Genomic DNA, 71,323 nt, shown 5'->3' with positions numbered 1-71,323 from the left:
CAGGCGGAGGGGGCACGGGGATGGCAGTGAGGTGGTAGGCAGATGGAGAGGGGATGTCACTGCCCCCAGTCTCTGGTACGGGTCACTCTGGTCTTAGGACAAACCACCCCAGCGTGGCACGCTTCAAATGGCCTGCCTGTCCTGGGGGGTCCTGTGTCCTCAGAGAGCCCAGAACCTCCCTGGGCAGCAGCTGGGAAGTGTGAGACTCAGCGACCCCTGGGGCTCCCGCAGCCCAGCGATCACGGGCAGCCCCCTCCCAGCCAGGTAGCCAGAACCGACGCGCTGCTGGGGCGCTGCACAGGAGGCCACTTCCCCTAGCTCTCAGGCTCATCACCGTACCCCCGTGCCCGCGTCTCAGTAGCTCCCTTTACACTTCAGCCCGGGAGCTCAGCTTCCTCTCACATTTGTCGTTTCGTTCATCAGGCCAACGGTCCTGAGAGGTGGGTAGGATACCTGCACCTTTAACCCCTATAATCTGGGCTAATGTGAATAATGCTTCAATGAACACGGGAGTGCAGATTTTTCTTCGAGATTCTGTTTTCATTTTCTTTAGATAAATATCCAGTAGTGAGACTGCTGGATCATATGGTAGCTCTATTTTTAGTTTTTTTGAGGAACCTCCATACGGTTTTCCATAGGGGCTGCACCAATTCACATTCCCACCAACAGTGCAGGAGGGTCCCCTTTTCTCCATACCCTTGCCAGCACTTGTTACTTCTTTTTGAGGATAGTCATTCTAACCGGTGTGAGCTGATACACTGTGGTTCTGATTTGCATTTCCCTGGTGATTACTGATCGTGAGCACCTTTTCAGCGGTCAGCCATGTGCATGTCTTCCTTTGAAAACTGCCCTTTTAAAAAACAGGATTGTTTGGTTTTTCTGCTATGGAGTTGTATGAGTTCTTTATATACTTCAGATATTAACTCCTCATCAGCTATACAATTGGCTAATATTTTCTCCCATTCTGCAGGTTTAATTTTTTTCTCTTTCGAGGTATTATGTTTCTTTGCAAGGATGATTCTGAAATACTTCATGGTTTGGTTTGTTTTGCTTTTGCTATTCTGAAAAAAATCATGTGCTTTTAATATATTTCCATTGCTGACATAAAGATACTAATCTTTGTAATATAGTCTTTATCCAGCAAACTTGCTGGGCTTTCTTATTAAGTTCCAATAATTTGTTGATTATGTTGTTTTTATTTGGCTGATCACAGTTTTCTCCCTTCCCTTCCAATAGTTTCATGTATTTTTCTGATTGGTATTGCGATGGCTGAGCCTCCAGTACTCTGCTGACCCATAGCAGTGATAGCAGGCACTTGATACTTGATAGCAGGGACAAGTCTAAGCTTTCTCTATGTTCTATATTTGTGATAGATACTTACTATATAGTCTTCATCAAGTTGAGAAAATAGACATTTACTCTAGTTTTGTGAGTTTTTTTGTAAATCGAAGGTGTTTATCAAATACTTTAAAAAAACATTTCTTGACATAATCATGTTTTTCTTCTTCAATTCATTCATGGTAAAAAATTATATTAATAGTTTTTTTCTCACGTTAAACTTTCCCCTATTCTAAAATAAGTCTTACTTGATCATAGCTTTTTAAATACACTGTCGGGTACAGTTACCTTTATTTTATCTAGAATTTTCATATCTATATTCAAACACAGAAGAGCCTTATAGTTTTTGTTTGCTTGTTTGTTTTTGTCATCCTTTTCTGACTTTGTCGTAAAGGTTAGACCAGTCTTATAGCAAAGGAAAAATCGTTGTTACAATTTATATGTGTCAGGATACTCTTTCTCTGATTTCTGACCTTATGTATATGTTTTCTTTTCTCTTTCTTCTTTTTTCTTAGGTTTATTCTGGAGCTTTTTCTAGCTGCCTTCCTGCATTGAAAAATTAGCTCCAAGAATGTTTCAAAAAGGGGTTAGGGAATAAGCCATCTGAAGCCTTGTATACCTAATACAATTTTTATTTTACTTGTATTTAAATGATAGTTTGGTTAGATATAAAATTCTAGTTTAAAATCCTTTTACATCAATACTTTAAAACATTACTACATTGTCTTCATGTATCCAGTTTTGTTATTGAGGTTTCATGTCATTCTGATTCTCTTTCTTTTTTTACTTGATTTACTTTTTTCTTTATAAATATTTTGAGAACTTTCTCCTTGTCATTAATACTCTAAATTTCACTTCAGTATATCTAAGTGTGAGTTCCTTTTTTAATCTATCTTGTTTAACACTGAGTCTTTTCAATCTGAAGTTTTATATTTTCTTTATCTCTAAGAAACTCTCAGTCATTATACCTTCAAATATAACCTCTCGGCATAATTCATTTTCCCATTCTGACTCAGAAACCTGGGATCTGAACCATTACATTATCTTTCCTCTCTGAAAAGAGAGTCAACATTTTGTTGCCCTTTTCTATTTAGATACTGTCTCTCTCCACCATACTGTGAAAGGCAACAGTGGGGTCCTGTTTTGTCTCTGTATTCCCAGTGCCCAGGTGCCCACTGTGTATTGAATGAATGAACTAAGTGCATGGAGGAGTGGGGGTGGCCACAGGGTTAGAGCAAGAGGTACTGTGGAGCCAGGTCAGCAATCAAACTTCATGACCATTCTGTGTGCCCACACCCAGGTGCATGACCTCTGTCAACACGGCAGCCCCTTTAGCAGCTACCTCCCAGTGGGAGTAAACACCTGGGGCAGCCCACCCAGCTGTGCTCTGAGACACTGATCTACGGTAAGTGCCTGGCATATCCACAACCAGCTGACCATCTGGCCCGAAGCTCCACTCTGACAGCTGTAGGGACTCTGATGTGAGGCCAGTCTGGCTCCTTCTTGTCCAGCTTTGGGACCTATGGCAGTTGTCTTCTTGGACCTTCAGTTTTCTCTTCTATCACTTGGGGACAATGTCACTGCCCTGTCTAGCTCCCAGGGGTGTAAAGAGCAGCAAAACATGCTTACATGCTTTGTAAGTTACCACTCTTATCAGGGACATATCACAGAAGAACCTCTAGCCCTGAAGTCTGTTCCAAAGGGAGATCCCACAGGGTGATAATGAGCCCTCAGTTTAATCCTGCTTGCTTAGAAGGGGCAAGACTCCCCACAGGTCTATGGTTTTCCAGATCACTGGAAAGAAACTTCTGGGAGCCAGAGCCAACTTCTGTTCAGTTGGATAAGCAACTCCAGGTTGGTGATTCTGTCCAGTCTTCACTCTCACCTCCTACATGGTCACCCACACCCTTATACTTTATTTCCCCATCCCATCCCCCCATCGTGCCCTCCTCTGGTTCTGTTGAGTGCCCATTCTGGCCTTCCCCGCTTATAAGAGGGCCCCATGTCCTGAGTATTTCTCTTTGCCTCTCCCAGAAGAATTTCCTTCAATGATCTATACCTATGACCCTGCTCTCACCTAGGCCTAAGCTGAGGAACTGAATCCAGGGGTCTCCTGGTTGACCTGGGCTTACTCCTCACGAGTTACATATCTATTCTTTCAATAGGGCACTCAAAGTCTTGACCCAACAGGGGCACCAGCAGTGAAAATGTCAGGGATCTGGCAGCCTGGTGGGGAGGGGAAGGGGATGCTCGAGGCCCTTCAAAAAGCCCTCTTGATAGTAATATAGGATCTTGAGAAATATTCCCTTGGATTCCAAGGCACCGACATTTTTGTGGATGAGACTATCTTCTGGATCTAGGCTATCATCTCTCTAGAACCACCCTGTCACTTCCAGCTTCTCTTAATGGCCACTCCCAGCAACCTTTGAACCTTTTTCAATTCTTGTTGTTTTCTACCATACCCTCAGCTTTATTTTTTAAGTAGGTCTGATGTCCTTTCAGTATTCCTGCCTTTTTGACCTTCTTTCATAAAAGTCTTCCTTTTCTATAACTTCAAGAGGTTTCAAGCATGAGGTGGGAAGTTGGACTGGATCATTTTAGGCATCATTCAATCCCAAAATCACTGGTTCTGTGAAATTTGCAACATAGTTAGCACTAAACTAGTCCATGGAGATCCTGTCTTGTAATGCCATAATAGGTAGCTTGAAATATACCAGGCACTGTCTCAAGTACTTTAAATATGTGAAGTTGTTTATTTCTCACAATAATATTATGAGATAATTAATATATGCATCCCTACATTGCAGAAGGGAAAACTGAGGCACAGATATATTGAATAATTTGCCCAAGATCAGAGTCAGTGAATGATAGAGCTGGGATTCAAACTTACCTGTCTGGCCTCTTAATTACTACCCATACCACTTCCTGAAGCTCAGAAGAGATTATTGCATATACCCTTCTATGAAATTATGTTGTTATATCTCCTCACTGGAGACTAAAAACCCTCTCCTTCTACCCCATTATCATTATAATGTGTGTCTGAGTTTTACCTTTTGCACAGAGAAAAATTAGAAGACGTAGGAGACCTTTGAAAGGGATAAGTACTCTAAGGTACTGAAGCTACCATAAGAAATAGGAAGTAAGCAGTTTGGGTCAAAGTAAGAAGGGCTGGAGAGGGGAGCAGAGGAGGAAATGAGGAGTTTATGGAGGACGTTGGAATCACAAGCATTTGCCATACAAAAAAAGTAGATAATAGAAACATTAAAAATCATAAAGATGTCAAATTCATCTCTAGAATTTCAATTGAAGTACAATAGGGTGTTTGGTTTGGTCTGGTTTGGAACCAGATAATCTGATTTTGGAAGAAATCAATTCCTTAAAATTGATTTGGAAGAGCAAAGAGCCAAGAAAAACTATGAAGCAACTTTGAAAAAATAAAAGGTGGAAGAACTTGCTCTACCAGATATCAAGATTTATTATCAAAATATTTAGTAATTAAGATCACAGAGTTTGAGCAGAAGGATAGACTAATGGAGTGGAATAGAGCCCAGCCACTGACTCACCCATGTTTGGAAATAATACAAGGCAGAGATGAGGTTACAAGTCAGTGTGACCAAGGTGGTCTACTTAATAAATGAGTCCTAGGAACAACTTTTAATCCATACAGAAAATACAAAATGAGAGTTCTATTTTAGATGAACCCTAGGTGGATAAAAGAACTAAAAACAAAAATCAAACTTTTAAAACATGAGGGAAATATAGAAAAATTCATGACCTTAAAATAATGAATTTCTATTTTAAAAACACATACACAAAAATTGAAACCATCAACAATTGATTATTTTGACTACTACAATTCTGCACAGCAAATGACCACTATAACAAAGTGAGAAACAAGCTGTAGCCTAGGAGAAGATATTTGTAATGAATATAACATGCAAAGAAATTTCTCAAATTAGTTAGAAACAGATAAACAACACTTGGGGGAAAATGGCAAAGAATGTGAATTATTGATTTGTAGAAGAGGAACCCCAGAAGGTCAATAAAAATACAAAGATGCCTGCTCTCACTACTAGCAAAGAACAGCAAATCAGAACAACAATGAAATACTGTTCACACCCACCTTATCAGCAAAATATTTAAGTCAGCCAGTGTCAAGTGTTGACAGAGCTGTTAAAACATGGAGCTCATTCACTACTAGTGGGATTATAAAGTGATCTAAGTACTCTGGAGAACAATTTGGCAATAACTAGTAAAGTTGTAGGTAGTTTTCCAGAAACTTCACTCCTATGCATCTAGTGCTGTATATGTGCACAAGGAGACATGTATTAAGATGTTTGCTACAGCATGGAAACAACCTAAACGTCCATCAACAAGAGAATGGATGACTAAATGTTTTATAGTTATACAATGGAATACAATAGAGCATGTGCTGGCACAGATAAACATCTCACAATTATAATGCTGAAGGAGAAATGCACACTGCAGAAAATTGTAATAGTACCTATATACATATGTAGTTTAAAAGCCAGCACAGCACAATACGTAATACTTTATAATGTCTATGGATACTTTAAAGTGTTATCAAAATAGCAAAAAATATAAAAACATGCATAAGGATAATTAACACTAAATTCAAAACAGTGCTTAGCTCTGAGAAATGAGGGAGGAGAATAGGATAGGGAGGAGTACAGATGGAAACTCAGTTGTATCTCTAATATTTACTTTCTTTGAAGTAATAAGACCTGAAGCAAATAAGGCAATATGCTAATATTTGCTAATGCTGATGTGGCCATCATTAATGCTGCCCACCAAATATTTCTGGCTCTCTGCCTTTCAAGCCTAGGACTGCATTCCTCATCTACTTTGAAGTTAGGGGTAGCCAATCAACTGGAGTGGAAGTGACTTATGTTTCTGGCCTCATGAGCCAGTGCACAAAAGTTTTGGCTTACATGACAGCACCACGATAAAGCATCTCTCTTCCCAAGTCCTTGAGCAGAAATGAATCTCCAGGCAATCTGTGGAGAACAGGTGCAGGTGGATGAGTGAGAAATGAACTCACAAATGTTTGTTACTGCAGCACAACCAAATCTGTTCTGACTGATACAACTGGGAAGTGGGCTCACAGGGGTTCACTGTTTTTGGTTTCTGATTTTATCTACATGTTGCAAAGTTACAAATAAATTTTTTAAACAGTTTTTAAATTGGACTGGATTAATCCTATTTCTCAGGTCATGGCATGTTATTTTTACTGGTCTGTGCAACGCCCCTCTCTTATTTTCTTAACTCCTATTTTCATAATAAGTACCTTCAACTTGGGATGGAAGCAATGTTGAACTGGAGGAGATCTTGTTAAAGGGAATGAATGATGGTCTGGCATTGCCAGCATGAGTCTAGCTTTCCTCCAGTGCTGTCTGCTAGCCTATAGCATCTCCTCAGCCTGTGGGAGCCAGAAACCCAATTAGAAAGTCTTAGCTCCTTTCCAGAGAATATAAACAGGAATTGTGATGAATGCAGTGACCTCAATTGTTGCTAATTCTTTGTATGGGTCTTAGAAAGGTCATTTCACCCTTTGTTCCCTTCTTCCATGTGTATGAAAGTGGTGGCCTTTCCTTCCAGGAGTCCCTTTCCTACCCCTAAGAGCCAGCCCCTGCCCACCATTGCCACCAGCAACCATTCCCCCAGATACAGGTTACCTCTGGCAGAAATGCTAACGAAACTTCCCCATACCTCTGGGCTTTCAGGTTCCTTTTCAAGGCTGCCTGCAAAACCCTCCGGGAGTCAGAACCCCAGAAAGAAGTTGGGGGAGGGAGCAGAGTGCTGGGAGAAGAAGGAAGAGAAACTCGTGCTCTCAGCCAGGCCAGTTTTGTTCCGTACTGTGTAGCGAAACACAAGCGGTCCTGGAAGTCACCGTGAAACGCGATGCCTTTGAGAAGTTCCGTGGAAAGAATGACATCATGACTAACCACTCCCCACCCCCCCACCCCACCTTTTTTCCAGTGGGAGTGAGAGATAAATAGACTGACATATTTTCCAATCAGGGAGCAATTCTGGAGAGCAAGTTTACCTTGGCACAGGCGCTCAGGTGGGGCTGTGAGAAACTTTATCTGTGCTTGCACAGTAAACAAGGAACCTTCCATCTCCCCAGGGCCTTGGCCACCCAGCAGGAGATGGCAGGAGGCAGGTGAGCAAGGCAAGCCACAGGCTGGCCAGAGCCACAGTGGAGCCAGCCTGGCCCTGAAGCAGGCTGTGTTAGGTCAATATTGCCTAGATTTGATTGACAGGCTCATTTACTGCCTGCTGTTGGTTGCCAAGAGAAATGCCATCAAATCCACCAGATTGAAAGGTAATATTGACATCTTTTAATATGATGATTCTCAAACTGTACTGTGCATATGGTCACCTGGGGAATCTTGTTGAAACGCAGCTTCTGACTCAGCAGGTTGGGGCAGGGCTGAGAAATGGCATTTCTAACAAACTGAGGGGGTGAGGCTGATGGTGCTGATCTAAGGGCCGCACTGTGAGCTAGCGAAGTCTTAACGTTCAGACTTTCTGGGGTCTGTGCGCGCAGTCGGAATAGTTCCTGTGCAGGGAGCTCTGCCTTGACTATGTGACACGGGCTGTACCAGGTGTTTGCTGTCCTCTGGCTCTGCAGGGTGGGCTTACTATCCCCTTCCCCTCCTTGACAGGCAAGAAAATGGTGGCTAAGAGAGGTTAATCTGTGCTGTACACGTGTCATTTCCAAGAGGTTTTGTTACTATCTCCTCTTCCCAGTGATCTGAGACACCCAAAGATGAAGGAAAATACACACCGTGTGGCTGGGTTGGGCATTGTCTGCTTGGGGCCATTGGCTCTCCTAACACCCAAGAACGAGTAATTCCTTTTCTACAGAATTGTCATGGCCAAGCACAGGAGTTCAGGAATCGTGGACTCAGTATTTGGCCTAGTAAGCCGCAAGAGAGACAGTCACTCAGAAAGGTGGACAAGTCTGGTTTTCGAATCCCTCTGGCACTGGCATGTTCACCCCCTATGACATGCTGTTTGAGATTCTGAATACCAGGAGCAGATATTTTGATGTGTCTGTGTGGAAAGAATGCCTTTTAAGTGCCATTCAGGACTGCAAGAGAACAAAAAATGCCCCAGCTGGTGGAACACCAAAGTGAAAGCCACCTTGGACTTTAAATACCTTGGACTGACCCACCTTGAGATCTTTAAATACCTTGAAGAACTGTGATGCGCCCTTGTAAAACCCAGACAACCTCTAGGTAAGAACTTGGATGACATCTTTTTCTTAAGAGCAAGACAGCCCAACTGGCTGGTCCTGGCCACACGCTACACACAGGAAGAGGTAGGAACAATGGAGACTATCCCCCCAGACCCTTGGGAGGCCTGAATTTTGGTGTCTGCTCAACAAGTTGGGCTTCTCCAAGACTCCATTAGCATTCAGACCTCACCCATAGTGGTTCCCAGAAGCAAGCCCGGTTTGCACTGCAGGGTGGGGAAGACCCTCCCGGAGGTCCAGTGTGGCTCCAGCCCTGGGAAGTTGTTACACAGAAGAAAGTGCTCAGGGCAGCAGGTCCCCAGACGAGTGGAAGGCCTCCAAAGAGAAGTTATATTTAATATTGTTGTTTACATATTACATCATTCTAGAAAGCACTTGAAGGGGTTTACAGAAACCACATAAAATAGAACAAAGTTAAAAAAAAATAAGAAGAGAGAATATGGGTGGGAGGAAAAATAAAGGGTAAAAGAGGATAAAGCCTGATGTGGTTAATACTTTATCAAATACAGGAAGGTCTCATACCCTCGGGTAAGGTATCTTCAAATCAAGCTCTGACTTCTTAACCTAACACACAAAAGTGCAAGAAAGACACAAAAGTGCATATTATTGACTGTATGCATGGCGCAAAAATGAAGCAGTTGCTTCAGAGAAGCGCATCTGTTCCTATGCTGAGCTCCCCGTGGGGTCTCCTAAGGGAGAATCAGAAAACTCAGTGGAATGTCGTGAGGCATTTGTGCTGACTCTGAGAAACCCCACAGGCTGTTTCATGGGGATGTTTCGTATGACACCCTCAGTGCAGGCTGATGGCCGTGTCACTGCCTAGTCTGTTGAGGGCAACTAAGGAAGACTCCAGAATGACCCTGCTGAGCTGGCTTAATCCCAGGATAAAAATCAAAGGCAAGGATCAGCTTTGGGACTCTGAGGGGCTGATTTCAAAAGCTCCTCTGAGTCCTGTGTCTCTGGGAATCTCAATTCCATCTTCTCCCCAGGTCTGGTGCCACCTTCACTCAGTGCTTTGGGGAGTGAGTCCCTAGTGCTCCCGAGGGCAAGACAGGGGGCACCACACACGCCCCACTCATGGGCTGGGAGCAAGTCTTTCTCCCACGACCCAGAGCAGTCTCGTCTCTTGGGGGGAGCCCAGGCTGAGGAGCCAGGGGACCAAGCACTGGCCCTCAGTTCACCACTCACTGGCAGTTGGAAGTGAGAAAGAGCAAATTCTCTGGGCCTTAGTTCTGTCCCCTGCAAAATGGAGGAGATGAACTAGCATCTAATCTGTCCTCCTCCCCTCAACCCCCATCCCCAAAGATTCTCCCAGCTGCAATCCTCTGCAACGCATGGCAAACTGAAAAGAGGCAATAAAGCAGAGGTCAAGCTTTGGGGTCTGTGATAGAAACGGGATGTGCTACCTGGATGCCCCTTCAGGAGAGGACCTGTGGCCCAGCCCCAGTGACTGGGGTCAGCAGACAGCCTCCAGCTGTCAGCTCCTTCAAGGACAGCCTCAGCCAAAGAGTCACCTCTCCCAAGATCCCAGGCTCTCCCTTTCCCAGGACAGCCCGCGCTGCAGACCGAGCAGGACAGGGGAGCAGAGGCCCAGGCATTTTGTCCCAATGCAGGACACTCCACAGGTAATATATTTGCTCTAAAGCTCCCCATAGGATTGACCAAGATCTGTTGAGCCTGCATCTCAATTAGACTTCCTTATCGGCCCCTGTCTGCTTCTCACCCTTCCTTTCATTGGTGTTGGTTCCAAATCCTGTTTCTGCATCTGCCTTCAAAAAACTCATCTGCAGCAGGGTCCAAACACTCATGGCACAGAGCCTTGCCAGACACATGACCTTCAGAGAAGCCTTAGCCACCATGAACTCAAAGCAACAGAAACAGCCAGCAGGATGGTGTGACAGGACTTGCAGCCACTGCTGCCTAGCAGGGGCAGTCATCACGTGGAAGCCCCGCCCATCTAAATGGGCATGACCCCCTTCTCCCCTAATCTGCCCCTTCCGGACTTTGCTTTTTCCAGTCATCCAAGCTCAAGAACTCTAGGCTCTTTCCAATTCCCTCTACCTCCAAACACCGTGGAGTTCTGAAGCCTGTGTCTGCATTGCTGTCGGCCATGATCTGCACCTCCCATGAGCACCACCTCCCTCTCTGGCACCGCAGCAGCCCCATCCTGACCTCTCTCTAGCCACAGCTCCTTTCTTACTCTCAGAGGGTTAGCCCCGTGTGGGCTCCTATCACGGTGTCATCACCACCTCTCCCTGTCACTGCTTCACAGAGGGAAGAGAATGCTAGATATGTTGGAATCACCCCAGTTTCCCCTGAAGTCACTGGGAGGTGTTTGTTGCTGCCTGTGACAGATACTCAAACACAAACAGAGGTGGTAAACCAGTGTAAACTGGTTGAGAAGTTTCCGTTTCTATCTGGATTGAGGTCAGTGTTATTTCCCTACCTTAGGCCTAGAAAACGGAGCACTTGTTCAGCTGCCGAGATGCCCCTGGCACATATGTGTACGTGCTTGTGTGGACGTGTGGAGGTCCCAAGAACAAAAGGAGAGCTGGGCAACTTGCTGGCACTTGATATCAGAGGATTTCTTAATGTTCCCTGTTGAGCAAACAGCTTTAAGATGTCTGAGCCCCCATGTGAGGGTGGGCTAGCTGCAAAGGTGGGAGACTATATGCGTGCCAGTGAGGGCTAGTGTAAGCTCTCGGGGCTGCCACGGGAATGTAGCAGCTCACACCCAGTGTGCTTCTAGCCAAAGGTTCAGCAAGTATGGGACCCATGCAAATACTCCAAGAAACGTGCTGGAAGAGAGAGATGGGATGTCAGCCATTAGATTTGGCATCCATCTCTTCTAAGAGAACCGGCTTGGTCTCTTTCTCAGAAACCAAGAGAGGGTTGCTGTTCTTGCTGTGTTTTCCTGTTAACAAGCAACAGAATGAAGTAATTAATGTAGGTTTCACTTTCCCTTCTCTTTACTATTTGTCTTCAAGACGATGCAATAGAAGATAATTTAATACTGTACCTTTCTGCTAAGCAAGCCGAGTGCTTGCCACTAGGACCCCTCACTGTGCAGGGAGCTGCGGGTAGGGGGTATCAGGCCCACCTTACCTACCAGTAAACTGAAGCCAGGCATGTGAGGGGGACCTGTTTGTTCTCTTATCAAGAATATCCAACAACATTATATCTGGAGTGTAATTCCTTAGTCTTACACTTTCTTCTTTGTAAACAGAGAAATTATTAAGCATTGCAGAAGACTTAATGCTTAGGGTGCTGGCAATGAAGTGAAGTGAGGATAACACCGGGGAGTGTGTGTGAAGGGCATTCTGTCTAGGGTGAACTGGAAGCAAAGCGAGCCGTGTCTTGCACTGGGACACTCTCTGGGCACTCCAAAACCAAAGAGTGGCTAGGAGAGGGAACCCCACCCGGCCCAGCCTCCGGAAAGACTCAAACACACGGAGTGCTCAAGCTTTCTTCAATAGGAGCTTCAGGGGCATTAAAGAATGGAGTTAGAAAACAGCCTCGGGAGGCTCTCCTTCCATCCTTCTGGGTTTTGTTTTCTAAGGGGAGGCCTGGATGGAAAGGAACAACCACCAGGCGCCTGCCCAGATGGCAAGTGGGCAGTACAAGATGAACTTCCTGCAGCAGAGCAAGCTGCAGAGGTCAGGGCGGAGGTGCACGGCGCCTGCCCCACTGTAGAGCCTACTGCCTGAGCCACAAATCGCCTAGAAACCCTGTGGAAAACCTCTGCGGTCCCTAGAGCCTCATGAAGCATGTGAAAAGGCATTCGGTCTTCTCCCCACTCAGGCTGGTGCAGGGCCACCCCTCCTGGTGCACATCTGGGCTGCTTGGCCTGGCTGGGGCATGGGCAGAGGCACTGGGTGCCCAGAGACCCCTCAGAGAAGTCTCCTTTGGTCCGAAGCTCTCCCTTCCTATAAAAAGGGAGGAGGAAAAGACATGTCGAGCCCTTTTTACCCACCTCCTACTGATCACTGGAGTTAATCCACTCAAGCGCTGCCATCAGATGAGAGCTGTGGTGAAGGATGCCCATCAGATCCCCCCAGAAGGCTGTGACTGTAGGTGTGCCCACCAGTGGCACCCAAACCAGCCCGCACCCAAACCAGCCCGCACCCAAACCAGCCCTGCTGATGGGTTCACTTCTTTCTCCGTCTTAGCATGGCATGGTTTCCCCTCAGACCTCTATCGTCAACCACCATCAGCCTCTGTGGCCATGGAGATCTTCCCTCACAGCACTTACCCTGCCTGAAACGCCACTACTAGACAGAAGCCTGGGAGGTATTGCAAGGATGTCATTCTCACCATAGTGTGAATTAATCAGATCAGTTCACTTGCCTGGCAGCTGTCTGATATTAGGGAGAGGAGGGATGGATGTTTCAGTGAAAAAGGAAAGCTGGTTTGGGGGCTTAGGAGGCTGTTATGAAGGGAGCATTGGGTTTATTGAGATCAAAGGCACATAGGACGGGTTAGAGCGAGGTGTGAAACAAGAGAGAACAGAACAGGGAAGTCTCAGAAGACACATTTCACATAAACTCTTGACCTATTTAACACTTATGCTTGGGCGCCACCTCACTGGAAGAGAAATGCAGATATTAACTCAAATGATACAGAGGTGAGAGAAACTGGATTGCTTTGACAGACTTTTTTTCCTGTTAGAAATTCTGTGCACAGCCCATTCTGCAGAGTACAAGGCTCTTTATTAACAAACAAGTATTCCGTTGAGCATGTGGACCTGGAGTCACAGGGGGCTCCAGTAACCCCCTTCTAAGATCTAGCTTCTGCTTTCTCCTAGCTCCCGGCACACCCCCGACGCTGTCTCTCCCTGAGCCTTTGCTTATGCTGTTCCTATTGGTGCTTCTGTGCATCCTTTGAGGCCGGCTCAATGCATTTCAATTCCCTTAAGCTTCTCCTGATACCATTTATTTGTTCACTCAACTAATATTTCTTAAGTCTTTATTATGTGGCCAGTACTCTTCCAGGAGGCAGGGGTACAGCAGTAAACAAAACAGACTCAATCCATGCCCTTTACAGAGCTTAATTCTGGTTTAGAATTTAAGCACCCCTCTCCCCAAGGCAGGAGTCATCACACGAGCCCCAAGGTCACATGTCTCTGGGGCAGCAGTTATCACAGGGCCTTAGAGGGGGCCAGGGTCTGGGCCTTCCAGTCTCCCCAGTGGTGAGCCTCATGCCAAGCACCAGAGGCAGCCCCTGATTTCTTTATAAAAGAAATCAGTGGCCGTAAATCAGGAGGAAGGGCAGGGGCTAGGGGTCATATATTAACTGCACTTGCATAACACGTGTGCCCTTCTTACTCAGTTTTATGATAAGTAGGAGTTCACTAATGCAATTTAGGGAATTTGTCTTCAAGCTGTGTTGGCCTGGCGGACACAATGTTACCACTTAGAGTGTGTGTTTATTTGGGATGATTTTGGGGGTGATGGAGACAGGAGAGAACTCAGGTTTTCCCAAAGTGACTCCTTGGAACCACCACTGGCTGGCATATAGTAGGTGCCTAATACCTGTGGGTGGAAATGTTGCATGGGCAGGAAGGTGTAATATGGACCCAGCTATCTGATCCCAAGGCTGAGCACCATGTGGGTGTGAAGCACAGCTGGGGCTCCAGAGAGCTGGTGTGAGGTCGGGTTACAGAGTTGGCAGGGACGCTCTGAAGGAGCTGCTCCCCGTGCATAATTCACTGCTTGCTCCTCCAAGGAGCAGCGCTGGGTGTGAAGTCAGGAGGGATGCAGCTGCCCCTGGAGGAAGCTAGCTACATCCTGCGTGCTTGAAAAGAAAACTGAAAGTGCTTTTCTTCAGAAGAAACTACTGTGTTTTCCTCTTCTTTCATAGCCCCACAGGTACGCTGGAGTTCCTCTAGTCCAGAGTTGTGGATAAAATAGGGGGAATAAAGTTGGGGGAGAAGACAGAGTGGTATGAAGGGAATTTGAATTGTTCTGTGGTCTGTGCTCTTTGTCCAATTTGGGGAAGGCATCAGCCTGCTGGAGCCCACTCCAAGGAGCTCTCTGCTATATGATATGTGTCCTGGTGATAGTAACCTCTTTTCTGGCTGTTAAAGAGCATTCCTGTGTAGATGGGGAAGGAGAGAAAGCATGCTAAAGCCAGAGCTAGGGCAGGAATGTGAGTATGTCCTTAATTGGACACCAGAGCCTTGAAATGGTTCCAGTTTTAGTGTTTTCTTTCAAGAGCCTGGACCCTAAAGATTCTACAGAGTTTTCATTCTCTGCAAAATTTCTTTGGTTCAAAGGCCCCTTGACAGAAATAAAGAAAAGGCCAGGGCTGGATCTCTTTGATATTTAGGAAGGCAAGCGTTCACGCACTGCCAGATCCCAGGCTTCTTTTGGGGGTGAGAGAGTTCTAGGCAGAAGGAAGAAGGCTCCTCCTAGAAGGCACATGGCAAGAACATCCACAGGCATTATACTGGGCCACAGAGCCCCGATGTTAGGATACAAAGCACTTTTCTCTTGAGCATTTATAGAAGCAATTTCTCTCAGCCTTATTAGCACCCTGAGAGCTAAAAAGAGATTTATATTGCTTTCTTTGTGGCTTTAGAAGTCTGAGACACAGAGAGGTCAAGACTGAGAACTTAAAGCAAAGTAAGTCAAAGGCTAGAGGATTTTGTCTGGTGGGTTTGCGGTGCTTTGTGTCGTGCTCTGCTAACTCCCTAACTGCCAAGGTGGAAAAGCATGACCAAGCTCTCAGGCCGCACTCCACTCATCATGTGTCCAGGGCCCAGCTGGACGCTTGCTGAGAGGCACAGAAGACTGGAGGAACTCGTGGGATGGGAGGGAAGATGCTGTGATGTAGGACCACAGCATTGCCCACCAGGCAGAGCTTGCTACTTGTCTCTAGCGTCTGCCGCCCTAAAAGCTGGAAACTTCAGTCAAGGGGCTCCAGGGGAAAATGGGGCAGTCTGGGATGGAAATGAGTGAAACAGTGAAGCAGATGCAATCAGCTCTGCTGAGCCCCCTTTTTTTTCCCCCAACACCTTAAAAACAAGCTATGCATCTGCTCAGTGCTTTCCAACTTACCAAGTGTTTTCATAACATTATCTCATTTTGTCCTCACACCAACCCACACACATTCTTGCCTTTCAGATTTCTTATGTACTCAAATGAGTTTCACCAAGAAATTGGCTAGAAACTCTTCTCCTACTTACTTTGTTTTTAAACCCCAAGCCTTTGACTGACAACTTTAAAAAGCTCCCAGATGCCCAGGGTGGGAAATTTATTTATTCTGCCAACCCTACCCCACTGGATGGGCACCAGTAGTTCTGATCTTTGCTATTAGAACCAACATTTTTGTATTCAGTTTAAAGTTTAGCTGTTAAAACAAACAAAACCACAGAGGCCAAGGTTAGTGTAGTATTGTGAGGAAAACAATCTTTCAAACCCAACATGCCCCAGAGTCAATTTTTGGTTCAGCCATTTGAGAGCCATGTGGTCATGGTAAAGTTAAGCTCTCAGAGCCCTTCTATTTCATATGTAAAATGAGGCAACAGTGCCTATGTCTTAAAGTTGTTGTGAGGCATACATGTACTTACAGATATGAGTGTACTTTAGCAAACAGCTACCTCGTGAAGTCACTTACAGCTAACCAAAGAACCAGCTTCTCCACTACCAGGCAAATTAAATGCAATGCTGTCTTCTTTTTTTGCACGGCAGAAAGGAGATAAAGCATGGGAATATGTTGCTAAAGGAATTTAGATGGAGACTTTTTTTTATGCGATGAATAATTAGCTACATGCCCTGCATACATTGCACAGTGGCACCTGAGGTAACTCTAATAAGATATAAAAACTCAGTATCTTTACTCATTTTTAAGTGTTTATTTCAGGTGAGAGGAGCTGGGAAACTAGATTTATGCAATGTTGGAAAGCAAGGCAGTTCTGATTACACTTGGATTTTAACTGAAGAGAAATTGCACTTTGACCCTTTAGCGCCTGGGGAGAAAAGTGGGAAAAGGGTGGAGTGAAGAAGGCTATTGAGTTCACTGATCTGCACATAGTAAATGCTCAATAAATGGTGGGCTTGAGCTGAGAGGGTTTAGAGAGGCCAGATGGTGTGTTTAACTTCTGCTACTGACTTCTTGGCAAGTGCAGTGCAAGGTGTAGGGCTATAGTGGAAAATTCTTTTATTTGACCAGTGATCTAAAGGCCTGCGTTCAGGTTCCACATATACCACTTAATAGCCTGGCAACCTTGGACATGCCATTTAATCCTTTAGGTGTCTTCTCACCTGTAAAATGAGGAGACTGGACTCGGTGATTTGGAAAGTCTCTTTCAGCTCCAAGGTTCTGAGGTTCTGTGTAATGTCCTTTGCTTGTGTTTCTTTTTCTTCATTTATGCAAAGGCAGAAGGGATAGAAACGTATCTCATAGGCTATTGGGAAAAAAATGGTCAGTCTGCATGTTCACATACCCTGTGCCTTTACAGGTGTGACCCAGGGCAATATAGCAGAGTAGCTGTGTGATCTTGAGCAAGTCACCTAATTTATTTCAACCAGAGTTTACATATTTGTAAACTGAGGACTGTATGTTGTGCTATGGTAATCTTCCTACAGTCTTTTGGAAGTGAGATGATGAAAATGCTTTGAAAGATGACAAGGCACTATATAAAGTTTAATGAATGAAAAATAGCAAATTTGTTATAGTTGTATCAAAGTTTAGTTCCATGCCTCCCATATGCTTAAATGAACAAATATGTTACCATGGTCCCAGAGGGAAACAAAGTATTGATTTGGGGTCCTAACCCAAGGCTTAGTGTTCCACTTCAATTTACTGACAGAAGTGAAATTAGTTACAATGGGCTTTAATACAAAATTTCTTCAAGAGTGGGCATCAGGTAATTACCTCAGTGTTCTCCAGTAAAGGGAATTTTTCAGGTAGTCAGATATCTGCTGATGGAAGCCATACGTTTCACCTTTTTCTCCAAAATGAGGCCATCTTGACATTTAAAGGGTGTGTGTGTGTGTTGGGGGTGGAGGCAGTGTTGGGCAGGTAAAACTCAGCTTTCTGAGTTTTAAAAGTTTCAGAAAGCAATAATCACAAATGTGTAACATGGGGCTGTTGGTGCGTCAAGGTGGTGAGGTAGTCTTTTATCCTAGGCCTTGCCAGAGATTGCTGCTGGGGAGAAATGGCAAAAGATATCAGTTCTGCTTACTTAGGGCCTAGCTCAGACCCTGAAAAGTCCTAGCCTGGAAACCAGCTCTCCAAACATCGATTTCTTTGGCCATGCAGATGACAACCCGTCACACCCCAGCTTTCGAGAAGCTTCTCCACCCAATGCAAAAGGCACAAACAGCCCTCCTCTGTTAGCAGTAACTCCACACCTGGAGCACCCCCCATTAACACCTGTCTGTAGAAGCACGGTCCTCCAGCCAGGCCACCATCTCCAGAGGAGCAGAATGGAGGTACTACTTAACAGCACAAATCAATTTCTGATTTGTTTTCTGGGGTGCCGGTGGAGAGAGGCTCCTGAATTTCTCTGGTTGGAGGGAGCAACTGGGGGTTGTCTTGAAGCTGTGTTTTCATAGGAAGTACACTGTTTTTACTCAGGTTGTAATGTCTGAATGCCTAAAAATAGCAAAATTGTTTTTCATTTTTCTTACCAATTCTTATCAATTATTTTTATTTGGGTTGGCTTGGGAGAGCTAATGAAAATTATAAGGCCTCCTCATGGTCAAACCTTCACCATTAATCTTATCGTTTACCTGAGATAAGCTTATGTATTTCCACTTTTAATCATATATATATGCATTCAATACATTCACTAAGAGCTTTCTAAGAGCTGACTGATTTCAAAGTACATTTAATTTTGCCAGGTTGTACACAGCTTCCCCTCAACCCCCACAACTTCCTCTGTCCCTGGTAAACTTGTAGGTCAGGGTTATAAAGCTGTTCTACAGGAGCTTTTGAAGCAGAGGTGTGAAGAAACGGGCTCCAGCCACAGAGGGGCAGACTCCCATCCCGTCTCTGGGGAGTGCACAGCCTGACCGCCTGGACAGACCCCAAGGGTTGCCATTCCTGGGCAGGGAAGAAGGGGTTTACCGGAAGCCCTTCTTGGAGCAGACCTGGGACCCAAGGCTGGGGCTGTGTGCTTTCGCAGTACTACCTGCACCCCTTGTCCGCACTGCCGGCAGTGTGTGCATGTGTCCTGTGGAAAAACCCTATGACACCACATCCTTTCTCACACAAATAAAGCCCTCCACGGATCCCAGGGCTGCAGACCAGTCACTTGCAAGCTAACGGGACCCCCGCACTGGGTCCGCCCATCTCTTAAGCCTTTCCCACCTTCCCACCGCCTCTTTTTTTAGGGATGCTCTCTTTGCAGTCAGCTTGCTGGGGATAGAAGGGACGCGCCTGCGGCGTGGCGATCAGGGTGCCGCAGGCGAGAATACCAGGGAGAGGCCTAGTTGGCGGGGTGAACGCTGAAGAGGGGTCCAGAGATGTGGATTGGAGACCGCGAGTGGGAGCAAAGGAGGGCACGGGCGCCAGGCTGCGAGGTGAAGGATGGCGCCTTCCCCGCAGCAGCGTGGCCGCCAAGCGGTCACGTCCGGAGAGGGCTCAGCGTCCGTCTTCCTCACGCCCATCGTCCTCCGCCCGCGAGTTCCCGGGGCTGTGTTCAAGAAAAGGGGCGCCGGCGCTGGCGGATTTATAAGCAGAAAGCGGCGTTGACATCTCCAGCCCCGGTGCGTGCGTGTGTGCGCGCGCGTGTGTCCCCGCGCCTTTGCGCGTGTGAGTAGGGGTGGGAGCAGGACTAGAAGCCGCAGCAAAACACTGTCTTCGGGGAGCTGCGCCGAGCTCGCCCCCGAGCAGCCGCCTGCAGGAAAGAAGAGCGCTGAAACCATTCATGATTTTGGTGACGTTATTCCAGGAGTGGGCGAGAGAGGGCGGAGCCTCCTGGGGCCGAGCCCCGCCTCCGCCCCTATAAATACCGCTTCCCGGGTTCTTTGTGGGGCCGCGAGCTCGGTGGAGCACCGAGGGCTCCGTCTGGTCTGCCGACGCAGCTGGCAGTGGGGCTGTCTCCGGAAGGCGGACCGGCGAACGCCCGTGTCCGCCCTCGGCCGCCTGCCTCCCTGCCTGCGGCGCCTGTCTGCGCCCGTGACATCCTTACTCGGGACGCAGTGACCGTTTTTAAATCACAAGGGCGTGGGTCAGCCTCCCCTAGGACTTCATGTCTGTGTATTTCCCCATTCACTGGTGAGTATCCTGTGCCCTCGGAGGGCATCCGTCTCAAGGCCGTGGCGGCTCGGGTGCGAGGGCAGCAGGCGGCGCGGGCGCCCGCGCGGACCCGCCGCCCAAACCCGTGCAGGAGTCAACGTCAAGGTTGCAAAGGTGGGGGTGGGGGGCGGCGGTGCTGAGAATATCCAGACAAAGGAAGTGAACTCGAAGCCCTCACCTAAATGACGGCTGGGAGGGTGTGTATGTGGCGGTGGGGAGATGAGGGGAGAAGCAGGGATCCAGCTGGAACCCCGCTCATGAAATCCCCACTGCGGAGGGCTGCAGGAGGCGCGCGCCCTGCCTGGCGCAGGGGGCTCCAGCTCTCCCCGGGCCCCTCCCATTTTTCTTTTTGTTTGCTTGCAAGTCTTGGCGTCGAGGCTGGAGGCAGGGGGTTGAGCTGATGCAGCGGCGGCTTTTGCAGAGCTCCGCGGGGTGGGGAAAACGCTCTCCCCACAAGAAACCCGACTAAAGCCACAAGCAGCGGCAGAAGTATGCGCTGCACCCTCCTGATCACATTCCTCTCCACAGCCCCCTAAAACCCGACGCGCCCTTGTAGGGGCACCGGGGGAGGAGCTGCCCTCGCCGGGCCCACTGGAAGGAGCCCGGCCTGGCGTGGGGCGGAGGACGTCTCTCCGGACCTGGGGTCGGGGCGGGAGGGATGCGCCGCGGGCGCCGAGCTCAAGGCAGAGAGAGGCCGCGGCAGGCCACTTGGATTTGCGCGCCGGCTGCAGCTTCCTTTCTGCACTGGGGAAAAGGAGGAGCGGCCGGGGGCGAGCGCTGGCGGCCCAGCAGCGCGTTCTCAGGTGCGGACGCGGGGAGCCGGGCCCCGCCAGGCTTTAGTTCAGTGCGGTTCTGTTCAGCCCAGGAACCGGAAAGTTCATGCTTCTCGGTTCAACTTTTCCGGCTGGCGCCACAGCCCCGAGCGAGGAGCCAGCGCCCCTACCCCAGGCGAAGAGCCTGGAGAGACCTGTGGGCGCTCTTGGGGGCCGTTTCTCCGCGGTGGGCAGCCGCCTTCCGAGGACCTAAGAAGAAGCTGCCTAGACGTCCTGGCTCTGGAACCTAAACTTGCCTGGAAGCTTAGCATCTTCTCTCAGTCTCCCCTCCCCGATCCCGGCTCTGTTTCGAGATGAACTCTCAAAACAAACTAAAAATCCACTCCCCCCACTCCCACCCCCAGGCTTGCGTAGCCCTCTCCTTATGCGAGCCTTTCCCTCCCACCTCCGTGGTGTGTGAGCAGCCAGGTGCCCTATGGTGAGGCCTTGAAGGCTATTGGAGGCTTTGTGCCCCTGGCCGCCCAAAACTTGAACGAGATTAGAGCCCATCCAGGTTATTATCCCCTAAGAAATTAAGGGAAATAAAATAATTTGGGACTATTTAATAATTGATTAGCACTTCATAGTCTGCAATGCTTTTTTGTGTGTGTGGCCAGAGATGAGCTCTTTAGCATAACTGTGAGATATGCATTATTAGCGTCATGATGACAAAGAGAGCACTTGTGGTCCAGAGAGGTTACATGACTTTTCCAAGATCACACAGTACTTAAGTGTGGCAGCGCTGGGACCGGAAACTTTCGCTTCTGTTTCCAAATCCAGTGCTATTTCTTCTCTAGGTAATAACAATAAAATGAAGAAGAATTTGGTACCCCTGTTTTCCTAAAGCTTACTTTACCTTTTTAAACCATGGATAAAGGTATAATGGTGAAAATATTGGGTGTTGCGTAGTGAGTACATTGACTTTGGTATGTACCACTTGGCATTATGCATTCCGGACCTGGTAGGTACCCGTGGCTTCTGTGAGGATAATGGAACGTTTGTATAGTGCTTACAGAGTACAAAGCACATTCACATGTCAGCCATTGGTGGGCCAGCTTGGTCCCTCTGGAAATTTCCTTCTCACTCAGAGTCCAGGCATCCTTAAGGTTTTTAATACCCGGGATGGTTTTCAAGATGTGAGCTTGCAGCTGCTGTGGCTGGGCTAGAAAAGGGGTTGGATGGCAGATGTGTAGCTTGCAGAAAGCTGACCCCTTGGGGTTTTATGTGGGACATTTGCAAAAAGGAATAGCAGAGACACAGAGAGAAATTTAGGAAGGTAGTGTTATTGGACTTGGTTTCCCTGAGGTTGACCTGTTGGATGTAATAACAATATGCACTTCCTCTAGAGATGGGATGAATTGTTTTTGATATAGACAGATGGACTCAGGTACCTCCTGTTTTGATTTTTCCTACTTCTGTCACTTACAAGAAAATCCAGAGTTGCTCCTTGCCAATGGGGACTTGTACAGGAGAGGAAGGGAGAGGGAGTTTTCCAGAGAGGTTTTCAGGTGATCATCATTGGTGAAGACTGAGAGCTCTGATGCACTGGGCATGTAAGGTGCTTCCTCAGGGTGTGAGCTTGTTTTTCTGAGTTCTGTTTTGACCGCCTCTCATCCTGCCTCCAGACAGTCCCCTGATCTAACAGCAGAATGCACCGAGTGTAGGAATGTGAAAGTGCATGTTTGTTGACTTTTGGTCTGGGTTTCTTGGCAGCCCTGACTATCTGAGATCGGCCGAGATGACTGAGGTGATGATGAACACCCCATCCATGGAGGAGATTGGCCTCAGTCCCCGAAAGGATGGACTTTCCTATCAGGTGAGTTCAGTACTAGATTCCTTCTGTTTCTGTAGAACCTGGGGGCTTTTGCTGGGGCTGGGGGCAGTCTGTTTTGCATCCAAGTGTAAAGAGCTATATGACCTTGGAAAAGCCCCCTGATGCCAGTAAGCCTCAGTTTCTTTGTCTGTAAAATGGGGCAACAATAGTCCTTACCTCAGAGAGTTGTGGTGAAGATTCAACATAAGATGATGTGTAAAAGGCATTCACAGCACCTGGGACACAGTAAGGGTTTAGTAAGTGTGAGTCGATATTATTAATTAGTCATCCTAGCTGCTGCAGACTCTCCCATTCATGCTGGCAAAGGGGGAAGTGATTTTTGATAGGTACAGTCAGTTCAGACCAGAATTTCCCTCCCCAGCCATGCTTTGGGCAGTGGAAACATTGCTGTGAGGGGTGGCTTATGGAAAAGGATGGTCTGCTGGGCAAATAGCTGGGTCAGGTGCCACCTTCTTCCTCAGGCTGATGGTTGACCAACTGATTCTAACAGAATTAATGTTTGGCCTATTTAGAATTGAGGAGCCCTTTCCCCAAAGCTTTCTCAGGATGTGATTGCTGGAATCTAGCTTAGAGATTGTGTGGTGGATCCAAAATACATAAGAACCACAAAAAGTGGCCTAAGCAACACCTTCAGATTCTTAGTGCAATGTTCTTACTGGCTGGCCATGTACTTTTCCATTGCTCCTGACTGGTTACAGAGCATTTTTAGATACCTCCAGAGCAGTGAACTGTTCAGATTTCCAAAGAGAGTCCCTAGGCTGTTACATTTAGGGGAGGAAGGAGTCTGTTTTTCAGGGAAGACCTTAGAGCTAGAGAAATTGTGTCGGGTGGCTGGCTATGGAGATGAATGGGTGTGATGGGCCTATTTAGCAGATATTAACTGAATGCCCACAGGAGCTATGCACTTTCCAAATGTTGCCCTTTCACTCTTGACCGCAGCTCTGAGGTGGGAGTTCTCACTCTGTTTCACACATGAGGAAACAGCTCAAACAGAGTAGATGGCTGGGGTCTCAAACTCCAAAGCCTTGCTCTTCTGAGGCATCATGTAGCTGTACCTTGGGCTGGTTCTTGACTAGAATCTAGACTTGCTGTAGCTAGTAATTCCTTAGACCTGTTCAAGGGGCCTTTGTTTTATGAAGGAAGAAGTAAATAGAAAGCCAGGTGGGTATGATGGACAGAGGGTGATCAAAGAGAGCTGAAGTGAAAGCTAACGTTGGGTAAGGTAACTTGACAGGTGACAGCAGAGTCACCTCTGACTTGCTTGGGAGGTTCCAGAAGGCTCCTTTGTTTCATATGCACATGGCCAAGCCTGTTTTGCTGGCTGGAAAGAAGGATTTGGGTGGTCTGAGGGGATGTAGGGAGAAAGGGGAGACTGTTTCCTGGTTGGTTTTATGCCTTCCACCCCCAGAGTGGATCTCATAGAGAAAGCCTGTGGGAGGTTAGAAGTTTCCTAGCCCCCGAGCTGGGGTGTTTTTGGATTACAGTTTCCAAGCCACTGAATCAGACTGAATCTTTCTGTGGTTACAGGTGAGATTTTCTTTCAGTTCTGAGTTTTAGATTTTCATCACAGCACCTTTCCAAACTCAGTCCTCTGCATGTCTAGGTATGCTTTTAATATTCTCCCTTTGAACATGTCCCAGGATAAAGGGCCAGGTCCTGCAAGACAGTTTTCTAAACCTCCAGGCCATTTTGCTGGATCTGAGGGTCACAGCAAGTGAATGTGGGGGAAGAGGCTGCCAGCGTGGGTGAGAAAGGTTGAGCTGGGGCTTCCATGGCAGGAGGAAAATACAGTTGCCTCTGGGCTCTTGGCATGTCACAGTACTGTCTGAGAAAATAGCCTTCAAACTTTCCACTGGGGTGCTAGCCCAAGGACCCAGTTGTCACAGCCCCTCAGGGAATCTGTCCCTGCCCACTGGGTAGGGGCTACCTACTGCCCAAACCCAAAATACTTTACCGGGAACTTCAGAGCACTCTGTCACAAGATTTCAGGAAGGTATTCTGGTTGCCTGATGAAGAAAAAGGGGAGAGGGTGTAGTATTTAACCAAGCAACATTTAGCGGGCACTTGAGGTGTGCAGCATGCTGAGCGGGGTGCTGCCCAGAGGGTCCAGGGCTCCCGTGGGAAGCCAGGATGTACATAACAGCTGGCATGCAGGAGCCATGAGAAAGCCACCATCAATCCAGGTCTGGTGGCAATGAGAGGCCTTGAAAGAAGGTCAGACTGAGTCTGGGCCTTGAAAGAGAATTAGAATTTGAGAGGGCGCCTCCATCTCTAATCTAATTTTGCTGCACGTTCAGAAACCCCCTTGGCTCACCCCTATTTGTGCCAGGTTCAGGGCTCTGCAGTGAGCCAATCTGACAATTGTCATAAGACTGATCTTCTCTGGGTCCACTCAGAGCTAGTGCCATCCAATTAAACATGTTCCCACCTGAGCTCTGGGGATTGGCTAGGACTGCCCCTGGCTGGGGCCCATCTGCCATGCATGCTCAGGCTGGGCTCAGATCTGGGACCGGGAAATCTCGGAACTCTGTTCTTGGCACCCTTCCTAAGGGTAATAATAGCACATGGCTTTTACTGAGACCTGCTTTTCCAAGGAACTGAAAGTGGGAAGGAGACATCCATCCTGACTTGGCAGATGAAATAGAATCTCAGGCTTGTGATTTAACCTTGAAACAAGGTCATAAAATAAATAGGCACACTGGACTTTGTCAGTCATTCCCCACCTTCCAGGCATACACAGAATGAAGCTCTTCTGATTTCTGCCCCAGATGTGACCTCTTTGTTTTAACACCTGTGGCATCTGTGGTTCGAATCGGGGCTGCTCTGGGCTTTGAGGACACAGGTTCCACCTTATCACCTCCTTTCCCACATCTCTGAGGGCAGAGGATGACTTATTTCCCTCTTTCCCACCAGCCGTCACCTCTTCCGCAGCGCTCCTCAGGCCAGGGTGCCTGCTGGCTCAAGGCCTTCCCAGAGCAGGTGCTAAGAGGATGGTGGTGGTTTCAGTGACGTTGAGTCTCCTGATTCTAAAGCAGGCCACCTTCACTTCTGCTTCAGGATTTTTAAGGGGCTGCCTCAGCTTGTGCCTATCAAGGCTTCAGATAGAAGCCTTTTTATCCCCAGAAAGATACAGGGAAGGCCTACATCTTGTACTTTGAAGTTAGCACCATTTTGTGGGCATGTATTGAAAGCGACAGAGCCTGAGCTTTGTTTTGTCTTAACACTTATTTAGAGAGTCAGTTCAAAGCATGAAATCCATGTCTGCACACTCACTTGGCATGAATTATGACACCCTGCCAGGTGGGTGAGTAAACGGTTACTAGAAAGTCTGAGTACACTTGGGCAAGCTGTGGGTGGCAGCCAGCTCACCGGAGCTGAGTGGGAGGGTCTCTCTGAGTACATTAATGTCCCTGACGGCTGCGGCTCACTCCCCGCACTGCATCTGTGGGTGTCCTGTTCTCCAGCCCACCCACAGGACAGAGATGTGGCCTCCACCTTCTTACTTTCCTTAATTCAAGGAAACAGGTCAGTGGCTGCCTTGCAGGGCCCTCCCCCAGCTGCAGGAGCACCAAGAATATTGCATTTTAGAATGCCTCTCTAACAGGTCTCCTTTCCTGCAGTGTCTGAATAAGCCCCGGCTCGGTGCATGGAAGGGTCCTGGGTGTTTGCCTGTGGACACTGATGCTGCTAAGTTCTAGATAAAAATATGGCTCCTTGGTTTTCATTTCAAAGTGCCCCTCCTAAAGTATTTGATAGCTTTTTTCTTCTCTATGTCTTCAAATTCCTCTGTGATCAGCACACACGTCCTTACTGGCCACGTGTAGTTTTCCTTCTGCTGCTCTTCCTGGTCACGTACCCCCACCATCTGATATCCACCCACCGGTTAGGCACGCAGCGGACTCTCCTTCTCAGGGAAGCCAGAGAGGATGCACTGTAAACCAGAGGGAGCCAGCTCTTCACGAGCCTCCGCCACCTGCTCTGTGCTTCTGCCTAACCTTTGGTCCACACAATCGAGAGTTCCCTGTATCTTCCGTTCATTTCCTAAGACCGGAGGGAGGGCTCTCCTGGTGTAATGCATGGTAGGGAGGAGCAGGAGCGGTGGGCTAACCTCGTGCCACAGCCCTGTCGTTTGCCTCTTGTAGGCCGATAGCCTGGGGTTTGGCTCTGCATAAGGACAAATCTAAAGCACTCTGGGCTGAGAGCTGGCCTTTCCCTGGGAGGGATCTCTCAGCCTTTCTTTCTGTAAGGCCCACTGATAGCTGACTCCCTCCTCCCTGATCTTACTCTTTATCAAGAGCAGCAACTCCTCTCTCAAAGAATGGGCTTGGTTTCATCACTTAAGTCAAGCGGAGTTCAGAAATGCTTTCTCTGCCTTCACATCTGCATTGAACCTTTCTTTTTGAAGACCCTGGAGCCTGGCTCTCCTGTGCTGTTCCCACCCAAAGTGACAGGTTGAGCTTCCTCCCCAGGTTAAGCCCCCAGAGAGGTTCCTGCTCTGTGTCCCGTCCTCCATCTCCCACCAGCCTCTGCTCACAAGGCCATTTTTGGCAGAACTCACCAATTACCTTAGTCTCTTGCACCCCTGTCTCCTTGGTCACCACCAGCTGTGGTCCTTATATGTTATGTTCTTAAGAGTTTTGGAGGCCCTGTGGAGTGGCTGCATGGAAGTCCTCACATGGTCACCAGGAAATCATCTTTCACAACATCAGACTTAAAAAGCCTCAGTTGTCCCTGGAGGGACATAAAACTGAAAATTCCAAAGCACTTGGCAGGAGATGTCCAGCCATGGACACATGTTACTGGAATCACACTCTCTCCTATCCCTACACCCCCACCCCACTCACTCCTTGGCATAAATCATAATAATGTGGTGCAAAATAGGCAGTTAGGACCACATGGCTCAGAAGCACAAGGAGTCATTTCTTCGAGTGGCGCTGGTCCTGTGGCCACACATACTGCCTCTTTTTGAGCCAATGCCCACTTTGTTCAGATCAAATCTACTTTGTATGAACGACCCAGCACCTTCCTTCCTGTGCCCAAAGCCCGTAGACATCGTGCTCAGTGTTTTGGAATGCCCCTGGGTTAGGGCCTGCAGAGGGCTGGAATTACTCCCACGGGGAACCTCCCCAGCCCCCAACACACACAGCGTGGTCACAACAGTGAGTCTGTAGCTCAGCCAGGGAGAGAACAGGCTCTTTTCACCTTCCTAGCCAGCATGCTGCACATGAGAACCGAACGACCCGGCCTTCTCTGCAAGGGCCTGTGTGAGGCTGACGCCCCTGCATGGTGGTGTGTTCATCACTCCCCAGAGCAGGGACTGTGTCTTAGACTGCTCTTTGTTCCTACGATGCTGGGCACAGTGTCCTACAAATAGTTGCTTAATGAGTGCTGAGTGATTGATGGGACCCTTCCTCTGTCCCTTTTCTGCACTGAGAATTGTCCCTCTACCTTGGCCATCCCATGAAATAGATTTTTATGGAATCAGCATCTTCTCTATGTGACCCCGTCTCTCAGGTTGGATAGGAAGGAGGATTGTACCATTAGGGAAAGGGGTGAGTTTGGGTGGCGAATCTTGTGACTGGAGCCAAGAGCTATTCCTGGGTGTCTAGTGAATGTCCTGAAATGATCTTTCAAGCCTGAGTCCTGAAATAATCCTCAGAGGATATGAAGACAGGCCTTCGTTCACATGGGGCTCGGAGGTGCTGGGGCTTCACTCCTTCCCAGCCTAGCTGCTGTGCCACCTCTGAGGGCAGGGGTGCCTCTCCCCATGTCACCTGCCCTTCCATTGTCCCCGAGGCCACCTCAGAGGACCCCTGCTCAGCAAATCAAATCCTTTGTTTGCTGCTTCACTCCTCAGAAAGGGAGGAACCCTAAGGCACAGACTTGTCTTAGAAAAAATGTAAAATTTGCGGAAAGTTTCTCCAGACTTGTCCAGCTAGTGTTTTGACCTCAGGGGAAGTTTAGGAGCTCCCGCAGCCCCCTCCGCACTAGAATGAATTGCCTTGCACTGTCAGAAGCTCCAGATAAACTGTTGAAGAGGCCCCCAAGCATTTAGCTGAAGCAGCTTTAATACTTGCTTCTCGGTCGGTAATTTTACTGGAGCCACTGGGAAGAAAGGCATCTCTCTGGACCTCTCGCCAAAGGTAAACTTGGCCTGAGCAAGGAGGGCATTCATAGACCTCAGTCTGGAGGCGGGTGCTCACTGGGTCTGACTTTCTTCTACTGTGAACCCGAAGGTGGTTCCCAGATAGAACCAATAGTATACCTTGACTTCACCTTCTGCTTTACTTTGTGGAGTTTGAAATACTTGTTACCCTAGATTTGAGCAGCATCCTTGGCTTTCCCAAATTCCTAAACATTTGTTCAAGACACAGCCCTGTGCATAGCTCTAAGTCAGTAGGTGACCACTGGCCTGAGGTGTGTAGGCAGCCCTGAGCTCAGCCACCGATCCCTGCAGACGCAGACTCACATGCTGACACACACCCGCACACTTACACACTCACCCAAACCGGCACATACTCACACTTCCACCCACACACTCAGACACATGCACACACCTGCTCACTACACCCGTGGCCCTCACATGAACTCACACACACCTACACTCACACAGTCACTTATGACCAAAAGGGCAGACGGTAGAATGTTCATAGTGGTTGTTTTAGATGAGAGTGTTGTAGTTATCGGAAAATTTTCTTTTCTTCTCTCCCCTTTTCAGTAATTTCATATTGTCCTTGACAAAGTGTGTATTTTATTATTCTCATACTTACTTTTCAAGTTTTAAAAGTAACACATTATAGAACTTTTTGTTTTCTTCTTTATACTCTTTTCCATCCACCATAACCTCACCATTCATTAATCACACCTGTTAACATTTCAGTATCTTTTTCCTACTTTTCCAATAACACTTGTATTTTTATGTGGCCAAGATCACACAGAGGAGTATTCTGCCTCTTTGCTCAACAGTATGTAAGTCATCAGTATCATATTCTTTACAACTTATCTTAAAAAGGCTTCAGAACCAGCATGTTTAATAGTTGCCCAATATCATAAAGTTAAATGATTGTTTTCACCATTGTCCAATTGTTGATATTTTTTAGATTTTATTTTCACTCATACATAATATTTATATATAATTATATACAATAGTTTATATATTTTTAAATATATAAATCTTGGTCCATAGTTTATACTATTTCCTAGAGTCATAGGAGTAGAATTTCTGAGTCAAAAGGTGTAACAGTGTGTGTGTGTGTGTGTGTGTGTGTGTGTGTGTGTGTTGGTTGTAATTATAAAAGTAGGACTTATTCCTTCAAGAAGTTTAGGAAACTATAGAGAGAAAGTACAAAAAGGAAAACACCCATATTCCTATCACTGAAACATTTTGGTATGTTTACTTCCAGTATTTTCCTATGTAGTTAAATTTTTTTAAATTGAGATAATACTGTATATGCTATAGTGAATCTTTCTTTCATTTACTATAATATTGTGACTATGTTCCTATCATTTGGTTTCCTTTGTGAAATGGCATGTCATGTTGTTATGTACCACTTCATATTGCTGAATATCTAGGTTCTGGTATATTTTCTTATAAAGAACACTGCTGTAAACATCATTTTACATAAGTCTCGGCACAAGTCTGATTTGTTTGCTTAGAATAAATTCCTGGAAGTAGAATTACTGATTCAAAGAGATTCAATGTCATTAAGCCTCTTGATTATATATTACCTTAAAAACAGAAAACAAGTAAAAGAGTTTATCAAAATATAGGTTCCAGATTGAAAGCTCTGGCAAATAGAATCACAGGGTATAAAATCTATAGAGATAAGATAATGAAGCTGCTTTATGGATAGAGTCAGAAAGGTGTTGGTTATTTTAAAGTGTTTAAGGGATGTTGTACATAGACTATAAAATTGATGATGTTTAGGTAATATGTAGCCAGCATGCAACATAGCTGGTAATCATGTTCTTGTCCCATAGTAGGTATGTTGACATGCTTTGGATTGTGAATATATATGGTCAGAAGTTGCCATACTGGTCTCCTTTATTTTCCTAATGACATTGGAGCACCATGTGAACTTGAGGAAGACCAGTGAAGTCACCTCGGCCTGGAAACCCATCAAGATTGGACAGACGCACATTTAGTTCCCTGAGCCTTCTTACTTTTCCTGGCATTCCAGGTCTGAACCATGGAATGGTCATGGTGTAGAGATGTTGCTTTCCTGGAATCAAGGATGGACTGGGCTTTTGGAAATAGACCTGAGGACAATGGAAGCCTTGGGCCCAGTGCTCAAGGGCCTTCCCCCCAGCAACTGTGCAAGCCTCCAGGTTCTTTACTGTAGTAAATGGCCTAGTAGGGTCCATACACTCCTGGTGGTTTACAAAGTTAATTTAGGTTTTACACAAACTTTAAAAATGTTAGTGTATTTTTATAGCTACTACCTGTGACAAGTAATACTAATTTTCCATTCATGTACTGATAGGTTTTTAAAAAAATATTTTTAAACAAATAAGTAAAGAAAAAATGTAATGAAAATAGTGTATATGTGGACACGAAGGAATAATAACGGTGGTGGTGTCCGACTTCCTGAGGCTGCCATCAGTGTTGTCACCATGAAGGAATCCTTTCCTTCAAGAGCTGAATGAGCCCTCTTGGATGGAAGCATTCTTAGAGATCAGCTAATGCTAAATTAGGATTTCTCTAGTTCTTTGGGCATGTGCTCCCTTGGATAGGGCGGTTGAAGCATCAGGGAGTCTCCTGCCTCTTTTCCTTGAATCCCTAACGGTGGAGATCTGCATGCCAAATGACTTCTTCGTAATGTTCTATGTCATGTTCTGTGTGTATACAACTTCACATTTTAACAAAGTGTTAAAACCGGAGGACAGCTGCCCCGGGGGTTCACAGAAATTTTCCAAGGGATATGACAGCAGTGAACATTTTTGGGAAATCAATTTCCACATCTTCAGCTTCCTTCTGTTCTTTTCTAAAATTGCATTTCCTGCAGACCAGCTTCATCAGTTTTCTTTTCGTACCTTTCCTGTCAAGACTGCTCTCCTCACCCTTAGTAAGAGAAAGGACCTGCCTCTGGCCTTCCTGAATCTTTTAAGGTACCTTCTCCTGGGTAGAGAGACTTTAGGGGCATCAGACAAATGGACCATTCAAAATGTTACTGTCTGGGAAGCTCCATAAATCCCACCTAGCTATCACATTAAGAAACTGATTTTTAAAATTACCTTTGTGTCTAATAATTATTTGTGGTATGCTTATTGATTAGTTACATACTAATAGCTGCAATAAGCCTAAACAGAAATGCTTTTTTTCTTTTAACAAGCCTTTAGGTCACAGAAAATAAAAACATTGAATGTCAATGTATATGTGTATATATGTGTTATGTGTATATATATAAAACATCCATCTTTTTATTGCAGAGATATGGTTTATCTTTTGATACTAAAACAGTTTATTTTATTATTCCTTTAAAATAACAATAAAACCATTACATGTTAATTTAAATAACAGATTTTAACAAAACAACGTTTAATGGGAAGAAAGACATTGCTTCACATTTTTGCAAACCTCTTTAATACCTGGTTTAATAGAAGATGGCTAAACTCTCCTGTTTCTGCATTCAGTTTGTTGTGATATGTATTGGTTGAAGAAAATGAAGAAAATCTGGCCTATGCAGATATGTGGTTAGAAGGGGAAGAAGTATTTTAATAGTCTTTTCAGATATTTTTCTTTGCTATTTCATCAAAATTCAACAAATGGTAGTTTCATAAAGGTCAGCAGCAATGTGGAATCTGAAACCTTATCAATAAACTTACTGTATTCTTATGTTAAAATCCATTAGTCTATCTCACACTTTGAATGAATCTTTTACCCACTGCTGGCTTTGTAATGTGGTGCACTGATCATTTGGAAAATATAGGTTCACTGAGTTATGCAGATCTTCCAAATGTTGACACATTTGATATACCAGCAAAAAAAAATCACATTTGTTAATATTTCTTCCAATCTCATCAGAATGTCTTCAAATATTAGGAAGCTGTCAAGCTTATGATGGCTGATACAATTTATCCAAAATTCAAAGTTCTGCTTGAGCGTTTGATTTTTTTCATTGGTAACAAATACTATCAGTCATTTCCTTGAAGTGACAGGCCCATTTTATACACTTTTAAAAACATGTCCACAAGGCACCCAAGTTGGAATAACCGTAGTTTGTTGGGCAGTCATTCTTTCAAGTAAAATTGATGTTCAGTGGAAAAGTGGCTAGTTCAGCTGGCAACTCAATCATATAAGTGCTTTTCATCAAGACAGCCATTGGGTTTTGATATGCAACAAAGAAGTGCTATATGCTTCATTACACAGACTATTTAAACAACATGCACTAAGAGTTAATATTTAATGAAAATTAAGTTTACTACTTCATCAAAGACAATTAAGTTTTTTTTAATTGTGACTGTAAAAATATAATAACTACAAGTACATTTTGTTGGCACTGTATTTATTAAATCTTGCTAAGGTGCCAGCAAGAATTTCATCCATTGCTTTTTATGCCATTAGTATAAGTGTCAACCCAAGGGAAAAAAGGCAAATAACATTTTAGTATTATTAAGAAAATATTCTGACTTCAAGGACACTTCCTCCGTGGAAGGACCTTGAGATTTGAGCTTTGAGAACTGCTGCTCTAGATTGAGCAGAATATGTCTGATCAGAGGACAGCAGGACAGGCACCTCCTTGTTAGTGTAATGGCCTCAGTAAGATGAGTGGACCTCTAGCAATATAGCCTTGTTTGCTTCAGGATTTTAATATCAGTTTGGATGCAGCGCTGATCATCTGAAATCTCTAGACTTCTTTTACAGGACCTACCCTACACATCAAGGAAGTTTTCCTCTTTGGGAGGAAAAAAATGTTTTTAACTTAAAAAAGATAGATAAATTAGCCAATGACCCCACTTTGGGGCTAGCTGAGTTGGAGGTGATGGATGATGTCATCCAAGGGGAGACATTTCACGGATGATGGGAAGGTGGACGTGCAGCTGTAGATTGGGTAATCATCTGCTTATGATGGACAGGTGAAGCCAGGAAGCTGTTTGAGTCGGGAGAAAAGCCTTGGATGACACCTAGTCCAGGGAAGTCACAGGGAAGATGAGGTTAGACAGGGCAGGTGAACCTGACCAGGGTGATGAGGATCAGGAGAGAGTGTGAAACCCAAAGCAGGCTGACCAGTCTGGGAGTGTGCTGCAGAGGTGGTGACTAAAGGCTGAGCAAAGGCCATGGGGCAGGGCTGTTAGGAAGTCCTGAGATTTGAAAGTTATTTCCACACAGAGATGGGTTTGGAAGCCACATGGTAGGGGTTAGGAAGGGAACTTAAGACAAGGATGGAAAGACTTCAAGATTTTTGTCTCCAAAATGAAGAGTGAGGCAATCAATAGTTGAATTGTCAGCCATGTCATTCTGGGCTTTCTGAGAGAAAGGAGGTGTGGCCGTGGGACACTGGGTAGCACAAATAGAGGAGGATGGAGAAAAAGGGATCTGTCATCCCCAATGGCCCCGAGGTGACCGGGAGGTGTGTCTTCTTTCAAAGAGCAATGATGATACAGTGGATAAGATGTGGGTGTTTGAAATCTTCTATGCCAGATAAGTGCGTTCTTTTCTTCCTGCCCTGGACAACTTTGAAAAGTGTGCTTTAACATTCCAAAAGCCCCATCAGCTCACTGGGCCTAGAGTTATCCGTGGCAATTAGAGCTAATTAATTGGAATTTGGAACTCTTGACCTTCAGGATGGGTGTGTGTTTGAGAGATGTTTATGAAAGATGGTGTTTATCCAGAGGATTTCCTTTTCTTTTAAGTTTTGAGGCTGGAGGCTTAAGCATCTTTAATCCAAAGGAAGGAGATCCAACAGTTGCTCTAAAGCCCTAAATCTCTGCTCAAGTCTCTAGGACTAGAGACACCAAAGAGGGTAGGACCGGGTAAGATGAATATTCCATAGCCCAGTCCAGGGGAGATTTGAGCAAGGGGAGAGCCTCAAGGTTGGAGAATGAGGTGACTAGCATCCGAATGGAGAATGTTCTTCCCTCCCTGAATACAGTCAGCAACCACTCTGCCTGTCTCTGCTATATTTATTTCTGTTCTTACCAGCCACATTTCACTTTGAAAAGTCAGTAAAATGCAAATAATAATGCTGCTGCTGCTGATAAATTAGCAGGAGGCAAGTATTTCAAACAACATATTTCTTGCCTTCATATATTGTTAGGGGACAAAAAGCAGGGTGTACTTTTCACTTGAATTAGCTGCAGCTCATTCACTCAGACCTTGGCAGAGCAGGATACCAGTAGAGATCTGCCTATTGTTATAAACCAGCCCCTCCTGGGAAGGAAGAAATACACAAGGCCAAATCTTTTGTTGTTCAGGAAAGTAAGAAACTCAGACTTCGGGAAGTCTAAGGGCAGAAAGGGTTTGACTTACCCAAGCAGCAGGCCCCTGGAGTAGGCTAGAGTGGGGAGGGAGGTGCATAATGGGAAGACCTGCAGGGCCTTCCAGAGGAAGACCAGGATCTGGACAAGGCAGTGACCTCCACTGCAGCTGGCTTGTCCCATGCCTTGGGAAAACAGAGGCACTGGGAGAGAAGTGATGAAGTCACAGCTGTTTCTCCAAAGAACCTGGCCTAGTTGCAAGCACAAGCCCAGGAGTGCTGCAGTTTGCTCTGATCCCAAGCCTCAGCTACTGTATTGACTTACCAGTCCCTCACTTGAAACATTCCTCGGGGACCCCAGCTTTACTAATAAGAATCATAATTAGGAATTTAAAGTTTACAGCACATGTTCATACATTACTGTATTTGACTCTTTCTAAAGCCCTATAAGATGGGAATTAGGAATTAACCCCAATTTATAGATGAGGAGGGCAGGGAGAATGGGCCCCCATATCTTTGAGCCTGTCAGATACTGTGCTGGTGCTCAATGTGCAGCCTCGTGTAACCCTTCCAACAATGCTGTAAACTGGACATATCCCTTCCTCGTTTTACTCAGGCAACCACTGAGGCCCAGAGAAGTTAAAATAACTTCACCAAGGTCATCGAGGTAATAAGACATGGGGTCGAGGTAAAAGCCAGCCCGTACAGACTCCTGGTTTGCCTGTGGAAGTAGCAATTTTTTGAGGCAGGTTTGAGGTTGATTTTTTTTCCCCTCAGGAACCAGAGAAGGGAGAGGCTCAGTGTGTGGTTTTGTAGGCTGAAGCCGATCTTTCTCGGTGCCTCGGGGAGCGACCCGGTTATTCATCTCAGGTCCTCTGCCCTACCTCCCCCAGCATGTCTCTGTCCTCTGCTCTACCCCAGCAGAGGGAGTGTCCAGCTCCCAAGGTCTCAGCTTGCAGAGCTGGTAATTAGCCCTTTGTGTCCAGTTAACCACCTTTCATCTCCTCCACCTGCTGGTGTCTGATTTCCCCATTAGCATCTCTCTGCCCTTTGTGGAGCCCCCCACCCTCTTTGTGGCCAGCTCCGGTTGTTTGTCCAGGATGATGGCTGAGAGATGCATGCAGGCTACGCTACGGGGTGCTGCTCCCTCCACAATCACTCACATTTTCCATCCGAGGTGCCAGACACCTCTCTCCTCTCCCCACCCGAGGCAGCCAGGTTTAGGTCACCTGGCTTCAAGGCAGACAGTTGATAGCTAAGCCCCCAAATTTCAGGCCTTTAGAGCTCTGCTATTACCTTTCAGGTCCTCCCCTCCAGGGGTGAAATGGGAGCTGCCTGACCAGCAACTTTTATCCTTCAGCAGAAAGCCTGCTGATGAATTCCTCAGGAGCTCACCTCCAAACCCAGACTTCTCTGCTCTGAGGCTGCCCATGTTGGTCCTTGAAGATGTTTGCTTATCTTGAGAGTTTCCCCAGACTCTCCTGCTTTCATTGTCCTTGTATTTAACTATATATGTTTGCACCACCCAGTGCAGCAGCCACTAGCTGCATGTAGCAATTAAAATTTATATTTATATTTACATAGGTCAGATAAATTTATAGTAATAAAAATGAAAGAAAATTTAACATTTAGCCTCATTTCAAGTGCTTAGTAGCCACATGTGGCTAGTGGCTATTGTTAGCACAGATAGAGAACACGTCCACTGTCACAGAAAGTTCCTTTGTACAGCTCTGATCTCTACAGCCAGAAATTCCAATATGTTGGCATCCAAACTACATTTCATAGACCATTTTTTCCTTCTAGAAGGTCCTAAAGCTCCCTTGACCTTTCAAGTGGACCCAATTAAATTCCTAAAACATCATGGCCTGTTGGGATTGAGGCCACCTGGCAAAGAGTGCCTCTGAGGAAGTGTCCCCTAGAAAACTCACTATGACCAAGTTTGAATTTTTGCTGTTCTTCCACAGTGGGACATGCGAGACACAGGATGCTTTTGGTGTGTGTAAGCTTCAAGACTTCACTCGAGTTGCAGAGGAGGGAACTTGGTTGTCTATTAGTTGTATCCAAGGCATGGGTGAGCAAGATGGCAGCTGAGCAAGACGACCGGCTAAGGAGCCTGGTATTGGCAGAGGGAGGAAGTGGCAGGGCTGAGAGAATCACAGCCGGGATTGGGGGCTTCTAGATCTGTCCTGCCCTCGGAGTGAGGGTGGGAAATGCTTCTCAGAGCCTCCCCATCTTCCCTCCTGAACTTGGGGATGAGCCTTTGCTGCAGAGGGGAGAAAAGATTGTCTCTTTTTCTGCTTTTCCCTAGTCCAGAGAGAAGGGGCACTTTATGATAAGAGGTTTAACCAGAAGCAGTTTCTTTTTGGAACAGCACAGCTCTTTATTCCCTGCCAGTTCCTGCAGGCAAACAGCATGCCAGGCTTGCCGGCCGCCTCAACCCTACCTGTCATGTGCTTGGCAAGTCTGACTTGAGTCTTTTTTTCCACTGCTTTCCCCACCCTGTCAAATTGCAGTTACAACCTCTCATTTTTCTGCTGCCTAGATGATTAAAAAGCATGACTTAGTGGAAAAATCTTGACCTCCTTAGGGTCAGCCTCTTAAGCAGCTGTTGGAGATAAGATTGTGCTGGCAAAACACTCAACAACACTTTGTAAGGCATTCTGTCTGTGCGTAAGGAAATGAGAAGCTGTTTGGTTCTGGGTGCATTTTGTCTTTGGAGAGAGCTCCAGTTTTCAGAGGCATAAATTGGTATTATCTGATAATAAAATAAAATCTCTGATGGAAGGGTTCAATTATTATAGTGATCTTAAAAAAGGCAATTAACAGATTTGGTAAAAGAAAAAAATGTTTTACTAGCACCTGCTTTGAGCAATTCAGGGACCAAAGTTCTCTGGCAACTGAGCACTATCGGAAGTTCAATGCTCAGACTTCCACCAAGAACTTTAAAGACTTAATTGTGCAGCTCCTAGTATGAAGGGCATTGTTTGGAGTTATTTTAATTACTGCGTTAGGATTGCTGCTTCTTGTTGGAGATTGAATGCTTACCGTAGTCCTCTTGAAATGGCGCCAAAAAGGACATTCCAATTTGAATTCAGCATGTGTCCTCAAAGCATTTTATCATCTTTGTATTTGCCAAGAACTTGTACCCATCTAGTGAGAAAAGGTCATTTCACTTCTCAAAAGGAGAAACTGAGTCACAGGTGGTTGGGAGGACTTGATTGGGATTATACAAGTCATGTCAAGAACATAGTGAGAACTACAGTGTAATTAAATGAACGACTCCTTTGAAGTCCTGTAGGTCTGAGGTTAGGTCCCCGTTCAGCCACTTCCTCACTGTGTGGCCTTGAGTAAGTCGATTGCCATCTCTGTGCTTCAATTTCCTCATCTATAAAATAGGGATCCCACCACCACGTACTTTGTGGGATTATTATGATTGAGAATCTGCTCAGCAGATGTGACTGCCATATCTCCCATCATCATGATCATCACCATTGTAACATCCTTCCCCTCATTTTAGTTAAAAGACCCGTTCCTAGCTTGAAATGGGATCACACGCCCTCCACCCGTACTGTCCTCCTCCTCTTCCTGCTGGCCTTGCTGCTGCTTGGCCCTCTCACCCCACCTGGGCTTGTGTGATCGTAATTAGAATCCACTTGCCACCTCTCTCAGCCAATGAGTCACAGGACAGGCACAGTCCTGGGCTTGAGGTCAGAGGTCCGAGGTAGGGGCCCAAGTGTGCACTAAGCCGTGTGTCCATCTCCTCGTATTATTTTATAGCTCCGTCTCAAGTCCTGAAGGTTTAGGACTGTCCAGACTGGGAAGCTCGTCTTGGCCTGGCTGCCCAGACTGTCACCCTGGCACTTGAACTGGGGCCTCCAGCAGACAAACGGGCAGTTAAAGCCCAGAGTCCCCCTCCCTCCTATGGCCAGTTTTCTATCTGTGAAATGGGGGTGTTGACCCAGTGGCATCCATTCATTTTTCAAAAGGCATACATGCTGAAAAGAGCAGATCTAAGCTTGAATCCTGGCTGTTCCCTGCAACCCTCAGAGTCTAGTGTCTCACTGCTTCTGGTTTGGGCTTGGGGGTTTGTGAAGCCCCAACACGGTGATGTCTGAAAGAGCTTTGTAAACCACAGCATGCTTCCAGCTCAGTGGGGGGGCTTCCTCTCCTTTACAACCAGAGGCCAAGCTTGGAAGGCACCTGTGTCCTCTCCCCCAGGAAGAGGCTCCAGCTCCACATGAGGAGAAGTGAGGGGAGGCCCAAATAGGCCACTGGCCCCTCTCCCTGCTCAGCACATGCCTGTAGTGTGTGGCACAGTCCAGGGTGGGACCAAAGGGGTGGTAGCATCAGGAAGGAACGCCCTGAGTGGGGTCATCTTGCCCCATGCCACTTTTGGCCCCCTCTCGTCTAATCTCTCTCCTGGCTTGTTTTCCTCCTAGCTGCCATTATGATACTTTTTATGAGACTGTTAAGTCTTCAATGATGCCTGGTTGTGCAGCTGGCTCAGGGCTTAATCCCCAGCAATAGGGCTTTATTGGATAAATGGTTAATAATCACTTGTCTTTAGGGATTGGGGGCCTGTGATTACCAGAAGCCCCACATGGCCTGTCTCGTGGTCAGTGACTTGACGGGGACATCACTGCTTGGAGTTGGGGTTAAGTAAGATTGGGCACCACCGAAGGTGGGAAGGCCTGAGTTTGTCAGAGAGCATCTCTTCTACCTCCTGAGAATAAAGGGCACCTGTCTGCTGCCACGGGCCTGTCTCCACCTGAGCCAGCCATTACCCAGGCTCCCTTCAAACGTGTGTCTCTACCCGCACTCCTATTGGCTTTGACATTAGCAAGCAAGACCTTGAGCAAGTCTCTTGACCCCTCTGGGCCTCAGTTTTCTTGTCCAGGAAATGGGAGTGTTGGAAGAGATGACCCTGAAGATTCATGTAGCTCTCAGTGTCTGTGATTCTGAGCCCCAGTGTCCAGACCAAGCCTCTTCTCTGCAGCTCGTGTGTCGCTGAGGGCTACGAATGACAAGGGGGCCGGCAGGCCATCGGATTTAAGTACTAAAGCTGCTAAGCAAAGAATTGGGTCAGCTGCAGTCACAGGGCAGTGTGTGCAAAGGGAACCTGCCGAGCTCCTCATGGCCCTCTATTTTACTGCTTTGGTTTGGGGTTTCTCCCAGCTCTGGCAGAACATGCAGTAGCCGTGAACAAAAGAAGCCTCTGATGGGACTCTGGCAGGAGTAGGTTCTCCCAGGTGTAGAACCATCAAGGAGCTAGGAGTTGTGGAAAAGGGACCTGGGATTTTGTTCGCTGCTTGCCTGTGACTGGGGCCATACTCTCAACCTTGATTTGGCCTTGACTTTATAGTTGCGGTGATATCAGGACCCATCTGTTTGAGGGGCTGGGTGGTACCGGGCATGGGAGTGGAACAGGCCTGGGTCTGAATCTCATTCCAGGCCGTGTGGTTTGGGCAACATCCTTCTTCAAGCCTGAGAGTCTTGCCAACAGCATTAGCAACTCCTGATAGTCAGCACAACTGTGATGGTTCAAAATCATACTTATAAAGCACCTGGGAGCTGGCTCCTACGAATGCCAACAAGTACCCTGGGACGCATTTAATGTTACAGTACCTGCTGTATGTTTTGGGCTGCCGGAGTAAAATGTTGCAAAGAGGGACATGACTTACTGTGGATGACACGACTTTGAATTCTTTTATCTGAAAATAAAATGTACAAACAGAGCTATACCACAAATTTGGCAACACTGCCACGAAAACTTTCAGCTTCAGGATGAAAGTCAACTGAGGGATGGTTTCCCGGGTCGCCTCAGAATGTGCTCTCTGGCTCCTGCCTTGCGCCTCCCAGAATCCTGAGGACGTGGCACAGTCTGTGGCGTAAGGCCGGTGCTCAGCTCTCCATGTGTACGTGAAGTGAAGGCTCGGAATTTCTCTTTTTGGATCTGTACTTGACCAGGTGCTCACTTTCCTTCTGTTTCAGATCTTCCCTGACCCGTCAGACTTTGAACGCTGCTGTAAACTGAAGGACCGCCTCCCCTCCATAGTGGTGGAGCCCACAGACGGGGAGGTAGAGAGCGGGGAGCTCCGGTGGCCTCCAGAGGAATTCTTGGTCCAGGAGGACGAGCAGGACAACTGTGAAGAGACAGAGAAAGAAAGCAAGGAGCAGTAGAATCCTTGCCAGCTCCCCCAGGCTCATACCAGAGAGCATCTGTCCCTGAACTGTGTGCTTTCCCGGCGTGATGGAAGACAAGTGAGCCACAGCAGTTCTGAAAAATGTCAAATGATGGCTTCCGTTTTGCACCTGCAAATCACTGAGTTGGGTTTTTTTTTCTTTTCTTTTCTTTTTTCTTTGAAATGTGTGGGGCAGTGGAGCCCTCTGCAACAATTTGCAAGGCCTTCTGAGAAAGGAAGCTGCTTAGAACAGGGGTGGGGGTTGTGGGGAAGCGCACATCTTTGAGATCCTTATCTGAACTCAGCAGCCTAGAGGCAGCAGTGGGATTCCAGTGGGCTCTGGGGGTGGGGGGTGGGGCATGTGCAAAGCGAGCAAGGAACAGGAAAACAAACCTGAGACGAAAGAGAAAATACACATTTTCAAATAAACATTGAGCAGAGAAGTGCAGCCAGAAACTACCCAGTGAGCGTTCACCCTGGTTTCTGGGGCATCAGACAACAAAGTCTTCATCTCTCCAGTTTCGCCCACCACCAGCCTTTGCTTTTATTTCAGGTGTGTTGGTCCCTTACAGGGAGGCGGGAAAGGGGAGCTGTAGGAGCTGGTTGCCTGCAAAGCCAGCTGGCAGAGATGCTTGGGAAAGAAAAAGGTCTCCCTGTTCCTCCTCCACGACCCCTCGGCTGCAGCAGGCTCACATACCCGCTGTAATCTGGAGGGGTTTTAAGGGGCAGCCCTTTGAGCTTCTCTCCCCTGATTGATCCTTTTTGCACCCAAGCCCTTTTGGGAGTAGCCAGAACACTTCCCACCCCTGTTAGAGGACTGAGGTGAGCAGGCTCTCCCAGGCTGGCCGTCCTCCACCACCCTCCCCCCGCACCGCTCCAGCCTCCCCAGCCCTTGGCCACAGCGGTCAGGCAGAGGTGGTTCCTGCTGCAGATTCCAGCTGCACCCCCCACTCCTGTGTGAGCTCCTGGCCTGTTTTTTTGGTGGGGGCCCAGTGGAGAGCAGAGGAGGCCTTTTCTGTTTCTTGTTGGGCAGGTGAGCTTTAAAGCAGATGCCAAGAGCTGGCAAAGCCTGGGAATTCTTGGATGGGGGTGACAAAGCTCTTATGTAGCAGCCAGGGGATCAAGTTTGAAACTAAAGGGAGTCATGAGATTCCTGTTGCTTCTCCCCGTGTTGTTCCTGGATGTAGGTGGGAGGATCCTTGTGGAGAGGGAGCACTGAATGGTGGTCCTCATCCCTGCCCACCTCCCACCCGTCCCTTGCAGGGGCCCAGTTACATGGGAAAGCTAGCCCTGGGCTTGCAGCTTTTTGTCATAGTTAAGAACCATCTGGAGCACAGGTTGCAGGACAGACTCTTCAAACCATCCCTATCCCAGAATTACGACTGTGTGACCAAGGGGGCTCGAGATCCTCCCTGGGCCTGAACTTGGCCAACTGAGGCACCCACTATGTCCCCTCAGGTCTCCAGTCAGTCCAGGTTGACCCCAATGGACTTGCATGTAGAGTTGTATTTAATACCTCAAGGTTAGTGTGTGGTTCTGGGGAGCCTTGGGTCGGGAGGACGAGGGTGTATGTGGGCACATCGGCAGGGCTTGGTTCTCGGAAGCCAAGGCTCACCGCTCCCTCCCTCTGTGTTGTTTGCTTGTGTTACACACACTGATGGCAATAACTTCTTCCAGCTCCTTGAAGCGGGAGAGGCCTGCAGCCTGCACAGCCGGGGTGTTTCCCTGTCTCGCCCTCCCTTTGGTTCCACTCTGGCTGTGGACAGCCTGTCCTCCTGACCCCCTTCCCTCGCAGCAGCATTTCTCATCCCACGCCGAACCCTTGGTGGATGGGGTCTTGCCTTTTTAAATCGTGTTTCTGTGTCCCTGTCTCATCGGCTCCCTCTATCCTCTGTCCTAGTCTTGCCATGTGATGGGAATGTGCTTGTAAACTGCATAACAAATCTACTCTGTGTATATGTGTGTTTATGGGGGTGGTTTATTGTTTTGCTCGCCACTAGACCCCTTTGTTTGACCATTTGGAGTCTGAGCAGGCCAGGGACTGACAGCTGAAGTCAGGACCCTCAGTGGCAAGCCTGTGGGGGACACAGCCACTCTTGATCAAGTGGCTGAGCTCCTGTCTGGCCTCCTTTTTTCTTTTTTTAAAAGTAACTTGTGTGTATTTCTAACTGATCGTATTGAAAAAAAAAATAGTATTTCAGTAAAAATGCCTGTTGTAAGATGAACATCCTGTAACTTCTGTTCTTTTTTGAGGCTCAGGGAGAAACTAGCATTTTTTTTTTCCAAACTACTTTTTGTCACTGTGACAGTTGTAAATAAAGTTTGAAAATGCTTTCCACTCTGGTCTGTTTTCCTTCTTTCTAATTGCTCCATTGGAATGGAGAGAGCACAGGACCAAGGTGCAACTCTTGAAAGAGGCTGAGCTGGGGAGTCCCAAGTCCTTAAGAAGGTCCTTACGTATCTCTCCTGCCGGCCCTTATAGAGTGAGCCCATCTGTGATTTATCACTAATTGAATGAAAGCAGCCTTTCATTCTCTGCCAATGGTTCTCAATTCTGGATGCCCATCAGAATCACCAGGAGAGCTTTACAAAAATAAAAATATCTGGGTTCCACCCCCAGAGACTTGGGTTTCAATGGGCTAGGGTGAGGTCCAAGTATTAGTATTTCTTAGAACCATGGAAAGTTTTTAAAACACAGCTACAGTTTAAGCCACCTTTCTAAGGGAAGAGAAACACCCATTATATCTTATAAGGTCACTCACAAAGACTAGAGGGGAGTGGATGGGTGTGCATGCAGCTAGAAAGAGCTCTAGCCATCATTCAAAACATTTATTGAGTGCCTGTGGCTTATCAGGCATTGTTAAGAGGTTGGGACAAGCAAAACAACAGTGTTCCCAACCTTCAATGCACTGCTTTGGAGTAAATGCCAAATATGGTGAGTGTAAGATAGGAAAAACAGGTTACTCTGAGAGCAAGTATCTGTTGGAAGGGTCAGGATGGGCATCTGAAGAAGTGTAAAGGACTGGGGAGAAGAAAAGGGTAAGGTGCATGGAGAGAGTGCTTTCAGCAGAGAGAAGGCTGGGAATGATCTTGAGTGGTGGGGGCAGAGATGAAATGGTGGGAGAAGGGCTGCTGATACCTGGGTGGGGAGCTTGGATTTTACTCTAAGTTCAGGGCCAAGAACTCTATCACTTACATTTATTCACAATCTGGCTCTATGAAGATGAGACTGGAGGGGGTTGGATGGAAGACCCAGAGACCAGGAAGGAGGCTTCATAAAGGTTTGAGTGAGAGAAGGTAGTGCATTGTGGAAAGTGTTTTGGACATTTTTCTAGCCTGAGGCTGGATATTTTTACCTTCACTCAGCCTACATCTGGGCTTATAACTGTGGAGAGTAGAGATAATCTAATGATCTGTGCTGAGTGTGTACCCCAGTATTAAAAGAATATCAATCCATTTTGACATTAGCCTAGCCAATACCATTTAGATTTATGCATCTGCTGCCCTGAGCATAACCTGCAGGCCTCAACCATACTTATCTTGGATTGTCCTATTTGCTTTCAATAGCCTGAGAATGGAGTTTATTAGACCATAGCATCCTTGAACATAGCCCCCAGAAATCTGTCCTTATATACAGATGACATATCTATGTAGAAAAATCCCAAAGAAATCTACCCAAAAAAGTTACTAGAACTGACATGATTCTGCATGTTGCAGGATCTAAGATCAATGTACAAAAATTGACTTACTTCTATACAGTAGTCACAATTGGAAATTAAAATTCAAAATTCTAATTTACATTAGCTTAAAAAAATATAAACTAAGGATAAATCTGACAAAAGATGTGCAATACTTATTTAAAGAAAACCACGAAGTGTTGCTGAGAGAAATAAGACCTACATAAATGGGGAGGTATACCATGTTCATGGATCTGAAGACATGATGTTGCTAAGTATCACATCTTTCTAAACTGATTTATAGAGTCAAAACAAAATCCCAGCAAGCTTTTCTTTGCAGAAATTGATCTGATTCTGAAATTCTTATGGAAATTCAAAGGACCTAGAATAGCCAAAATAACTTAGAAAAAGAACAAAATTGCCCATTTCAAACCTTATTACAAAGCTATAATAATCAAAACAGTGTAATATTGACATCAAAATAGATCCACGTAACAGAGTCCAGAAATAGATCCAATCATATACAATCAATTGATTTTTGATGAAGGTGACAAGTCCACTCAATGGAGAAAAGGATATCTTTTCATTAAATGGTGCTGGGACAATTATATATCTATATGCAAATAGTCCCTGGAGATGGAAACATGAGTCTTCATTTCAGCGTTCTATTTGTCTCCATGTGACTTCTAAATAGAATAATTATCCATATAGAAAAAAAGCTATTTTTTCCTGGTTGGCAATTGCTTCAATACTGTCCCCACTTCACTCCAATTTACCAACCCTCTCCCTAAAAGAAGAGCAAGGGGTAGTAACTGGTACACTTTGCTGAGTTATTCAGGCTGACTTGCATTCAGGTCCTGCTCAGTCCCTCCCTATGTGATTGGAGCCGGCTTCTTAATGTCCAGGATATTTAGTGTTCTTTTCTAGTACCTCTTGCACAGGGTTATGAAGCCTGATCATTCTGTAGGTGCTGCACAAGTCAGGGATCTTTTTTCTCTCTTCTCTTTAAAGTTCTGGTAGCTAAGGAACTGGCACCTGCCTTCTCTCCCCTGCTTTTTCCTCTAGGTCATTTGTGCACACAAGAATCAAGGAGAGCTTCACGATGAATACACATCCTGACCCACAAATGCAACTGCCTAATCTGCCCCTTTTGTTCATTGCAATGAGAAGGAGAAGAAAGAAACTAATGCCCTCTGCCCACCAAAAAATTGGAGAGGGACAAGGGAGACATCTCCCTTCAAGGTGAGCCTGATGGGCTTGGCTCGTTTTTATTTAAAGAGATGATCCCTGAGCAGGGACTTGTTTAAAGTGGTGGTTGAATTTTGTGTAGACTGGGAAGAGATTCCAGGTGGGGGTGACAACAAGTGTAAAGGCCCTGCAGTTGAAACCGACTTGATTTTTGAGGAATGTCTGTGAGGCTAGCATGGCTTGAATAAAGGGAAAGAGAAGTAGCTGAGGTCAGATACTAGGGAGTGGAGTTTAGAATCACTATTGCCCATTGTGAGAAGCCCAGTGGGGAAGGAAGCAGGTTCATCAGGCATCCCAGTCCTTGGAAATCCACTGGTCAGCCCATTCAAAGTTGTCTGACCTGTGGCAAATGGCAGTCAGTATTAGACCTGAGGCACTGCACATCTGGAAGGAACTTCTGGACCATCTGTGGGGGATTAAATTAGGTAGAATTCAATTTTACCTCTGTTTTACAATTACTGAAGTGTATTTGTGACTCAGAGAATTGTGACTCTGAATCACACTCCTGTATCTCTAGTTCAGCCCTGCCTCGTACTAGCTGTGTGATCTTAGTTAAGTTACTTTTCTTCTCTGTGCCTCACTTTCCTCATCTGTAAAATGGGTTCCTACTTCATAGTGTGGGGGTGAGGTTTAAATGCATTATTACCAATAACATGCTTAGAACTGTGCCAGGATCATAGTGCTCAAAATGTTAACCATTATAATGGCAGAATAATGCCCTCCATCCCCAAAGATGTCCACATCCTAATCTCAGGAACCTGTGAATATGTTATGTTACATAGCAAGTAGGAATTAACATTGCAGGTGGAATTAAGATAGCAAATCAGCTGCCCTTCGCTTGTGAGAGCCTGGTTTACCCAGGTGAGCCCAATCTAATCACAGGGGTTGTTATAATGAAAGAGGGCTGCAGAAGAGTGAGTGCCAGAGGCAGAGACAGATGTGAAGTTGAAACGCCACTGGCTTTGAAGATGCAGGAAGGGACTACCAGCCAGGGGATGCAGACACCTCTAAAACTTTGAAAAGGCCAGGAAACAATCCTCCCTGAAGCCTCCAGAAGGGATACAGCTCTGCCAACACCTTGATTTTAGCCCAGTGACACCCACTGTAGATTTCTGACTTCTAGAATGGTAAGATAATACATTTACGTTCTGTTAAGCCACTAAATTTGTGGTGATTTGTTGTAGCCACAGTAGGAAGCTAATATAACCATTATCATAACTACCATGATGATGATGATACAGACTTTTCCTGTGAGGCCTCGGAGAGCAGGGTGGCAATGAATGGGGAGGGGTTCCAGGCAGGTCAAGGTGGTTGTCTAGTGTTGGACACCACACAGTCCTAAAGCTCACAGTGTTGTCTGGGTGTCAGCAGGCAGAGAGGTACCTGTCAGATGGAGGGGGCACCACTGCACGGGGACTGGATCAATTTGAGAATTTGAGGCAGTACAGCTGTTACTCTAGAGTTTTGAAAATTAATGATTAATGTGTGATATGCTCATCAGTTAATAGTCTATGAGTCAGAATATTCATTAAAATACTCCCTTCTCTCCATTTACCTGCATAGAAAGTCCTGTTTTAAGTAGCAATTCACTGGCAATACTTCCTTGGCTATTTCTAATCAGAAAAATGTGAATTCACTCTTTTCTAATATTGGCCACCACTAACAGAGCACTGGGCCACAGGTTTACCTTCATTTCTCCTAATTCTCACAACAGTTTTGCAAAGCATGGGTTTTTATATGTCACATTTTTTTCTGTACAAACTGTACTTCCCAGTGGTGGAAATTACACAAGATGGTGGAGTTTGGGGCTTCATCTTTCAAATGCCGTCACGGTGGCAAGTCAGTTATTTGCATTTTTGTTTCCTTCCAGTTTTTGTCTCTCATACTTATGAGAATATACACGATGAATATAATTTTTTCCCATGAAGTAGGCATTTTTAATGCTATTTTTTTTTTTTTTTTTTTTGCAATATAATGAGCTTTAATAGATTATTTCCCATTTTTCCTTTTTTTTTTTTTTTTATATAGATTCCGTGTTTTTTTTTTTTTTTTTTTTTTTTTTTTTTTTTTTTTTGAGAGGGCATCTCTCATATTTATTGATCAAATGGTTGTTAACAACAATAAAATTCAGTATAGGGGGGTCAATGCTCAATGTACAATCATTAATCCATCTCAAGCCTAATTCTCGTCAGTCTCCAATCTTCTGAAGCATAACGAACAAGTTCTTACATGGTGAACGAATTCTTACAGAGTGAATAAATTCTTACATGGTGAACAGTACAAGGGCAGTCATCACAGAAACTTTCGGTTTTGATCATGCAATATGACCTATAAACCATCAGGTCAAATATGAATATTCATTTGATTTTTGTACTTGATTTATATGTTGATCCCACATTTCTCCTATTATTATTATTATTTTTATTTTTAATAAAATGCTGAAGTGGTAGGTAGATGCAAGATAAAGGTAGAAAACATAGTTTAGTGCTGTAAGAAGGCAAATGTAGATGATCAGATGATCAGGTGTGTGCCTATGGACTAAGTATTAATCCAGGCTAGACAAGGGCAGCAAAACATCCACGGATGCAGAAGATTTCTCTCAAAACAGGGGGGGTGAGGTTCTGAGCCTCACCTCTGTTGATCCCCAAATTCTCACCTGATGGCCCCCCTGCGACTGTGCCTGTCTTAGGTTGTTCCTCCCTTGAGGAATCTTACCCGTCTCTGGCTAACCAGTCATCTTCCGGGGCCATACAGGGAAATGTAAAGTTGGTAAGTGAGAGAGAAGCCATATTGTTTGCAAAGGTTAGCTTTTTACTTCTTTGCAGATTTATGCCCTGTGGCTTCTATGCCCAGCACTTGTCTCGAGGTATCTTTACCACCTGGAGGAATTATGATACTCGGTAAATTCGATATGAGGCACGAATTCTATTTAAAGTTTGTAATTAGGAAGGAAGAAGAAAAGCTATAGATGTAGCATATGAAGGAAACTTGGGAGGATTGATTATTTCTTTGACATATCTTCTTGTATAGTACCTTAAGTATGTATAGGTTTTAAACTACTAACTAATTTGCACACATATATTGACATAATAGGAATACGGTGACATAAACAAAGCAAATCTATAATTACCAGCCATCTCCAGTGAAGCCAAGAAAACCATTTAGGCACCCTAGGCATTTGTGAAAATTTATCTATGATATGATGGATATTTTCCAACTGTACTTGAACCATCAGACAAATTAAAGCAGCCCATTTCTGGGATCTGTTCACATCCCATATGTTCTTTTAACCATAGATAGTCTATAGTCATGAGATTTTGGGGTGCTACAACTTGCACCCCTCCCAACTCCTGGTTGAGTTCCAACAGACAGATCCGGTCAAATTCGTTGTCTCACTGTATGCACATGCCAGCCTAGACATCTCCCTCCTCCTTCTCATGGCAAGTCCAGGAGATGGTGGGCTGGATGCAGCCACAACCGCAGCATCGTCCGGATCCCTGTGGAGGCTTTTTGATGATCATCCCCCGGCACGAGTCCTCCAGAGAGTGCTGATGCCGGAAGCTCCTCCTCATATCGTATCTTAGTTCATTTTCTGGGTATCCAAGCTAGGCCTTGATCTTCTGCGTAGAAACAAACAGACCCTTTGCCCACACTTTGACATGCCCTCTATACCACTGTGCAGAACTCATTGGAGGTCAGCACACAGTAACTGCTTTTTTTTTTTTTTTTTAATTAAGAGAAAGGAATATTATCAGAAAAGAGTACCTCCATAGCTGATCATCTGACACCCTTTAAGTGATCAACATTAAGGATATTTAAAGCATGCGTTGATCTTTGATTTACCAATAGTTTTATCCTGTTAAGGAGTAATCCCCCTTTTCTTTCTTTCTTTCTTTTTTTTTTTTTTAAATTTTTAATCTACACTTACCTGAAGAATACTATGTTTACTATGCTCTCCCCTATATCAGGTCCCCCCTAACAACCACATTACGGTTACTGTCCATCAGCTTAGCAAAATGTTGTAGAGTCACTACTTGTCCTCTCTGTGTTGTGCAGCCCACCCTCCCCTTTCTCCCTCCCCCCCATGCATGCTAATCTTAATACCCCCCTTCTTCTTCCCCCCCCTTATCCCTCCCTGCCCACCCATCCTCCCCAGTTCCTTTCCCTTTGGTACCTGTTAGTCCATTTTTGGGTTCTGTAATTCTGCTGCTGTTTTGTTCCTTCAGTTTTTCCTTTGTTCCTATACTCCTCAGATGAGTGAAATCATTTGGTATTTCTCTTTCTCCGCTTGGCTTATTTCACTGAGCATAATACTCTCCAGCTCCATCCATGTTGCTGCAAATGGTTGGATTTTTCCACTTCTTATGGCTGAGTAGTATTCCATTGTGTATATGTACCACATCTTCTTTATCCATTCATCTACAGATGGACATTTAGGTTGCTTCCAATTCTTGGCTATTGTAAATAGTGCTGCGATAAACATAGGAGTGCATCTGTCTTTCTCAAACTTGATTGCTGCGTTCTTAGGGTAAATTCCTAGGAGTGGAATTCCTGGGTCAAATGGTAGGTCTGTTTTGAGCATTTTGATGCACCTCCATACTGCTTTCCACAATGGTTGAACTAATTTACATTCCCACCAGCAGTGCAGGAGGGTTCCCCTTTCTCCACAGCCTCGCCAACATTTGTTGTTGTTTGTCTTTTGGATGGCAGCTATCCTTACTGGTGTGAGGTGATACCTCATTGTAGTTTTAATTTGCATTTCTCTGATAATTAGCGATGTGGAGCATCTTTTCATGTGTCTCTTGGCCATCTGTATTTCTTTTTTGGAGAACTGTCTGTTCAGTTCCTCTGCCCATTTTTTAATTGGGTTATTTGTTTTTTGTTTGTTGAGGCGTGTGAGCTCTTTATATATTCTGGACGTCAAGCCTTTATCAGATCTGTCATTTTCAAATATATTCTCCCATACTGTAGGGTTCCTTTTTGTTCTATTGATGGTGTCTTTCGCTGTACAGAAGCTTTTCAGCTTAATGTAGTCCCACTTGCTCATTTTTGCTGTTGTTTTCCTTGCCCGGGGAGATATGTTCAAGAAGAGATCACTCATGTTTATGTCTAAGAGGTTTTTGCCTATGTTTTTTTCCAAGAGTTTAATGGTTTCGTGACTTACATTCAGGTCTTTGATCCATTTTGAGTTTACCTTTGTATATGGGGTTAGACAATGGTCCAGTTTCATTCTCCTACATGTAGCTGTCCAGTTTTGCCAGCACCATCTGTTGAAGAGACTGTCATTTTGCCATTGTATGTCCATGGCTCCTTTATCAAATATTAATTGACCATATATGTTTGGGTTAATTTCTGGGGTCTCTAATCTGTTCCACTGGTCTGTGGCTCTGTTCTTGTGCCAGTACCAAATTGTCTTGATTACTATGGCTTTGTAGTAGAGCTTGAAGTTGGGGAGTGAGATCCCCCCTACTTTATTCTTCTTTTTCAGGATTGCTTTGGCTATTCGGGGTCTTTGGTGTTTCCATATGAATTTTTGAATTATTTGTTCCAATTCATTGAAGAATGTTGCTGGTAATTTGAGAGGGATTGCATCAAATTTGTATATTGCTTTCGGCAGGATGGCCATTTTGACGATATTAATTCTTCCTAGCCATGAGCATGGGATGAGTTTCCATTTATTAGTGTCCCCTTTAATTTCTCTTAAGAGTGACTTGTAGTTTTCAGAGTATAAGTCTTTCACTTCCTTGGTTAGGTTTATTCCTAGGTATTTTATTCTTTTTGATGCAATGGTGAATGGAATTGTTTTCCTGATTTCTCTTTCTATTGATTCGTTGTTAGTGTATAGGAAAGCTACAGATTTCTGTGTGTGGATTTTGTATCCTGCAACTTTGCTGTATTCCGATATCAGTTCTAGTAGTTTTGGAGTGGAGTCTTTAGGGTTTTTTATGTACAGTATCATATCATCTGCAAATAGTGACAGTTTAACTTCTTCTGTACCAATCTGGATTCCTTGTATTTCTTTGTTTTGTCTGATTGCCGTGGCTAGGACCTCCAGTACTATGTTAAATAACAGTGGGGAGAGTGGGCATCCCTGTCTGGTTCCCGATCTCAGTGGAAATGCTTTCAGCTTCTCGCTGTTCAGTATAATGCTGGCTGTGGGTTTATCATATATGGCCTTTATTATGTTGAGGTACTTGCCCTCTATTCCCATTTTGCTGAGAGTTTTTATCATGAATGGATGTTGAATTTTGTCAAATGCTTTTTCAGCATCTATGGAGATGATCATGTGGTTTTTGTCTTTCTTTTTGTTGATGTGGTGGATGATGTTGATGGATTTTCGAATGTTGTACCATCCTTGCATCCCTGGGATGAACCCCACTTGGTCATGGTGTATGATCCTTTTGATATACTGTTGAATTCTGTTTGCTAATATTTTATTGAGTATTTTTGCATCTACGTTCATCAGGGATATTGGTCTGTAATTTTCTTTTTTGGTGGGGTCTTTTCCTGGTTTTGGTTTTAGGGTGATGTTGGCTTCATAGAATGAGTTTGGGAGTATTCCCTCTTCTTCTATTTTGTGGAACACTTTAAGGAGAATGGGTATTATGTCTTCTCTGTGTGTCTGATAAAATTCCGAGGTAAATCCGTCCGGCCCCGGGGTTTTGTTCTTGGGTAGTTTTTTGATTACTGTTTCAATTTCTTTGCTTGTAATTGGTTTGTTTAACTTTTGTGTTTCTTCCTTGGTCAGTCTTGGGAGGTTGTATTTTTCTAGGAAGTTGTCCATTTCTTCTAGGTTTTCCAGCTTGTTGGCATATAGGTTTTCATAGTAGTCTTTAATAATTCTTTGTATTTCTGTGGAGTCTGTCGTGATTTTTCCATTCTCATTTCTGATTATGTTGATTTGTGTTGACTCTCTTTTTCTCTTAATAAGTTGGGCTAGAGGCTTATCTATTTTGTTTATTTTCTCAAAGAACCAGCTCTTGGTTTCGTTGATTTTTGCTATTGTTTTATTCTTCTCAATTTTGTTTATTTCTTCTCTGATCTTTATTATGTCCCTCCTTCTGCTGACTTTAGGCCTCATTTGTTCTTCTTTTTCCAGTTTTAATAATTGTGATGTTAGACTATTCATTTGGGATTGTTCTTCCTTCTTCAAGTGTGCCTGGATTGCTATATACTTTCCTCTTAAGACTGCTTTCGCTGCATCCCACAGAAGTTGGGGCTTAGTGTTGTTGTTGTCATTTGTTTCTATATATTCCTTGATCTCTATTTTGATTTGTTCATTGATCCATTGATTATTTAGTAGCATGTTGTTAAGCCTCCATGTGTTTGTGAGCCTTTTTGTTTTCTTTGTAGAATTTATTTCTACTTTCATACCTTTGTGGTCTGAAAAATTGGTTGGTAGAATTTCAATATTGTGGAATTTACTGAGGCTCTTTTTGTGAGCTAGTATGTGGTCTATTCTAGAGAATGTTCCATGTGCACTTGAGAAGAATGTATATCCTGTTGCTTTTGGATGTAAAGTTCTATAGATGTCTATTAGGTCCATCTGTTCTAGTGTGTTGTTCAGTGCCTGTGTGTCTTTACTTATTTTCTGCCCGGTGGATCTATCCTTTGGGGTGAGTGGTGTGTTGAAGTCTCCTACAATGAATGCATTGCAGTCTATTTCCCTCTTTAGTTCTGTTAGTATTTGCTTCACATATGCTGGTGCTCCTGTATTGGGTGCATATATATTTAGAATGGTTATATCCTCTTGTTGGACTAAGCCCTTTATCATTATGTAGTGGCCTTCTTTATCTCTTGTTACTTTCTTTGTTTTGAAGTCTATTTTGTCTGATATTAGTACTGCAACCCCTGCTTTCTTCTCACTGTTGTTTGCCTGAAATATGTTTTTCCATCCCTTGACTTTTAGTCTATGCTTATCTTTGGGTTTAAGGTGAGTTTCTTGTAAGCAGCATATAGATGGGTCTTGCTTTTTTATCCATTCTATTACTCTATGTCTTTTGATTGGTGCATTAAGTCCATTTACATTTAGGGTGACTATTGAAAGATATGTACTTATTGCCATTGCAGGCTTTAGATTCGTGGTTACCAAAGGTTCAAGGTTAGCTTCTTTAGTATCTTACTGCCTAACTTAGCTCGCTTATTGAGCTGTTATATACACTGTCTGGAGAGTCTTTTCTTCTCTCCCTTCTTATTCCTCCTCCTCCCTTCTTCATATGTTGTGTGTTTTGTTCTGTGCTCTTTTTAGGGGTGCTCCCATCTAGAGCAGTCCCTGTAGGATGCCCTGTAGAGGTGGTTTGTGGGAAGCAAATTCCCTCAGCTTTTGCTTGTCTGGGAATTGTTTGATCCCACCATCATATTTAAATGATAGTCGTGCTGGATACAGTATCCTTGGTTCAAGGCCCTTCTGTTTCATTGCATTAAGTATATCATGCCATTCTCTTCTGGCCTGTAGGGTTTCTGTTGAGAAGTCTGATGTTAGCCTGATTGGTTTTCCTTTATAGGTGACCTTTTTCTCTCTAGCTGCCTTTAAAACTCTTTCCTTGTCCTTGATCCTTGCCATTTTAATTATTATGTGTCTTGGTGTTGTCCTCCTTGGATCCTTTCTGTTGGGGGTTCTGTATAATTCCATGGTCTGTTCGATTATTTCCTCCCCCAGTTTGGGGAAGTTTTCAGCAATTATTTCTTCAAAGACCCTTTCTATCCCTTTTCCTCTTTCTTCCTCTTCTGGTATCCCTATAATACGAATGTTTTTCCTTTTGTATTGGTCACATATTTCTCTTAGTGTTGTTTCATTCCTGGAGATCCTTTTATCTCTCTCTACGTCAGCTTCTATACGTTCCTGTTCTCTGGCTTCTATTCCTTCAATGGCCTCTTGCATCTTATCCATTCTGCTTATAAATCCTTCCAGGGATTGTTTCACTTCTGTGATCTCTTTCCTGACATCTGTGATCTCCTTCCGGACTTCATCCCACTGCTCTTGCATTTTTCTCTGCATCTCATCCCACTGCTCTTGCATTTTTCTCTGCATCTCATCCCATTGCTCTTGCATTTTTTTCTGCATCTCTGTCAGCATGTTCATGATTTTTATTTTGAATTCTTTTTCAGGAGGACTAGTTAGGTCTGTCTCCTTCTCAGGTGTTGTCTCTGTGATCTTTGTCTGCCTGTAGTTTTGCCTTTTCATGGTGATAGAGATAGTTTGCAGAGCTGGTACAAGTGACCGCTGGAAGAGCTTCCCTTCTTGTTGGTTTGTAGCCTTTTCCTGGGAGAATAGCGACCTCTAGTGGCTTGTGCTGGGCAGCTGTGCGCAGACAGGGCTTCTGCTTCCTGCCCAGTTGCTTTGGGGTTTATCTCCACTGTTGCTGTGGGCTTGGCCTGGCTGGGGCTGTTCCTCCAAAATGGTGGAGCCCCGTTAGAGGGGGAGCAGCCAGGAGACTATTTATCTCCGTAAGGGGCCTCTGTGCTCCCTGCTGCCCAGGGGGTTAGAGTGCCCAGAGATCCCCAGATTCCCTGCTTCTGGTCTAAGTGACCTGTCCTGCCCCTTTAAGATTTCCAAAAAGCACTCTCCAAACCAAAACAACAACAGCAACAATGAGAGAGGGAACAGAAAGGAAAAAAAAAAGAAAAAACACGCGATTTTTTTTTTTTTTCCTCAGGTGCCGGTCCCAGGCACCCGCGCACTGGTCCTGCTGCCCTGTCTCCCTAGCACCAGGGTCCCTGTCCTTTCAAGGCTTCCAAAAAGCACCCACCCACCGGTCCCGCAGGGAAGGAACGCTCAATATTCTTTGTCCTCAGGCACTGGTCCCACGCACCCGCTCACCAGTCCTGCCGCCCTGCCTCCCTAGCACCGGGGTCCCTGTCCCTTCAAGGCTTCCAAAAAGCACTTGGCAAAAAGAGAGAAAAAAAAGGGGAAAAACGCGCGATTTCTTCCGTCCTCAGGTGCTGGTCTTAGGCACCCACCCACCGGTCCCACAGGGAAAAATGCGGGATATTCTTTGTCCTCAGGTGCCGGTCCCAGGCACCCGCTCACCAGTCCCGCCGCCCTGCCTCCCTAGCACCGGGGTCCCTGTCCCTTTTAGGCTTCCAAAAAGCACTCGCAGAAAAGAGAAAAAAAAAAGGGGAAAAACGCGCGATTTCCTCTGTCCTCAAGTGCCGGTCTCAGGCACCCGCCCACCGGTCCCGCAGGGAAAAACGGGGGATATTCTTTGTCCTCAGGCGCCGGTCCCAGCCACCCGCTCACCAGTCCCGCCACCGTGTCTCCCTAGCACTGGGGTCCCCGTCCCTTCAAGGCTTCCAAAAAGCGCTCGCCATAAAGAGAAAAAAAAAAAAAGGGGAAAAACGCGCGACCTCCTCCGTCCTCAGGCACCGGTCTCAGGCACCCGCCCCCAGGTCTCGCAGGGAGAAACGCGGGATATTCTTTGTCCTCCGGCGCTGTTCCCAGGCACCTCCTCACCGGTCCCGCCACCCTGCCTCCCCAGCAACGGGGGCCCGTCCCTCTAAGGCTTCCAAAAAGCGCTCGCCAAAAAAAAAAAACTGCTCCGGTTTCTCTCCACCCGCCGGGAGCCGGGGGGAGGGGCGCTCGGGTCCCGCCGGGCTGGGGCTTGTATCTTACCCCCTTCACAAGGCGCTGGGTTCTTGCAGGTGTGGATGTGGTCTGGATGTTGTCCTGTGTCCTGTGGTCTCTATTTTAGGAAGATTTTTCTTTGTTATATTTTCATAGCTCTATGTGTTTTTGGGAGGAGATTTCCACTGCTCTACTCACGCCGCCATCTTGGCTCCCGCCTTTAATGCTATTTTTATAACACTTTTAATGTCATTTTACAGATGAGGAAGCTGAGGTCAGAAGGCTTTGAAATATACATGCCTTGGAAGCAGAAAGAATGGGGTTAGAATCAAAAGGGTGCTGGTGGATGCACAAGAGCTGGCTCTCAGGGGAGAAGAAGGGCTGATTTATAGCATTTGCCAATTTCCATGGGATAAATGCTCCTGCCATGGCCAATTTCATGGATAAGTGACTCAGCCCATGTCAGTCTCAGCTTTCTTTTCTGTAAAATGGATGTAACTCCAAACCCGGGGCAGTGCCTAGTTCAGAGGGCCTCTGTAAACCCTAGTGCCCATCCTTCATTTAGAAAAGAGAACTAGCTCCAACTAGAGGTATCTAGTAACTACATCTTGAATCCTTATTGGGTGGTGAAATCAATTTATTTGTGGGTTGCAACGAGAAGTCTAAAAAGAAAGAAAACAAGTAGAAAAGACTAGAACTGGAAGAATCAGAGTGCAGCAGATATGGGAAGATTTGTTTTATTCCTGCATAGGTACGGATGTGTGTACTGCATCATGAAAAAAGATACTTTTCTTGCTGTAGGTCACAGTCCAAAACAGTTTGAGAGCCACTGGTGAACCTGGCTTTCTAGAAAGCAGTGTTTTCACTTACAGAGTTGTGGGGTATGAGAGGCAACTAGAAAAGTGATTTTATAGACTTTGCTGAAGAAATGGGGCTGAGGCACCCTTGCTGAGAGGACAAGGCAGAGAAGGCCACAAGGCCCTTGGTCTCCAAGGCCAGGGTTAGGCTCCCGGAGGTCCTCAGATTGCCTTGTGAGCACTGGAGGAGGGAGGGACCCTCGCATGAGGGAGGGGAGGAAGCTGCACAGGAAATCCTCCCTGTGAGCTCTCGCTGCTGCTGGAACTCACCACTGCAGCTACCAGACAACCAACAATAGCACCATCAGATAAAAATAACCGTAGGGTCTGCAGCCCTGCTGTGTAGGGCACAGGCATGCTGTCCAGAGGGCTGAAATGTCACTAGGCCACAGCTGGGGTCATTCTGCTTGGCACCATGCTATGCCTTGATTTCCTGATTGCTAATTAGAGGGTGATTTTCCAGCTGGAGGTCATTTGGGCTGGTGCCAGGAGTGGGGCCCCGTGCCCCCAGGGTCTCTGCTCCCCTGTACTCCTGCACAGGGAGATACTTAAAAAAGAAATCACACATGCTAAGACCTTGAGGTCTGAATGCATCACCTCTCCCAGGTGGGCTTTCATCTTAAAAGAGGGTTCCAGGAGGGCCTCCAGAAACTTGGCTCACACAGGGGGATGTTCAGGGAACCATGAGGACAGAGGCCTTCCCAACAGCCCTCAAAGTCTCTCCCTTGGCTGCTGGAGTCTGATCCTGGCCCAGCCCCAAAAGCACCTCCTGCTGTTCCCTAAAGGCTATTCTCCAGACTAAAGAGACAGGCTCCCCACTCCCCTCCGTGCTCCAGCTCTGCCAGCCATCTGTCTCCCAACCACTGGAAACCAAGGGATGAGGTGAGGGTCATGCCAAATGTTATTTTGCTACAGTAAAGCCTATTAGGACCAGCAGCCAGTTCTGAAATGCAGAGACCAGGGTCCCCTGTTTGCTTCTGGCCTCCATTTGCTAGCTAATAATCTGGTTGTAGCCTCTTTTCAACCTCCCTGGGCCATCCCATAGCATCCACGTCCCTAAAGGACCAGCACTCTTCACAGACATTGGTACTGCACAGTTTGCAATACTTCCTTCTGATCTTTCCTTCACTTGCACAGCACTTTTTAACATGGGGCACATGAATAGAATTCATGGTTATGTGTGAATTTGGATGGAACAAAAATTACATCTATATTCTCATTAACTGTTAAGTGAAATGTAGCATTTCTTGTGATGAGGGATATAGGGAACAGCCACAATAGCAATCACAGGTATTTTCGTTTTCACAGTACACTTGTTACAGGTATCATGAATGCCTGTTTGGAGTCCTGGCTACCTCAAAATTACACCTGCGGCTGTATTTTGTTAGGTGAAACACTAGTAAAAGAGGATGTTTATGACTATCTCAAATGCATTTTAAAATCTTTTGATAGATGTATCTCAGCATCATTGACTTTTCATGTGTGACCCTCTGCATTTTATTTACGCGTTTTAAGCATTATTCTGGGTAAAGGATGAAAACTCCTTCCAGCTGCCAAAAGGATCTGTGGCACGGAAGAGGAGGCGCCCACTCACTCAGGCGCTGTGCTGGGCCCTGAGCAGGGCTAGAGCGGAGTGCGCAGAGGCAAGGAGGCCTCTCCCATGCCCCCCCCAGGGGGCCAAAGCCAAGAGAAATACTCACACGCAAATGAACAGTTGTCAATTGACCCGGTGGGAGCTGTCCAGGCAGATGGTTTGGGTAGAAGCTGTAGTTGAGGCGAACGGGAGGGCCATGAAGCCAGGGGCCACTAGCTCATTTCAGACTCTGAATGCTCGGAGCCACTGGGGTATATTGCTGAAGAGGAGAGAGCCCATCTACCGAACCTGTGTGGGCCCCTCCCCAGCGGTTCCGGGGCCCTGGCAGTGGGCTCCCTGGGCCTGCTCCATTCCCCTGCCAGCCCCAGCGCTGCGCCTGGGAGCAGCCTGTCCCCACAGCTTTGGCCTGAGATGTTTCTCCTAATACAGACCTTTCAGTGCTAATGCTGAGAGTCCTGGGCCAACCTGTATGTTGGTCACCATACTGACAAGCCAAACCCCCACCCTTTTCATCTAGTAGTAATTCAATTGCCTGAATTTGGGTCAACTGATTCCCTGAAGCACCTTGTCTGTTTGTCTCTGTCTGTACCTGTCCATCTGGTCTCTCTGGCTCTCACTCTCTCCCCACTACCCGATTTCTGCTTTAACCCACAAGCTAGTCAATGCCCTCAGCTCCTGGCTGTCAAGTGATTTGAACTTTTCATTCTCCTGGGACCTGTGGAGACTACTTGCTCTTTGCTTTTAATTGGGGTGTAATTTACATAAAGGGCTCAATTCCCAGGTGAATAGCTCAGTGAAGGCTTAGACACCCATAAAACCACCACCCAGGTCTAGATATAGAATGCTATCACACCCCAGAAGGCTTCCGAGTACCCCTTCACTGTCAATTGTTCCCCCAAAGGGTAACCACTCCTCTGACCCCTGCCACCTTTATGTAAATGAAATCATGTACTCTGTACCCCTTAGGGGCACACCTGCCCTGTCCAAGCTGCCTATGGTCCCAGGGTTGCTGTCCCTCCTGGGAGAAGCCCCCTTCAGCAGGACCATGATGTAGGAGGGGACAGAGAATGTATGGGACACCTAGACTCAAAGGGACAGACAGTTCACTTACTCAGTCCTTCATTTGAGGAGCAGTGACTGATCTCAGGGACACAGACGGTTAGGGGAGGCAGAATTGGGATTGGAATCTAGAATCCCAAGGCAACTTCCTTCCTCTGAGCCATGTGATCTCCTTTGGGCAAAAGCCAGGGCTGACTCCTACTGGCTAGGAGACTTTTGCCTGGGAAAGGCTGGGCGGACATCCCCTGTTTTCTCTGCTTCTCCCCTTGCCCAGATGACCCTCACACCTGAAACTGTAGGGCTGAAGAGCAGTGGTTCTCAATATTGACTGTGCATTAGAGTCACCAGGGAGTTTAAAAAAATATATCAGTGCCCAGTCCTCACCCCAGACCAATGACATCAGTGTCTCTGGGAGTGAGACCCAGGTGCCAGTATTTTTTAAAACTCCTCAGTTGATTCTAATATTCTCAGTCAAGTTTGTAAGACAGGAGCGCTTCTCAAAAGGGCATATGAATCTTCTGGGGATCTTGTTAAAATGCAGAACCTGATTCAGCAGGTCTGGGGTGGGGCCTGAGATTCTGCATTTCTAACAAGCTGCTGGTGAGGCTGATTCAACAGAATCAGTGCCTTGAGGAGTGAGGATATAGATCCCAATACTTCATATAAATCTATTTTTCAATAATTCATTTTTCATTTTGTCTTTTAAACATAAGGCTCAACCACCCACCTAAATAATTATATATTTGCCCACCTTTACCAGGAAAGACACAATGATTCGTCATGTCCTTTCTATGTCCCATATATTGTCCTCAACAACTTTGAGGATAGAGAAAGAAAGAGGTTAAAATTATGAAAACATTGAGTAGAGACAGCAGAGATAGAATATCTAGTATACATTTAATTGGGGCTTCTGAAGGAGATGAGAAAGAAAATGAGAAGAATACAATATTCAACAAGAAAATGGATGAGAATCTGTCCCAAATGATTAAATACAACATTCCATAGATTTGAGAAGGCTGCTGAATACCCCCCAAAAGAGATGAAGAGAAATACACACCTGGACACAACAAATTCAAACAGAACACCTAAGACAAAAAAGAAATCCTAAAAGTAGCCAGAAAGAAAAAGACGATAACTTCAGTGGAATTAATATTAAAGTGACTCCTGAACTTTCCCACCAACCTTGAAACATAACAAAATAAAACCTTAAGGAGCGATACTGCCATTTTTTTAATTGAAGTGTAGTTGACACAATATTAGTTTCAAGTATACAACATAGTGGTTCAAAATTTATATACATTACAGAATAATGTAATGCTCACCATGATAAATGTAGTTACTGTCACCATACCAAATTATAATACTACTGATTACTTCCCCCATGCTATGCCTTTCATCCCCATGATTAATTTTGTAATTAGAAGTTTATACCTTTTTATCTCCTCCACCTATTTCATCTATGTCCCTACCCACCTCCCCTCTGGAAACCACTGGTTCTCTGTATTTATGAGTCTGTTTCTGGGTTGTTGGTCTGTTTCTTTTGTTTTCTAGATTCCACATATAAGTGAAATCATATGGTATTTGTATTTCTCTATCTGACTTGTTTCACTTAGCTTAATATCCTCTGGGTTTATTCATGTTGTCACAAATGGCAAGATTTTGTTTTTTATGGTTAATATTTCATTGTATATGTATAAATACATCTTCTTCTTTATCCATTCATTTATTGATGGACATTAAGGTTGCTTCTATAACTTGGCTACTGTAAATAATGTTTCAGTGACTATAGGGGTTCAAGTGACTATGGGGGTTCATATATCTTTTGAATTAGTGATTTTGTTTAATTCAGGTAAATTCCCAGAAAAGGAATTTCTGGATCAGATAGTCTTTTTTTTTTTTTTTTGAGGAACCATAATGGCTGTAAAAATCTACATTCCTGCCAACAGAGCACAAGGACTCCCTTTTCTCCACATCCTCACACCACTTGTTATTTTCTTGCCTTGCTGACACCGGCCATTCTGACTGGGATGTGCTGACATCTCTGGTTTTGATTTGCATTTCCCTGCTGATTGGTTATGTTGAGTATCTTTTCATGTAGTCTGTTGGACATTTGTATGTTTTCTTTGGAAAAATGTCTATTCAGTTTCTCTGCCCATTTTAAAATCAGATTATTTGGGGTTTTTAGGTGTTGAGTTGTATGAGTTCTTTATATATTTTGGATATTAGCCCATTAATGGATATACCATTTGCAAACATGTTCTCCCAAAGAGTAGGTTGCCTATTCATTTTGTTAATGGTTTCCTTTGCAAAAGCTTTTCAGTTTGATGTAACCCCACCTGTTTATTTTTGCTTTTGTTTCCTTGACTGGGGAGCATATCTAGAAAAAATAGCGAAGGCCAAAGTCCAAGAGTTTACTTGATGACTGCCATTTAATGATGAGAAACAGTACTGGCTCAGAAGTCCACAGTGTTAGTGGCAGTTAGTGGTGCTCCAAGGCACATGCTCTTTTGACTAAGTCACCTACCCCTCATTACCCACCACTTTTTAAAATTGTGAGTACTAAGCACTTGGATCAAATTAAAACCTGGCCTTGGAGGTCCAAAGCTCACTCAGTCTTCAGTACCAACTGAACTAGGAAAAGGTTCTGCCATTTTAAACTCCCTGCCTCAGATCTCGTGTTCACCCCCAATTCCCCTGATTCCATGCTTTGTCCAGTCAAACCTTCACCCAAACTTCTTTCCCAAGCACCCCTTCCATCTCTCACCACTGTTACTGCCCCCCCACCACACCCCAGGACTGAGGTAGGGCACCTCACCAAAATGGTTGGTGAGAGCAGGCCAGCTTGAATGCCCTTAAACAGCCCCCAGAAGAAACACCCTAGTCCTGGCTTGCTTCTTCATCCCCACCAACACACCAGCTTGGTTTGTGCTGTGGGGTCCTGGCCTGGGGGTGTCCCCCCAGCAGTCCTGCCGCCAAAGAGAACTCCCCTGCAGAGGCGAGGGCTGTGCTCCTGATAAAGCAGTGCCGATCTAAGGAGCCATCCTCCTGTCCCCTCGCCTGGGGGAGGGCAGACAACTGCAGACAGCAGGGACACCAGCAGGTCTCCCTGCCTAGTTTTGCCCATAATCATTTGCTAGCAAGCCTGTTAACCAGGGACAGTTGCTGAGTAAAGTGGGTTCTCTTTGGAAGCCTGTGTCTTTGGTGGTGAGGAGGAAACCATGAGCTTACACTTCATGAAAAAACCTGGGAGGCTCTGCTAACACGGCCACAGCTGGGCTTCGGGGGTCACTGTGGGCCAGCAAGGCCAGTTCTCTGATGGGGGGGCAGTCTTGGGAGGTGGTAAGGGAATAAATTCTAGAGTTTGACAGACCTGGGTTCAAATCCTGATTTCCCACTACTTACTAATTGGCCATGTGACTTAATTCACTGGGCTTCAGCTTCCTCATCTGCAAATTATAGGGAGACAAAAATCACTAATTAGTTATCATTGTAAAGAACAGGTGTATGTAATGTTGGGCATTTAGTATGTGTTAAGGTTTAAACAATACTATTGCGAGGACTATGAGAAACGGTGCGTGTGGAAGGGACCAGTTAGCTCAGCTCCTGACCACGGAAGGTACACACCAAATGTTACGTGTCTTGTCCCTTTCTTGAGGACAGTCTCTCTGATGCAGAACAAGCCACTTTTCTGCTCTTCCTTCACCCCAGGTAGCAAAGGGGTTGGGGGCAGGGCTTAGGCCTGAACACAAGCTTCCAATCCCCCACTATAACCACTCTTCCCAGATACCTCCTCTGACATTTGTCCCGTGCTCCTGTGCTAAGATTCCTGGGGCCAAGAAACCTCTGACCTGAAGCTTGGGGTGTTTATCTTAGGTGTTGGGGGTGGAAGGGAGAAAAATGTATTGGCATGTTGGACTGGTTCACCATGGCCTCAGAAGCTACCATGGGTAATCACTGTTTATCAACCCATTGGAAAAAATGACTACAATTACATTTCACACATCAATAAAAAGGAAAAACAAAAGCCCCACTGGAATGTCTGAGTCACTCCTCAGAGCCTTTAAATTACCCATTCCTTATGACCCTTTTCCTTACCACCTCCCTGTGCAGGAAAGTGCAGAGCTATGCAAGCTGGCATCTGCCTTCCGCTTGCCAGCCTGGCCAAAAGTCCCTGTGGGTTACCTAAGATCCTGTTTGGACCACAAAAGGTTAAAGGGACCAATGGGGCTGGGAGAGTCATTCCTTTATGGGCTCAGTGCTCTGTGTGGACTGGTGACTTGGGTGTGTCATTTACACACACATACAGAAGCTGGGAGGCAAGGGGAGGAATCAGGAGCAGGAAGGAGATGTGCTGTCACTTGGTGCCAGTATCTGTGCACAGATGTAGGGCTTGCTTGTTTAAAAACCAATTGTTCACTTAGGAGTAGAGGGTAGGAGGATTGAGCAGTGCCCCCCACCATGAAGCATTGTAGGTCTGCCGCCAGAGGTGTGCTGTCCAACATGTATTTGAAGCAATTGGTACACTCCTTGCAAACTGGATATAAGTCAAATAATGATCTCTAAGATCACATTTTAAATTAGGAACAGTGGTTTTAAAAACATTTGGGGGTCATATATTCCTGTGAGAATTTGATAGACACAGTAGACTTTCTCCTCTCAAATACCAACAGATTGCTTATAATTCCAGGGAATTTATAGGCTCCCCTGAGAAGCAGTGTGTCCCTGAAACTAAAACTCCACTGGACAAACTTGTTATTTGAAGAAACCCTGCGGTGAATTCACCCACGAAGTGTCCTGTCCTGGGAACCCCTCATCCCACCTCAGCCTTTCGTGTGTCTTGTGAGACTGCGTCTTGGCAAATAGGCTTTGCTCACAGAAAGAGAAGTAACTCTGACACTGAGGCCTATGGTCCCTGTCCCAGGTCATACATAGTGTCTCCAGAGCCCTCCTTTCAGATCATTACAATACCAGGACATTCTTTGCAAACCAGGAAATGAGGTCAGGCCAACCTCAGTCCAAGGTGCCTCTCACAGGCCACTCCTCATGCTCCAACACCAGGGCTGCCTGTGACCTCTCTGCCAAGTCCATAATCCCTGGTCCCCCAGAGGGAATGCTATTGGAGGGCCAGCAATGGCAGGTTTCCAGGATAAAGTGCGCGCTCTAGGATACCCAGGCCTTTCAGAATCTTGGCTATCGCCCATTCATTCTTCAACTTGGTCATTAAATCTGCGGGCGGCAGTGGGCCGTGAACAACAGGCCTGGGCTGGAGGAGGCTGTGTTTGCTGAGCAGTTTTATGCCTGCCTGTCTGCCTGTGAACTTTGAAACGCTTATCCACCACAGCAACATGATAGTAGTTGATAAGGACAATAATGGTTTCCTACATTGGTATGACATTTTACCCTGTGTAAAGAGCTTATGTAGAAATATGTGCTTTTAATGTGGTAAAATATATGTAGAATACCATTTAACCATGTTTAAGTGTCCAGTTCAGTAGTGTGAAGTATTTCACAATACTGTGCAATCATCACCAGTATCCATTTCCAGAACTTTTTCATCATCCCAAGCAGAACCTCTGGACTAGTTTCTATCACCATGAATGTACCTCTTCTAGGTGCTTCCTGTCAGTGGAATCATGCAATATTTGCCCTTTTATGTGTGGTTTATTTCATTTGGCATAATGTTTTCAGGCCCCTCCATATGGTAGCCTGTAGCTTTTCATTCCTTGTTAAGGCTGCATCATATTCTACTGCACTTGTATAACACATTTTATCTATTCATCTGCCGATGGACATTTGGGCTGTTTCCACCTTTTAACTATTGTGAATAATACTGCTATGACCTGAGATGTACAAGTATCTGTTTGGGCCCCTGCTTTCAATTCCTTTGAGTATTACGAAGGAGTGGAAATGCTAGATCATATGGTGATTTTATTATATTCTCCTCTTTATGCAGTGATAAGTAACTCTTACTTGATTATAACTATTTTAAACATGAAGACACTGAATCTAAGAGAAGTGAAGGAAATGAAAGCACTCAGTGGAAGTTGTTAACTTTGGGGCTAGAAATATGCCTGCATCTAGGGCTGGGACTAGAGTGAGGAAAATGTTTTAATTTATTTTAAAATCAGGAGAAAAAAAAAGTAAATATAATTGGCTTGGATTATATTTGTTTTTGTATCAATGCATTTCAAAAATATAATTTTTAATATATGTATTTAAGGAGGAAGGAAGGTGTCCATCAGGGCAAAAGTACCTAGGGCCCCAAAAGTCATGTTTTTACCCTGAAAGTGAGCTTCCTATCAACACAGGCTTTGAGGGGGCTCTCATTTTCAGGTTCCTGGGAGGACTGACCCTGCACTGTCACTAAATCCAGAGTGGTTGCCTCCTTGCATTTTGTACCCTGGGCACCTGGCTTGTCTCACTTCAGGCCTCATCCTGCTGATCTTGGCCAGCCCAGATGGTTTTCCTCCTGGCACTCTGGGTGACAACATCCTGGGCCAAGAGTTCCTCACTTGGTAGCACACTCCGTCCTCCTAAGGGAAGAGGTCAGACCTCGGGGATCCAGCTTCAGTCAGAAAAAGGCTAAGTTTGCCACTGGGTGTCCCTGGAGGGTTCACATTGAACCCCACCCATGGCAGTCCTCACCAACAACGTTAGCACCACTTGGTCCATGTCCTGGAGTTCATCACATCTGTAATTATTCTTATTTTACCTAGAAAGTCTCTATTTGTATTCATTCCCAAACCATTAGCTAATTTTGTCCACCCAGAAGGACCAAGGAAGGAATGATTTCCTTTCTAAAAGTCTACCTCTGGGCTCATAATCTTTCTTATTGTTTTTATCCATTCAGGGGACCCTACTCACCCTCACTTCACAAGACAGTTGTTTTACATTCACCTCTGCAGGGAAAGGGTGTTTAAGAAGACAAGATATATTTTACTTAGTAATTTGTTCATTCAGCAATCTCCATTGAGTACCTACTATATGCTTCAGCACTGGGGATACAAACGTGAACAAAACAGTAAAATATCCCTGCCTTTGTGGAGCTTACATTCTAGAAAGAGGAGACAGACAATAAAAACATAAAGACCAAAATGTACAGTGGGCCTGATAGTGATATGAGATGGAGAAAAATGACACAGGGAAAAAGGTATGCCAAATGGAGCTCGAGTGCAGTTTTAGACCGGGTGGTCAGCAAAGGTCTCCCAGAGAAGGTTACATCTGAGCAAAGACCTGGACAGAGTGATGGAATGAGCCAGGTGGAAAGTGCCTTGTAGAGAGGAAACTGCAAGTGCAAAGGCCCTGAGGCTGGAGCATGCCTGGCCAGGGAACCACTGCTGTGTCCCTAGGGGTTGATTCTGTACAGCATCAAACTGGAGTCCCTGCTGAGGACCCAGGTTCTCAGATCCCAGCTCATAGTTGCCCTCTTTTCCAAAAGCCACAGGAGTGGCCTTTGTGCTTGCTCTCCGTCAGCCCATTGGATCCTGTCTTGCAGGAGAAACTGTTTGTGGTCTGCCCTGTAGAGTTCAGGCAGTGTTGTGACATGGCCCCATTTGCACCTCCACCACATACACACACAGAAGCAAAGAACAGAAACGTGAAGAGATGGTGAAGCAGATGTGCAGAAAGGAGAGAGGGTAGACCTGAGACAGAGACAGATCCACACAGGTAGAGGGAGACCAGAGAGACTGAGGCTGAGGAGACTGGGAAGCTGGGTGTTGGGAGAGGGAGAGAGACTGCCTTTGGCGTTCCTGACAGTTTCAGCTTTCTGTTCCTGTCCCTCCCTGGAGAGGCCCCACTGGGTTCCTGCCCTTGGATTCCACCAGATAGCCCTGTATCTCTACAACTACTCCCACCTCTCCCTGTGTTTCTCCTAAGTGAGCCCCAGAGACCAGCCTCAGGGATTCTTCTCCATCTTGCTGCTCCTCCTTCACACCTAGAAGGCACTTTCCCTCAGCCCTCTGTGTCCCTGGAGGAGTGAGCCCTCCTGTGTGGCATCCTGCTGACTATAGGTGAAGCAGAGAGAGCCCTGGACCTAGACTCATGCATCCCGGGTTCACCCTGCAACTCAGCCACGTACCAGCCACATAGCCTTGAACAAGCCGTCTGAGTTCCTGATCCTCTCTTTCTTTACCTCTAACACGGAAGCCGTCGCCCCACCCTGTCTGCCTCTCCAGCCGAAGGCTCAAGCCCTTGCCTCAGCTGGCTCCCTGGCCCAGCACCCCATCTCTCAGCTTTGTGGCTGAGCTCCACCTTAGGCCGCTCAGTCTGGGTTGCACCCAGAAGCCCTCTCCTTCCTGTTTCCTCCTTCTCTTACCCTTTAAGTTTTCCTGCTGAGTTGGTTACTCTGAATCAGCCCACCCTCCATTGGCTTCTCAAAAATCTGCATTTTTTCCTAAAGCACATTTTGCCCTATGAAAGTCCCTACCTTCCCTGAGCAACTAAGCCCATCAACAGCCCCACCAGACCTCTCAGAGGCTCTCCCAACCCTGTGCTCATCACAAAGAGAAAAACAGCTACCACCTCATCTTGGGGAGATTCCACCCTATCCTTCTTCCCAGTGTTTAAAATACCCCAAGACCCCAGTTCAACTCCTTATCAGGGGCAGCCCCTGGGCCACAACCAGGAGGTCTGGCTGAGAACCTATAATATTGCTCAGCTATCTCCTGAATCCATTTTTTTCCTCCCTACCATCCTCTCTCAAGACTATTGTCACGGTCTCTTTGACTTTCTATCAGAACCTCTTCTCTTTCTCTAACCAAGCCATCATCTACCCTGTTCCCAGATCAAGACTTTTAAAAAACCCTCTGCCTCAAACTCCCCTTCCCACCCAAACCCTCAGCCCCCCATAACTCCATGGGATAAAACTCGGATCCACAGCCCACACAACCTGACCAAAGGCCTTCCCTAGCCTCATCTCCTACACCGCAGGCTCCAGGCCATGTGGCAGCAGCTCTGAGAAGGCCCCAGTCATTCCTTTCTCCTGGTATTCACATCGTTACGTAATCCCCAGCTCTTGAGAGTTCCCAGGCCTGGTAATTTGCTTCTATCGTAAGAGTAAGGCAACAACAATGGGATGCCAATGAGATTACGTCACAAAGAAACTGTGGCTTCCATTGTGTACCCCCTCATAGCTCTCACTTGAGAGAGGAGTGAGCAGGACAGGGGGTCTTTCCCTATGTGAGCCTTCAGATGAGACCCCAGCCCTGGCAGCCCCCCTGACCGCAGCCTTGGGAGAGACTTTGGAGCAGAGACACCCAGCTAAGCTGTGCCCAAATTCTTGACCCAAGACTGAGATAATAAATATTTATTGTTTTAACAGATTTTGGAGTGATTTGTTACACCACAGTAAATAATACAGTACAATCTCACAAAGTCTCAGAAAATCACTCCAGAATTTAACACTACTATAAATTCTTGATTAGCATTTTCTACAGGTCTGTCATACAGCCTCATATTCTGTTGTTTCTCTGACCACCTCAGTCTTCATTTCCCCACAACAAATATTAATGATCCTCCCAACTCTCTCCAGATGTCCAGGCCTCTTACCACTTACCTGCAGGGACTCCTTCCCAGTATGACACCCCTTACTCCGGCACTGAGAATATGAAAGCTCTCAGGTGGAAATCCCTTACCTTCCCACCCTGAAGGGACAATTATCTGCTTCAGCACCCAACTACTCATCCCTCTGTGTTCCTTTAGTAGAGGTGACTCCTCAACACTGAGCCTTGTCCCTCCCCCAGGGCTCTGGATCCAGTCCCATCCTCTACATTTTCATTTACCCCTCCCTGTTCTTGCCAATAACATTGCAAGTGACTCAGTTCTCTCCCATCTTAACAAACATTTCCTTGATCCCACCACCCGCTCCATTTTCTAGACCTCATCTTTTTTGACTTACAGGAACACTGAAATGTTGACTGCTGTGGGCTTCGAGGCTCTCCCTGGCCTCTTGTTTATAGATCCTGTTACCAACTCTTCTCTTCTGCGCAATCTCCAACGCTGGAGTACCTCAGGGTGTAGTCCTTTCTACTCGCACCCCACACACTTTCCTTCTGCTGGCAATCCCAGCCACCTCTCAAATACTATCTCTGTATCTGTGGCTCTCGAATTTACACCCCTAGATCAGACTTCTCTGAGCTCCAGGTCTGTATGTCCAGTTGCCTGTCACCCTCTTACATGGGTTCAGGCAGTGGAGCTGGTCAAGGGAAGAGAAAGTGGGCCCGAGGGTGGGCAGGGTGGGGCGGGGCTGGGAGGGGCTCCTTGGTACCTTACACTTGACATGGCCAAACCTGAATTCATGAACCTTACAATTGGTACTTCTCCAGTGGTTTCTTCCTCAGTGAATTGCCCAGACCAAAAATCTGGTAGTACTTTCGGGTTACCTCTATCTATCTGCCTCCTAGAAGGTACCCATCGTTTGTTCTCTACCCATTTTCTTTTACCTGAAGTACTGCAATATCCTCCTCCTCCTGCTGCTGCTGCTGCCACTTCAGAGCAATATCCTTAACTCAAGGATTCCCAGCCCTGTACATACGTTAAAGTCACCTGCAGACCTTTAAAAAAATCATTAATGCCCAAGTCTCATCCCAGACCAAGTAAAAGAATCTCTGGGAGGGGGTTCCAATCATCCTTATTAAAAACTTCCCAGTTAATTCTACCTTACAGCCAGTATTGAGAATCACTAGTCTCCCCACATCCAGGACCGCTCCACTCCCTTTTCCACATGGCAGTCAGAGGGTCCTCTTCATAGTGTCACTCCCCTTGCTCTTAGGATAAAGGTCCCTTTCTGGTCCTGTGCCATCTCATTCTGCCCGCCTCCCACAAGCCTGGGTACTCTACTGTCCAGTCTCCTGTCATGCACTGATTTCAGATATTCTGGACCCTGTGCTTTTTCTTCCTCAGGACTGTCAAGCATGCTGTTCCCTCCTCCTGAATGCTTTGCCTAACTAATCCCTCTCTTTCTTCAGGAATCAGCTTAACTCTTTATCTCAGAGAGGCCTTTTCTGAATCCTAGATCAGATGAGCCCCTTTCACCCCATCCATGTTCCCACAGCTCCTCCTGCCCTTCATAGGCATGGCACAGTTGTAAATATGCTTGTCTTGTCTATGTGATTTTTGTTTACCTTCTGTTTTTCCACTAGAAAAAGGATCATGTCCGCCTTGTTAGTTTTGGCACGGTTGGCACCTAACCCAATTACCTGGAACCTAGTAGG

General features: G+C 45.8%; 1 protein-coding gene and 1 long non-coding RNA gene across 2 annotated transcripts; one reads left to right on the top strand and one right to left on the bottom strand.

The window, feature by feature from the left end:
• Window positions 1-6,279: 6,279 nt before the first annotated feature.
• On the bottom strand, window positions 6,280-7,203 carry LOC140850292 (uncharacterized). Its single transcript, XR_012132940.1, has 2 exons — window positions 7,069-7,203; window positions 6,280-6,356 (listed from the first exon to the last, which is right to left on the bottom strand). It is a non-coding gene; the product is annotated as an uncharacterized lncRNA (long non-coding RNA).
• A 12,379-nt stretch (window positions 7,204-19,582) lies between these two features.
• On the top strand, window positions 19,583-43,449 carry LBH (LBH regulator of WNT signaling pathway). Its single transcript, XM_037009402.2, has 3 exons — window positions 19,583-19,846; window positions 22,393-22,495; window positions 40,921-43,449. The coding sequence occupies exons 1-3, from the start codon at window positions 19,821-19,823 to the stop codon at window positions 41,107-41,109; spliced, it is 318 nt and encodes a 105-aa protein (XP_036865297.1). The 5' UTR covers window positions 19,583-19,820; the 3' UTR covers window positions 41,110-43,449.
• The last annotated feature ends 27,874 nt before the right edge of the window (window positions 43,450-71,323 follow it).

Source organism: Manis javanica, chromosome 1, assembly GCF_040802235.1.
Source record: "Manis javanica isolate MJ-LG chromosome 1, MJ_LKY, whole genome shotgun sequence".
Taxonomy (NCBI): domain Eukaryota; kingdom Metazoa; phylum Chordata; class Mammalia; order Pholidota; family Manidae; genus Manis; species Manis javanica.
Note: the sequence above shows the minus strand (reverse complement) of the source record. Positions and strands in the feature narration are given on the sequence as shown.

Bases quoted from the DNA above. Each gene is read 5' to 3' on its own strand.
- LBH (XM_037009402.2), top strand. From the start codon at position 19,821: ATGTCTGTGTATTTCCCCATTCACTG. The intron at 19,847-22,392 runs GTGAGTATCCTG...GTTTCTTGGCAG, and splicing joins GTGTATTTCCCCATTCACTG to CCCTGACTATCTGAGATCGG. The intron at 22,496-40,920 runs GTGAGTTCAGTA...CTTCTGTTTCAG, and splicing joins AGGATGGACTTTCCTATCAG to ATCTTCCCTGACCCGTCAGA.